Here is a 72,089-nt window from a genome sequence, read left to right as displayed (position 1 = left end):
ACTGTAGCCCACCCTGTTCCTCTGTCCATGGAATTTTCCAGGGAAGAATAGTGTAGCAGTTTTCCATTTCCTTCTCCAGGGGATCTTCCTAACTCAGGGATTGAACCCATGTCTTTTATGTCTCCTGCATTGGCAGGCAGGTTCTTTACCACTAGTACCAACTGGGAAGCCCCCAAAGTGAAAGCATTACTTGCTCAGTCATGTCCGACTCTTTGAGATCCCATTGACTGTAGCCCACCAGGATCCTCTTTCCATGGAATTCTCCAAGGCAAGCATACTGGAGTGGATTGCCATTCCCTTCTCCAGGGAATCTTTCCAACCCAGGGATCAAACCCAAATCTCCCACATTGCAGGCAGATTCTTTACTCTCTGAGACACCATGTAGTTTCACTGAAGGCTCAATGATAAAGAATCCACCTGCAACGTAGGAGATATCACTTTGATCCCTTGGTTGGAAAGATTCCCTGGAGAAGGAAATGGTGATCCATTCCAGTATTCTTGTCTGAAAAATTCCATGAACAGAGGAGTGTGGGTGTGCTATAGTCCAAAGGGTCGCAATGAGTCAGACATGACAACACACACACACAAGTTGTATACTATTTAGGGCTTTCCCTGTGGCTCAGAGGGTAAAGCTTTAGGTTCCACCCCAAAATGTGGATTTTAAGCCCAAAATTTGGGGATTTCAGATCTGAGTTCTCTGCTGAGGGTTCTGATTTTGAGACTGGATAATTGGAATAGGAAGGATGTTGCTATAGAGCTGAGAGGAAAATTCTCCTCTTCATCACAAGGAAGCAATTGGAATTTTATTTTCTCTTTGGAGAGAGGGCAGTGTCTCCAGGGATAGGTTTTTTTTTTTCCTCCTTCTGTTGCTAAGTGACATCTAATCCTCCTTTTCTTCCCCCATTACCAGCACAGCATCACACTCAGGCAAGCCAGGACCCCAGAGACTTTGGTGCCTAGGAACTCATAGTCAGAGATATAAAGTCTGTCTGTCTCTGGCTAGTTCCTTCTTGAGTTTCCTTCTGGAACCACTGTGAGCTCAGGCTCTTTGTCTTTCATGCCAGCTCTCACTTCATTGAGCTCTTTCAGGTGAGTCTGAGATCTCTTTGTAAGCTCACAAGAAGTACATTTCAGTCTGTGACTCTCTCTGTGCCCCTGTGTGGGCCCCTCTGCCTCTCAAGCCTCTGTGTCTCTGAGTGAATTTCTGTCCATGCAAGTGTGTGCTTGTGTATTTGCTGTGATTCATGTCCTTATGATGGAAGGGTTTAAAACAAATGAAAATAAAATTCCCTTTTGTCAGATTCTTTTGTTTGATCAGTTGAGATGATCTTGGTTGCTCTCCTTTCTATTGAGATGACATATCACATTGACTGAATTTTGTCTGTTGACTCATTCTCAAATTCCAGGAGTGGATGCCACTTGGTTGGTAATACTGTATAACCCTTTTAATGGAAAAAAAATTAAAAATAAAATTCCAAAATCTTAGCTTCTTGTATATTTTCTTTAAAAAAAGATAAGAGTAATATACCTTCCAGCACCAGGTGTCCTCCTGGACAGTACTTTCATATAAGGCTGCAGAGATGGCTCTATCAGTGAAAGACATGGCAATCCCATGACAGGGGCTGAGAGCTTACCTCTGTTCTATTCCACACAGAACCAAAGTCATGATACTGTCAGCATCACAGACCAGGAGAGATTTTGACCTCCTGGAACATCAGGCCAATGGGTAGAAGGAGACTTGAAAAAGCCTTTAATCCCAGTTAGAAGCTGCATGAATTTTCCCCCCAGCATTTCCATCAGCGGTTATACAATTCTGATTGTTGCTTGAGCACATTAACTGACAATTTATTATCTCATCTTGCAGCGTTGACTCAGAAAAATCTTCCTCATCTGGATCCTAAATTGTCATCTTCTGGTCTCCATCTGTCACTCCTTACCTCTTACATGCATCCCTGTCCATCACTGCTGCAGTCTCTTCTCAGAACACAGCATCACTGTTTCCTTCAATGCTGTTTATATGACTTGGTCCCCTCTGTCTCTGTGTGTGTACCATTGGTTTAAGTTCGATGTAGAGAATGGAACCTAGAACTGAATGTACTTCAATTATGACCCTGAACAATGTGCTCATGTTTTTATTAATTCATGAATATTTGAGCGTGTCTTTGTGCTAGAAACATGAAGCAGTGGGAGGCAAGAATGAACCAGACAAAAGTTTACCTACGATTTCAACAGAGAACAGAGGTGTAAAGGCACTTGCCATAAAATAAGAATCATGTATAACATATTTTCAACTCAGATACGAGGCTACTATTTCCACTTAAGTAGTAAAGGAAAAGCTGCAGATAAAATAAAGGTGTTGACTATGAAAGGCAGTGGGAGTTCAACAACAAGGAAGAGGAAGATAAAGCAAGTAAATATCCTAGTCTTCTTAGGAGGCAGGAAAAATAAATCTGTCTTCCATTCTCCACTTTGTCCTGCCTGTGAAGGTGAAGGTGACCAACTTCCCAATATCTCTACATTCTTCTTACTTAGGTGGCTGCAATTTCAGAAGGTTGGCAGCTGGGTTTCATAGGAAGGACCACAGGACTTACAGTTGAAAGAATTAGATTCTAGTCCCAATTTAGCCACTTAATGCCTTAAGGACAGTCACTTAACATGGTTGTTATGGGACTGAAATCAGGCATCTTGGTAGAGAAACAGTTGCCCATCTGGTTATCCTTTCTAGCACACAAAGAATGAATTATTTCCCTGAAGCTGTGCGCTCCTGGGTGCTGTTCTTACTCTTTGCCATCATTCATGCTCCTCCTCCATGCCATGGGTCAGGGCTAGTGTTTATAAGCCTTCATTTTTACTCTTTGTGACAAATGAGGTTTGTCCATACATACCATATGATATCATGTTTACCTTTACAATGTCCATATGCAATAGATGTATTTTACCTATTTCAGATATAGAAACACAGAGGCTTCAAAAAGTTAAGTTACCTGTTCCAGGTGACACTGCTCATAAACTGTAAATTGGGCTCTGAACTGAGGTGTGTGTGTGAATATCCAACTGCAGGAGTCTAAAACACTGAACATATGAAGCTATTTTTTAATTTATTTCTTATATCCAAGTAAGAGAACATTATTATCTCTACAAGTTAAATCATGTATTAAGTGATTGAGTATTGATTTTGACCCACTTCTGATTTATTCCAGTGCTTCTCAATTTTTAAATGATGCTATCTCTCATAAGATTGGGTAGTCTCAAATATCTTTTTTATGCATAAGATTTTAGGGCTCTGGCCGTCAGGGGAATAGCAGGTGAGAATATTCTTACAAGGAATAATGTAGATGACTCCAATTTCCTCCATGTCTTTCCATCTCTCTCTTCTCTAGACTTTGAGGTTAGGTTGCTAAGGCAGAAGTCTTCATGGGTGGGTGTTAACTGATTCTTTTTTCTTCTCAAGTGGCAGGTAAACACTGGTCACTGCTGTTGGTGACATGAAAGCTGAGAGCAATGAAAGTCTTGACCTCCTATCTGTCCTCCTGACTGGCATTCCAGGATTGGAGGCCCAACATGGCTGGCTGTCCATCCTCTTTTTCACCATGTACGTTGTCGCTATTGTGGGCAACAGCCTAATCATGGCAGCGGTGCAAGTGGATCCTGCCTTACACGAGCCCATGTACCTGTTTCTCTCCATGCTGGCTGGCACTGAGGTGGGTGTCTCTGTGTCCACACTGCCTACTGTCATGGGCATTCTTTGGTTTGATGCCCGCCGGGTTGACTTTGATGGCTGCCTTGCGCAGATGTTCTTCATCCACACCTTCTCCTGCATGGAGTCAGGGGTCCTGCTGGCTATGAGTTATGATCGCTTTGTAGCCATCTACAATCCACTGCGCTACACAGCCATCCTCACCCTGCCCCGTATTGTCTGCATCGGTCTGGTCGTTACACTGAAGAGTGTGATACTCAGGGCTCCCCTTCCAGTCCTCTTGAGGTCACTGCCCTATTGCCACACTAACATCCTCTCCCACTCTTATTGCCTCCACCCAGACCTGATCCAGCTGCCTTGTGCGGACACTAAGCTCAATAGCATCCTGGGCTTGGCCATTGTCTTGTCCACTTTTGGACTGGACTCACTGCTGATTGTGGTCTCCTATATGTTGATTCTTTACAGAGTGCTGGGCATTGCTTCTGGGGAGGGACGGCGGAAGGCCCTCAACACGTGTGTGTCACACATCTGTGCGGTACTTGTATACTACGTGCCTTTGATTGGCGTGTCTGTGATGCATCGTACTGCCAAGCATGCCTCACCTCTGGCCCACACACTCATGTCCAGCATCTACCTCTTTGTCCCTCCTGTGCTCAATCCCATCATCTACAGTGTCAAGACCAAACCAATCCAACAAGGAATTGTCACCTTGTTTTCCTGCAAGAGAGAATGACTTTGAGTCATTCGAAGCAGGGAGGGACTTTGAACCAGTCCATAAATTCTGATCATGTTCCTTTGTGGGCAGAGCTCCACACCAGGATTTCTGGGGAAGAATAGGAGTGAGAAATTCAAAACATTGCTTTGGGCTTGAATTTGGATCACAGGAGTTACCTTGATGCCTTTCTATCTCACATGTTATCAACATAGGTGTGTATCTGTATGTGCCCTCTCACATGCCATCTCTGACAGTTATGATCAAGTTGAGATCTTGAATGCCCTTTGCCTGTTTCTCTCAAGGTTCACACCAAACAGTCTGACAAATAGGAAGTTACCAGTAGAAGCTTGAGACTTAATGATATTTGAATTGAAATATAACAAGTTCTTGCTTTGATGGGTCAGACAGATATTAAAAACCTGCTCCCCGTAAAAGACCATCCTAGTAACATGACTTTGAGCAAGATAAGTGTATTTTCTGGATTGTCTCAGATTGTCATGATTTACGCTTCTTTTTCTCAGCATTGTTAATAATAGCAATCCCTTCTCTTCTCAAAAGTATCCTTTTCTAAACAGTAAATTTACGGTAAAACTACATATAAAACAACTTCCTTCTTGTTAGATACAGAATCAGACACTTCCCCCCAGCTTCCAGTGGTGTCTACTCTCAGCCTATTCAGTCTGTTTAGAATAGTGGCTACCAAAATTTTATATGCCAGGAGATTCTGAGGATGAACAGCTGAGTAAATGGCCTCAACTTAGGTATCAAGTAAAATATGGACAATCTTACACACCAGGTTTCAGATCTGAAAAATCCCAACAGAAACACCAACAGAATTCTGTTTTGGTAGAGCTTTGGGTCCTGTTTCTCTGCCGTCTGGATTGTGCACTCCTCTCTCCTCCTATCTGCACCATGCCCTGAGGCAGGTGGGCTTGTATATTTCCCTCTGCTCCACCCCGTCTCTCATACTGTCAGTAGAGTTCTAGGAGTCACTTCTTGCTTCTGCCTGTGGGGTGTCTGTGGCTTCCTGGCAACCTTTAGTCAAATGAGAGTACGTCTTCACACCTCCTAAATAATAGAGGTCTGTGTATGGTGGATTGATAGGCCTGTGCTGCTTGATCAGTAAGTGACCTCAAATCTCCGCCTCTCACACTTTAGATCTTACAAATGCAAGGGAAATGTTTTTCTCACCGTATGCTATTCTTTCTGAGCACATCCATGTCATCAAGGTCACCTTTAAACAGTGAACTTTTTGAAATGCTTGGTTTGTTTAAAATAGTGGTTACCAAATTTTTACATTCTCTATATAAAATAATTAATAGGAAAAAAACTAGGTATCCTTTTAGGCATTTTCAGGTTAAAACCTAAACTTCTATCATAGATTTACATAGTTGTTGAGCACACATTTTGGCTGTACTCTAAATATACTGAGGCTTCCCTGGTGACTCAGATGATAAAGAATCTGCCTGAATCCCAGAGACCCAGGTTTGATCCTTTGGTTGGAAAGATTCCCTGGAGAAGGAAATGGCAATCTACTCCCGGATTCTTGACTGAAGAATTCCATGAACAGAGGAGCCTGGCAGGCCGCTGCAGTCCATGAGTTCACAAAGAGTTGGGCATGACTGAGAGACTAATGCTTCACTTTCATAAATATACCAAGTTTAAAATAAATTGTTATATCACAGTTTAAAATAACTAATGTAAACTAAATGCATATTTTGATACCAAACATTATGAATTTAAATATGCATGAACATATTCTTTAACATTTCATTCACATATTTTTATGTTAGTCCCTTTTCTCCTCAAAGTCAAATTTTATCTTCACAAAGTTTGTAATACATATAATATATTTTTCTGTTTGAAAAACTTTTTGTGGTGGCTCTTTCATACTACTTTCCAAGAAATATGTATGCATATATTTAAATTTTATGCTTAAAATTTGGTCACACATAGAACATTGTTCTAAATCTATATTCTTTATTGAACTATTTTTCTGATATTAATACATAATTGCCAAAACAACATGAGCATAATACAAATTTTTATATGTTAAAAGTAAAATTTGATTTCAATTCATCTCTTAATGAGCTGCATGATTTTATTTTTCTTGGATCTGGAAAATATTTATTATTTATTAACTGATACCATTTGTCTTACACTAGAATATGCCACCCTATCACTGGTATCATTCACTTCCTCAAAATCTATGTCAGTATTTCCAGTAGTCCTTTTGATAGGTATCTCAGAAATGTTTACTATTTGGGATATACAATGGAAATATTAAATGGCTTTAAGAACTATGTCTATTCACATTTTTTCCTTTTTTAAAATTAAAATTTATTGTTATTACTATTTCATTTTTATAAAGTGAGTAAATAAGATTGTAGAAAGGAAAAAAATGTAGTGCAACAGAGGTACAGTCAAACCTCTTACATTCCCAGACAAAGCCATTTCATAAAGAAACTATATGGATGCTGAACATCAAAAATTTTTCTTACAAAAATTTTTGTGCTCTGGCACTTCCAAAAATATCTTCTTATTTCCCTAGAGGAACAGGTAATCAATTTGAAGGTCACTAGGTTATATATCCACCAATGACAGTTTCTAAAACTGTCTAAGAAGATGAAATTCAAGGTGAATTTCTTAGACAGATATTGATCAAATTTCACAGTCAAATATCACAGATAATTACTGCTTCTGGAGAGGTACCCAAAGACTTGGGATTATAAATAATATGTATATCTTTCATTAATAAGTGGCAAATCATTTTCTTCATTTATCCAAGTAATATTTTTGAGTACCTGCTATGTATAAAGGATAGATATATAATACTATCTTATTTTTGGATGCAGCATAGAAAATAAAATCTAAAAATTTAGCAAAGATGTTGGAGTAATTCTTGGATCAAGTCAGATATTCCCTTCTAGGTTTTAGATGTCATCAGTAGATGAATCTACCAGTAAACTGCAAGTCTAAAGGATCAATGTGCTTCAATACACTTTAGATATGTGATCAAATCTCATTTTTAGTCACATTACTTTCGGAGTCACTTCTTTTGTCATGGAAACCATCACTTCAAAGGGCATGATTGACTAGCAGCAACACTGAGAATGATGTTCAGATTATTCTTTTTAATTTATTTATTCATTTTAATTGTAGAATGATTACTTTACAATATTGTGATGGTTTTTGCCATACACCAGTGCAAATCAGCCAGAAGCATACATGTGTTCCCTCCATCCTGACCATCCCTCCACCCCCCCCCCTCCCCAGTTACCTCCTAACCCATCCCTGCAGGTATTCACAGAGCACCAGTTTCTTTGGGTGCCCTACATCATTCATCAAACTCACACTGGTTATCTATTTACTTACGGTAATCTATATGTTTCAGTGCTATTCTATCAAATCATCCCACCTTCTCCTTCTCCCACTGAGTTCAAAACTCTGTTCTTTATGTCTGTGTCTCCTTTGCTGCCCTGCACATAGGATCGTCAGTACCATCTTTCTTGTTTCCATATATATGCAGATCGTTCTTTCTTATTATTTTATTGTTTATTACCGATTTTTTTTCACAATTGTTCAGGAATCCAAATCTTAGAAAAATCCAAAGTGATAGTTGTACAATTTATTTAAAGCATTATTTTATAACATTATCTAGTATATCTTTTTGTGTCTGATTCTCTCAATGATTGTAACTTTAGATAACAGCCTCCAAATGGCAAAAGCAGAGATGCTTTGCAGTCTTGTAAGGTTAAGGATAAAGATATACCATGTAATATGATGGCTACTAGCTCTTGAAAAATGGCTGATTTGAATTGATAATTGTTGTAATGACATGTGGCCAGACTTTGGAGACTTAACATTAAAAAAAAAGAATGCAAACTATCTTATTGCTTTTTAAACATAGGTTACATGTTTAAATGATTACATTTTAGATATATTGGGTTAAACAATATATACTTTGAAAATACTTTAACTTGTTTCTGCTTACTTTTTTAATATTGCTACTAGAAAATTGTGATTAACATATGCTTGTCTTATGGATCTATTGGGCAGAACTAGGTTTGAAACTAAATTGTGTAAACTAATAAATTAAGTAGAGTGATACATTTCAATTAGCAATAAGAATTTCTTTGTTTAATGAATCTCATAGGTTCAGGGTCACGAAATTTCCAACATGAATGGTCGGGAAAATATCTTATGCTTAGATAACTTTATATACATTTATATGTATATAATATATTATACATATTTTTCTAATATTTATTTCCTTCACCTACAAATTGTTGTGAAACATGATCAGCTTTATTATGGAGATAGGCATTCCTCTATATTTCAAACAATTCAAGCATGTATAAAAGAAGAGCATATTAAAAAGGGAAAATTCAAGAATAAATAAAACCTTCTAATTTTGACCTTTCAGCAGCAATCATTAAAATAATTTTAGGCCATTCATTTCAAGATATATGATAGCATCTTCCAAGTTGCTGACTTATTTCCCCAATAACAATTCTCACATAACAATATGTGGAAGTTACAAACACTGAAACGCACAAATATCTAATTTCTAAGAAAGAATGTGTACAGTACTGTAACTTAATGAATGTGGTGCCTGCAATAACTTTGTTGTTGTTTAGTTGTTAAGTCATGTTGGACAGACTCTTTTGTGACCCCATGGACTGTAGGCCTCCAGATTCCTCCATCCATGGGATTGCCCAGTCAAGATATTGAAGTAGGTTGCCATTTCCATCTCGAGGGGAATCTTCTCAAACCAGGGATAGAACCCACATCTCCTGCCTTGGCAGGTGGACTCTTTATACTGAGTTACCAGGGAAGCTCTGGCAATAGCTTAGCCGGTTTTTAATACACATGATGGTGCTACCTTTTTCTGCCAATTTACAGGTTAAAAGTTGTTACTGGAGCTTTTAGTTTTGCAAATATTACATGGTATTTAATACACAAGGTAGATACCATACTCACTTAAAATATGTATATACATGTGTTTATATATTTACTGAAAATAGTCAGGCCGTGACAAAAACCTAGCTTCTAAGATGAGAGGCAAAAGAAATACAAATAGATAATAAGTTATAAAAATTCATAATCATAATAACACAATGACAGAATGTGCTCATATTGGCATAAACATTATGTAAATGCTTGAATATTTTATAAATAAACTCAGAAGGGTTATACAAGTATTCAAATTTGCTTAGTATTGCTTGTAAGACAAGTTAGAGTAGTTTGACATTTTAGCAAAAAAGTGTAAATCTCTTATTTTTCTGATATTATTTCAGCATGGAAAATAGTGCTAGAATAACTTTAATTTATACAAGTTTTCAGTTAAGTCTCTCACTGGAAATCTAACAAATTTTAGCTTCAATATTTCCTGTACAAATTTTGCCAGATAAATTAAAATTATTTCCAAAAACATTGAATTTTATGTGACATATGCAATTGTTGCTACTAGCTTGTCATTTCTTCTTGGTCCTCCCAGTTAAGAGAGCAAGAAAATATATGTCTGTATACTGCCCTGTTTGTATACAAATATCTATAAATATGTTTTACTTAATCAGCTGTATCTACGTTAAGTGAAACATGACTTCTTACTGATGTCTCCAACTCCAGTCCATGGATCATTCACATTGCTCCCCTTGCTTTTCCATAACACCGCAGCCAAGTAGGGAGAAACTTGGTTCCCAGGTGGCACTAGTGGTAAAGAATCCAACTGCAGGAGACATAAAACATGCGGGTTCGATCCCTGGGTGCAGCATTTATTATATTTCATTTTGCCTTTAATACAGATCCCACCCAGTTCCAAAGATCAGCACCATTTCCCTCTGTCCTCTCCAGTACAGTTGCTTCATATATTTGTAATAGAACAACATTTTGTCATATTTTGTCTTCCATCCTGAGTAGCTTTTTTAGGTTATATATAATAAATTATATTTATTAAAGTTCACTCTGTGATGCTGTAAATTTCTATGAGTTTTAGCAAATGCCTAATGTCATGTGTGTACCATCACAGTATTACAGAATGATTCTACACTAACAAACCCTCTGTGCTTCACTAATTTAAGACTCCACTCACTTAACTTCTAAGGTACACTAGTAAGTTTACTCTCTATGAAGTTTTGCCTTTTTCTGAGTTTTGTCTGTATGAAATCATAATTGTTTTAAAGACCTGTTAGACTACCTTCCTTCAGTTAGCAATGAACATTTAGGATTCATCCATGTCTTTATGTATCTTGATTAGGGGCTTCCCTGGTGGCTCAGATGGTAAAGAATCTGCCTGCAATGTGAGAGACCTGGTTTTGGTCTTTAGGGTCAGCAAGAGCCCCTGGAGAAGGAAATAGCAACCCACTCCAGTATCCTTGCCTGCAGAATTCCATGGATTGAGGAGCTTGGCAGGTTATAGTCCATGGGTCTTGATAGCCCAATCTTTTTAAATTTCTGAATAATATTCCATTGTATGAATGCACCACACTTTGTTTATATGTTTGCTTGTGGAAGATATCTTGGTTGCTTAAAGTTGTCTGTCTCTTCCCTTTATGCTCATTATTTACAAAAGAGAGGAACTTAGGAGACTGGATGGAGTCAAGTTCTTCCACAGCAGCAGCTTGGGCTACCTTCCACTTGAAGAATCCATTTGATATCATAAAAAAATTGGTATCCAATCCTGTGTCCTCTTATGTGTCACATTTAGGTCAATTTACAAATGGTCAATAAGACCAACCTCTTAATTTTATGAAATACAAAATATTTTCATAATAAAATGTGAAGTAGTATAGTTATAGTTATTTACTATAGTTATAGTATAGTATAGTTATTTACACTTTAGGCACTGGATAACTTAATGCAGAGATTTACCAATAAAATGTTTTCAGAAAGTCAAATCTATTTTGAAACCTAAACATATCATGCCATGTCTTATGTCATAAAGTCCACACAAATATCCGTGTGTGCACACACACGCACACAGAAATAATTAATGGTTTTGTCTAGTAAGAAGAAACAGAAAAGGTTGAAGGACAAAGATTAAGAGCAGACTACTTGATTTAATGTCTTCATTTGATTTCCAGTTAAATTTTGGCTGTTCTAGAGTTCATGGTCTGTGAGAATAAAAAGTTTCAGTTGATACATAGCACTCGCCAAGAGATCATTTATAAGACAGAGTTAATTCTCAGCAGCTGCTCTGAAGATGTTATGCAGAGGCTGGGCTGATGCTTTCTGTTAAACATATTTTGTCTTTAATTGCTTAGCCTGCATTTTGCAATCATTCATTGATCTTTGACACCTGAAGTAGGAAATGGCAACCCAATCCAGTATTCTTGTTTGTGAAATCCAATGGACAGAGAAGCCTGGCAGGCTACAGTTTATGGGGTCACAAGAGTAGGACACTACTTAGTGACTAAACTAGCACCGCTGGTCATTGAACAACTTATTTTGCCCCCAAACCCCCCTTCATGTTTCCTCTAGTCCCTTTATAACATAAATATTATTATTTTATCTCCTATAGCTGACTTTATTTCACAGTTTCAGAAATATAGTCTATAGATCTCTGGTTGTATTAGTTTGCTACGACGACCACAAAATGGGTGGCCAGAAATTTATTTCCTTCAAATTATGGAGGCCTCTACCAATTTCTCATATTTCCGGTTTCTTCGCGGGTCCCTTCCCTGGCTTGCAGGTGGTTGTCTTCTCGCTGTGTCATCATTCTGGTCTTCTTTCTGTGCTTGGGTCCTAATAGTTTCTTCATATAGGGACACGAGTCACACAGGATCAGAGTCCACCCTAAGGACCTCATTTTAACTTGATTATGTCTATAACGACCCTACCTCCAAATGCAGTCACATGCTAAGATAGTGGGGTTAGAATTTCAAAATAGGAATGTGTGGGGAATTCAGCCCAAGTTACTGGTAGATCTAATTGTCCTGAAGCTAATTTTGTTCTGTCACCTCTACCTTCAGAAACCCCTTTTTGTCCAGGGATGTGTTTAGATGGCAATTGGGAGCATCTGTGTAAGTGGATGATTACCACTCGGCCACTCTACTTCCTGTTCCCACAACGACTGCAAACACACATGTTCTCATCCATAATCTGGAGTGTAGATTGTGGAGTGAAGGAGAACATAATTCACATAAACCAAGCACCTGTGAAGCCTATTAGTAATGCAAGACTGTATCTTTTACATGGACTTCCCAGGTGATGCCAGTAGTAAAGAACCCACCTGCTAATGCAGGAGACATAAGAGATGTGGGTTTGATCCCTGGGTCAGGAAGATGCCCTGGAGGAGGACATGGCAACCCATTCCAGTATTGTTGCTTGGAGAATCACATAAACACAGGAGTCTGGCTAGACCACCAAAGAAATCCCATGGCTGCCTTCAAACTGATACTTCTGAGAGAGGTTACCTGGTTTCAATAAAATAACTTTTTATTATCATTAAAGCCACATCTATTTTGTTTGTTTTGGCTGTGCAGGGTCTCCCCTGCATCACACAGGCTTCTCTAGTTGTGGTTCAAGGGCTTAGTTGCCCTGCAGCTAGTGGTATCTTTGTTCCCTGACCAGGGATTGAATCTGTGTCCCCAGTATTAGAAGGCAGATTCTATACCAGGGACCACCAGGGAAGTCCAAATGTCACACCCTTTCTATCATAACATTTTCTTGTGCAAAGTCCAGAATGCCTAGGGAAACCGTCTCTAAGAATTTAAACCACATTAAGAACATTAAGGTTAAAAAAAAAAAAAGCCTACCACTGTGAGAAAAATGAATTTATATTCCCACAAATGTCACCTACAGACATACTTGAAGTTTTAATCCTAAATACTAAGGCCCTCTAGCAATGCAGGATCGTTAGTCCAATGGTGGGTTTTCTAACTATACCATCTCCATCTTTAGGCCGTTTGCTCATTGTGTGTGTGCTTAAATCATGCTAAGTATAGATTAGATAATCTAAGTTGAATAGCTGAGAAACTTCTTGATCAATATCCATATAGCCTGGATCAATATCCAAATAACGTGATCAATATCCGTCTTCCCTCAACTATTTACTATTTTTTGCAAGAGAAACTCAGAGCACACCTATCCATTATATGAACCAGAAACGTGGAGTTTACCTGGAGGAAGTGGAGAATGTGTGGTGGGGGCAACACAAAGGTTTTCATTCACATTTACTTAACCAAGCCCACTGGAGAGAAAAATATTCAAAAAGGAAGAAAACATTTAAGGAGATCTTTACTCAGTCAATGACACTTATTTCATTGACAGATAAATGTGTTAGAATCAGATCAAATTGGATCCACAACTCTTTTGGACAGAATGTTTGCTGCTAGTTTTTCCCAGAACTAAATCTGATTAAATCCAAGATCATATCATACTCCCTTAAAAATATGATTTCTTTTGTTTTTTTTTTACACTCTCCATTCAAAAAATTTGACTATACTCTCCCTGTAGACCTATGCCTGCAATTTCTGTGTAATTAACCACAATCAGTCTTTCACCCTAAATGCATGCTTCTTTGAGAAAAGAGGTGAAAAACTCCCTGGTGGATCCACTTAGTCTTTACACTGTAAATGATGGGGTTCATCACTGGAGGCACCAACAGGTAAATATTGGCCATGATCACATGCACCAGAGGAGAGGCATACTAGGCAAATCGATGAGTCATAGATGCTCCAACCATGGGCACATACAGGACCAGAAGAGCCAGCATGTGGTAAACAGTTACTGAGGGCCCACAGTCTCTCAGTCCATGAGGCTGTGTCCAAGATACTTTTCAGGATGAGTGTGTAGGAGAGCATGATGAGCAGAGGGTCCACCACAATAATGAACAAAACCACTGCAAAAGCATACCAGTTCTTGACTCGGATTTCAGCACAGACCAGGCAAATCATATCCTGGTGGAGGCAATAGGAGTGAGAGAGAAGGTGGGAGTGGCAGTAGGGCAGGTACTTGAGTAGGAAAAGGGAGGGAAGAACAGCCAGAACACAGTGGCAAAGGATGGCTAATCCCATCCTGCCAATGACACTGTTGGCGAGGATGGTGGCGTGACAGAGGGCTGCAGATGGCCACATAGTGGTCAAAGGACACAGCTAGTAGGACTGAAGATTCCATGACAGAGAATGCAAGGAGGAAGAGGAACTGGGCAAAACAGCCCTTTAAGCTGATCTTCTGAATGTTAAACCAGAGGAGCTGCATGACTGTGGGCAGGGTGCTGAGGGTGAGACCCAATTCAGTGAGGACCAGCAAAGAGAGGAACAGGTACATGGACTGGACAAGGGATGGCTCTGTACGGATGACAGTGAGAATGGCAGTGTTTCCCATGATGGAGATGGTGTATAGACAGCAGAAGGGGATGGAGATCCAAATGTGGTAGACCTCGAATCCAGGGATGCCCATGAGGATAAAGTAGAAGGGGTCTTGGATGGTGTTCATCGCCTCGGACATGATAGAGGAATGTAGTTTTATGTTGAAGTTCTTCACTCAGGGAGAACCAGAAACATTAAAAATAATCTTTATTTTTACCTTGTTTGATCTAAACTCTATCTGAATAAAGATACAGAGCTGTTGAGTATTACTATGGAAACTTAGGAAGACAGTGGTAGCTCTTCCTGGCCTGTCTCTGCAGAGACTGTTTGCACACAACTCATATTCTCCCGATAAGTCTATACACATTAACTCATGAACAAATCTTTAAGTTTTTTTTCATGCCTGTAATTTTCAATTTACAGTTTCTTCTTAGTGCCCTGGAATCTTCCTTTTATCCAAACCACATCACTAATATTCCCTCAAAGACTTAAAATGAACTCTTAACTGGGTAAGACCTAGCCCTCAGCTTATTTACCCAGCATCTCCTTTTGAAATTCTCTTTGAGTGTTATTAGACCTCTCACCTGTTTCACTTATTCTAAAGTCATCACTGACTCTTCCTCTATTTCTTCTTCATTTCATCATGCAGTAAGGTCATTTTTCATCTTGATCAGGTCTTATTTCTAATCTGTCTTCTTATACTTGTTAGTTGATATCATCTGACAACACTGACTCCATGTGTGCAATATTAGAAGAGGACCAGAAGCAAAGGTTGGGATACAGAGGAAAAGAATGAAAGTAGAGCTCAGGTGAGGATAATCATATTTACTAGCTGTCTCTGTATTTCAGCACTGTTCTAAGTGGATTCATGTATTAGTTTAGATCATCCTCTAACAGTAGTTATCACCCCTCCTTCCTTTCCCTCAACATTACAAGAGAAATATTATTTGTGATTTCTCCTATTTGGGTGGTTCCCTCTTCACCTCCTGTGGCTTCTGTTTCCTCCATTTGTCTCATAGAGTAGTGATTATAAACTCTATGAAAATCTCTAGGCTAGCAGTGGAGAAGTGTGGCAAGTCCCTTCAGGATTGCATGGGAGAGTTAGTGAGACCTGGAGTCCCACTGGGCCGGCAGAAAAAGTTGGCTCTGCCTGTAAGAACTTTGTTGCCTCTGGTGTCCTTGTAGAGTGACAACTCAGGAAACTACCTCAATACTCTGTTTTTACAACTTGTTGAATATGATTTGAAACTACATTTTTATGCTTGAAGAAAACTGCTTAGGATGTCAAAAATTAGGCTTAAAAAAGTTTTAGTCTCTAAGCAATCTGAAGCTGGGGCAGCATTAGAACCACAGGTGAGCAACAAACAGGTAAAAGGAATATCGCACACCAATTTTCAGGAGCATTCACCTTGCAGTGAGTCTCTGGACATACTAAGATAAAATTTTCTAATACATTTATAAGATAAGTAAATGGTGAGAACTTTATCAAACCTAAACTAAAGGGCTTCCCTGGTAGCTCAGTGGTAAAGAATCCACCTGCCAATATAGGAGATACAGGTTCGATCCTTGATCTGGGAAGATCTCACATGCCTTGGAGTAACTAAGCCCATGTGCCACGACTACTGAACCTGTGCCTATCAGCCCACCTGCCACAGCTACTGAAACCCATGTGTCCTAGAGCCTGTGTTCTGCAACAAGAGAAGTCACTGCAGAGAAGGAAGACTTCACACCACAACTAGAGATTAGCTCCCACTAGCCACAACTACAGAAAGGCTCATATAGCAATGAAGACCCAGCATAGCTAAAAATAAAATAAATAAAATTTTAATTTAAAAAATTAATGAAAAAGGAAAACTGTGCAATTATGATTTACTTATTTGAAGACTCACTTCACAATGTATACAAGCCCAAATTCCAAATCAATAAAGATGTAAATTGTTAACAAAAGTTATAGAAAACAATTTAAATATTGATTACAGCTCTCACTGGGGAGACTCTTTAAACAGCAATAGACAAAAATCCCAAGAAAAAGATGTCTGAATGTTAGAACAAAAGTTAAATAATTCTCTATGACAGAAAAATGATGAAATTTAAAGTAAACTTCCAAAAACATTTATGAAAATATGACAGAAAAGGAGTCTATATCTTAAATGTATTAATATACATACACATAGGTTAAAGTTAAAAATATCACAAAATAAGATTAGTGAAGGGAAGAAAAATAACAATTTATTAAGAAAAATCTGCACTCTAACATTCACACAGATCCTCTCTCATCACTGCCCTCATTTCTTACCCCACATTGGTATTCTTTACAGACTTATTGAGAGTGCTTCTTGATCTTAACTTCCTGTTTCTTCATCAAATGTATTCCTACAAACCTAAGGCAGTTTACACAGTATTTCTATTTAATATTCATTCAATTTTGTCATGCAGATATTTTATACAATTCACAAATGAAGAAGCTGTGCCTCCACAAAGTAAAACAATATTCTCTGCTCACTTATTAACAAGTCATGATGGTAAGTCAAAGGAACCCAACAAAATAGGAACACAGTTTAAGCCAGCTTAGAAAACAAGTCTAATTTGAAAAAATTCTCAGTGTTTCTATGCATTCACTCTCTTAAGTTCTTTTTAGGGATTCCCTGGTGTCTAAGACAGTAAAGAGTCTGCCTGCAATGCAGGAGACCTGAGTCCAATCCCTGAATCAGGAAGATCCCCTGGAGAAGAAAATGGCAACTCACTCCAGTATTCTTGCCTGGAAAGACCCATGGAAGGAGGAGGTTGGAGGGCTACAGTCCATAAGGTCACAAAGAGTCGGAAATGACTGAGCGACTTCACTTTCACTTCTCAAGCTCTTTTTATGCTTGTCTCCAGAGATGGTTGTCATAACTTCTCCATGTGTCTGCCATCTTCTTTCAGAAGGAATTCCACGTGTCTGTATACATTTCTATCATTGAATTTAAGTGAACTCTGCATTAAAAATTTGTTCAACACTTTCTCAAATTCTCAGGTTGCTTTCATTTTGGTTTTTGGTGTTTGGTACTTTTTCCCAGTAACATTGATATCCAGAATGGACTCTCTTTCTTCACTGATTTCCTAGTTGATGAAGATTCTCTTTCATTATTTCCAATTGAGTTGATATGTGTATCTTGATGTAATTAAAAGCTGACATTTGCCTCAGTAATTATTTATGAAGGCATGAATACTTCACAGCTTTCATAAAAATTAGTATACAATAATCATCCTCTTGAGAAACCTGTATGCAGGTCAGGAAGCAACTGAACAGTTAGAACTGAACGTGGAATAACAAACTAGTTCCAAATAGGAAAAGGAGTACGTCAAGGCTGTATATTGTCACCCTGCTTATTTAACTTATATGCAGAGTACATCATGAAAAATGCTTTGCTGGAAGAAGCACAAGCTGGAATCAAGATTACTGGGAGAAATATCAATAACCTCAGATATGCAGATGACACCACCCTTATGGCAGAAAGTGAAGAGGAACTAAAGAGCCTCTTGATTAAAGTGAAAGAGGAGAGTGAAAAGTTGGCTTACAGCTCAACATTCAGAAAACTAAGATCATGGCATCCGGTCCCATCACTTCATGGCAAATAGACCAGGAAACAGTGGCTGATTTTATTTTTTTGGGCTCCAAAATCACTGCATATGCTGACTGCAACCATGAAATTAAAAGACACTTATTCCTTGGAAGGACAGTTATGATCAACCTAGACAGCATATTAAAAAGCAGAGACATTACTCTGTCAACAAAGGTTCATCTATCTAGTCAAGACTATGGTTTTTCCATTGGTCATGTATGGATGTGAGAGCTGGAGTATAAAGAAAGTTGAACACCAAAAAATTGATGCTTTTGAACTGTGGTGTTGGAGAAGATTCTTGAGAGTCCCTTGGACTGCAAGGAGATTGAACCTGTCCATCCTAAAAGAGATCAGTCCTGGATGTTCATTGGAAGGGCTGATGTTGAAGCTGAAACTCTGATATTTTGGCCACCTGATGCAAAGAGCTGACTCATTTGAAAAGATCCTGATGCTGGGAAATATTGAGGTCAGGAGCAGAAGGGGACACCAGAGGATGAGATGGTTGGATGTCATCACTGACTCAATGGACATGAGTTTGGGTGAACTCCAGGAGTTGGTGATGGACAGGGAGGCCTGGTGTGCTGTGGTTCATTTCAGTTCAGTTCATTTCAATCACTCAGTCATGTCCAACTCTCTGCAACCACATGGACTGCAGCATACCAGGCCTCCCTATCCATCACCAACTCCCAGAGTTTACTCAAACTCATGTCCATTGAGTCGGTTCTTGAGGTTGCAAAGAGTCGGACACGACTGAGTGACTGAACTGGACTGAATCAGCATTTAGAGTTTATAAAGCAAAATATACTATGTGCTTAAAAACAGCATCACTGTAAAGAAAGCAAAAAAAAAAAAAAAAGTTATATATTGAATTATGGTTTTAAATATTTTTTCCTCAAAGTCCTATGGTTAGTGAAAGGCAAAAGGTGCTTTAAAAACAAATGTCTTTTAATTTCTTTAAAAGAAATTTTGATTTATCTTTATTTGCATCAGAAATTTCTTATACAATGCTATTCTTTCCCCTATCAATGCTGCTTACAGTTTTGATGGTACTTGGCCCTGCTCTTGACTCCATCTTTGTAAAAAAAAATGATACCTCAAATCCAGTCCTTAATGCATTTTTCTCTGGAAGAGTAGATGGAAGATTCCCTGGCGGATCTGTTTAGTCTTTACACTGTAAATGATGGGGTTCATCACTGGAGGTGCCAACAGGTAAATATTGGCCATGATAACATGTACTATAGGGGGGGCATGCTTAGCAAATCTATGGGTCATAGATACCCCAACCATGGGCACATAGAGGACCAGAACAGCAAGCATGTGGGACAGACAGTTATTGAGGGCCCTCAGTCGCTCAGTCCATGAGGCTGTGCCCAAGATACTTTTCAGGATGAGTGTGTAGGAGAGCATGATGAGCAGAGGGTCCATCACAATAATGAGCAAAACCACAACAAAAGCATACCAGTTGTTGACTCGGATGTCAGCACAGACCAGGCGAATCATATCCTGGTGGAGGCAGTAGGAGTGAGAGAGAAGGTGGGAGCGGCAGAAGAGCAGGCACTTGAGTAGAAAAAGGGAGGGAAGAACAGCCAGAACACAGCGGCAAAGGATGGCTAATCCCATCCTGCCAACAACACTGTTGGTGAGGATGGTGGCATAATGGAGAGGGCGGCAGATGGCCACATAGCGGTCAAAGGACATGGCCAGTAGGACTGAAGATTCCATAAGAGAGAACGCATGGAGGAAGAAGAACTGGGCAAAACAGCCCTTTAAGCTGATTTTCTGAATGTTAAACCAGAGGAGCTGTATGACTGTGGGCAGGGTGCTGAGGGTGAGACCCAGGTCAGTGAGGGCCAGCATTGAGAGGAACAGATACATGGGCTGGATGAGGGATGGCTCTGTACGAATGACAGTGAGAATGGCAGTGTTTCCCATGATGGAGATGGTGTAGAGACAGCAGAAGGGGTTGGAGATCCAGATGTGGTAGGCCTCGAATCCAGGGATGCCCGTGAGGATGAAGTAGAAGGGGTCTTGAGTGGTGTTAACCATGCTTGATGAAGGCAAAACCAGAATCTCTGTGTTCTGCATAAGAATTCCATCAGTGTGTTACTGCCATTGACACATCTTCTATTCAATCCAGATCCCAAATATGTGTCTAGGATTGTTCTTCTAACACCATGGCGCAATACACCAGTCAGAGCACTGACAACAGAACTGTGGTTCTTCCTGCCCTACATCCTTATATACAGGGACCTTTTGGGGACTTCCCTGGTGGTTCAGTGGCTATGATTTCATGATCCCAGTGTGGGAGACTGGTCTCTGATCCCCGGCCAGGAAAATAGATCCTGCTTGCTGCAACTAAGTGTTTGCATGCTGCAACTAAAGATCCACACACTATAATGAAGACCCAATATGCCACAATGAAGATCTAGTGCAGCCATATAAATAAACATTTTTTAAATAAATAAATTTCAAAAATAAAATCACCTAGTTTTTCAACTTTCATGCCTGACTCTATACACTAAAATTTAGCATTATTCTTCCTGTAAATCTTGTCACACATCTTCCACCTGCTCATGTATAAATATATATGTACATACAAAACTTACATGGGCTTCCCAAGTAGCACTAGCAATAAAGAATCTGCCTGCCAATGCCGGAGACATAAGAGATGCAGGTTCAATCCCTGGATCGGGAAGATTCCCTGGAGGAGGGAACAGCAACCCACTCCAGTATTCTTGCCTGGAGAATCCCATGGACAGAGGAGCCTGGTGGGCTAAGGTCCACAGGGTCACAAAGAGTCAGGCACAACTGTAGTGACTTAACATGCCCACACATAAACTTATGCATATGCATTTTCTGACTGAAACTTCTCTCATCGATATTTCAAATAACTTTTCTAGTAACCCAATCCAGAGACTTATTTCAGTTAATCTTATACTTGACACACAGAAAAATAAGCTTCTGCTAACTACTTCCTTCTTTTCAGTTGAATGGACCTATTATTGAGAAAATAAATTATGGCCACAACACAGTATCTTGTTTGAGCAACTGTATGGTCGCAAGAGTCAGACACGACTTAGTGACTAAACTACCACCACATGGATTATAGTCCCAATTACTTTTATTTGGCACATTAGAAGAAGAGACAGGGAAAGATTACAGGCTTGGTTTGTGCATGTTGAGTTTGATGTCTGTAGGAGCTCTCCAAGAGAAATGACAACTAGGTAGATGAATATAAGGCCTATGAAACAGAAAAGTTGTGTTGGGCATTTTCAGAGTCTTTGGCATATTGGTAGTAGCCAAGAACCCAGAATTTGATGTGATCATCGTGGCAAGAGATAGGGCAAAAAATGAAGAAGGTTGAGGTGAGATCTAGATAAAAATGCAAGATTTAGCAATAGGGTAAATGTAAAAGATAAACCAAAGGAAACTGTGAAAGACTACCAGTAGAAGTAAGTAAAATACAAGGGAAATGGTGGTCACAGAGGCCAAGCAGGTAAAGAATGTGATCCACAGTCTAGTGCTTTGTAGATATTCAGTAAAATACCTACTAGAAAGTGTCTATATAATTTAGGGACGTAAATGCTAGTAGTAATCTTTTGGAAAGACACTTCTGTAGGGCAATGGGACAAGAAGCTAAATTAAAGTGGTTTGAGAAGTGAATTAATATGAAGGATTGAAGACAGCTTCTATATGTCATGTATTATAAAGCAGAAGCTATATTGTCCCTAGAAGATTAATAGAGATTTTATTTTTAAATGCAAGGGTGAATGTAACTTGAGGAAATGAATGACAACTAATGTTTGAAGTGTACTTAGAAGGAAAGCTGTGAACCTTCTTATGAGGAGATACACATAGCATTAATGGATTCCTAGTATTTGCGGCTGCAAAGAGCTTCTCCATTTTTGGCTGCAAAGAATATAATCAATCTGATTTCAGTGTCGGCCATCTGGTGATGTCCATGAGTAGAGTCTTCTCTTGTGTTGTTGGAAGAGGGTGTTCGCTAAGACCAGTGCATTCTCTTAGCAGAACTCTTTTAACCTTTGCCCTGCTTCAGTCTGTACTCCAAGGCCAAATTTGCCTGTTACTCCAGGTGTTTCTTGACTTCCTACTTTTGCATTCCAGTCCCCTATAATGAAAAAGACATCTTCTTTGGGTGTTAGTTCTAGAAGGTCTTGTAGATCTTCATAGACCTGTTCAACTTCAGCTTCCTCAGCATTACTGTTTGGGGCATAGACTTGGATTACCATGATATTGAATGGTTTGCCTTGGAAACGAACAGAGATCATTCTGTCATTTTTGAGATTGCATCCAAGTACTACATTTCAGACTTTTTTTTTTTTTTTTTTTTTTTTTACTATGATGGCTACTCCTTTTCTTCTAAGGGATTCCTGCTCACAGTGGTAGATATATGATCATCTGAGTTAAACTCACCCATTCCAGTCCATCTTAGTTTGGTGATTCCTAAAATGTCAATGTTCACTCTTGCCATCTCCTGTTTGACCACTTCTAATTTGTCTTGGTTCATGGACCTAACATTCCAGGTTCCTATGCAATATTGATCTTTACAACATTGAACCTTGCTTCTATAACCAGCCCCATCCACAACTGGGTATTGTTTTGGCTTTGGCTCCATCCCTTCATTCTTTCTGGAGTTATTTCTCCATGGATCTCCAGTAGCCTATTGGGCACCTACCAACCTGGGGAGTTCATCTTTCAGATTGATTATATTCTTTGCAGCCAAAGATGGAGAAGCTCTATTCAGTCAGCAAAAACAAGACCGGGAGCTGACTGTGGCTCAGATCATAAACTCCTTATTGCCAAATTCAGACTGAAATTGAAGAAAGTGGAGAAAACCACTAGACCATTCAGGTATGACCTAATTCAAATCCCTTATGCCTATACAGTGGAAGTGAGAAATAGATTTAAGGGACTAGGTCTGATAGACAGAGTGCCTGATGAACTATGGATGGAGGTTCATGACATTGTATAGGAGCCAGGAATCAAGACCATCCCCAAGAAAAAGAAATGCAAAAAAGCAAAATGATTGTCTGAGGAGGCCTTACAAATAGCTGTGAAAAGAAGGGAAGGGAAAAGCAAAGGGGAAAAGGAAACATATACCTATTTGAATGCAGAGTTCCAAAGAAGAGCAAGGAGAGATAAGAAAGCCTTTCTCAGCAATCAATGCAAAGAAATAGAGGAGAACAATAGAATGGGAAATACTAGAGATCTCTTTTCTGAAAGAGATGGGAATACCAGACCACCTGACCTGCCTCCTGAGAAATCTGTATGCAGGTCAGAAAACAACAGTTAGAACTGGACATGGAACAACAAACTGGTTCCAAATAGGAAAAGGAGTATGTCAAGGCTGTATATTGTCATCCTGCTTATTTAACTAATATGCAAAGTTCAGTTCAGTCGCTCAGTAGTATCCGACTTTTTGTGACCCCATGAATCGCAGCACACCAGGCTTCCTTGTCCATCACCAACTCCTGGAGTCTACCCAAACCCATGCCCATTGAGTCAGTGATGGCATCCAGCCATCTCATCCTCTGTCGTTCCCTTCTCCTCCTGCCCCCAATCCCTCCCAGCATCAGGGTCTTTTCCAGTGAGGCAACTCTTTGCATGAGGTGGCCAAAGTACTAGAGTTTCAGCTTCAGCATCAGTCCTCTCAGTGAACACCCAGGACTGATCTCCTTTAGGATGGGCTATATGCAGAGTACATCATGAGAAATGCTGGGCTGGAGGAAGCACAAGCTGGAATCAAGATTGCCGGGAGAAATATAAAAAACCACAGATATGCAGATGATGCCACCCTTATGGCAGAAAGTGAAGAGGAACTAAAGAGCTTCTTGATGAAAGTGAAAGAGGACAGTGAAAAAGTTGGCTTAAAGCTCAACATTCAGAAAACTAAGATCATGGCATCCAGTCCCATCACTCATGGCAAATAGACAGGAAAACATGGCTGACTTTACTTTTCTGAGCTCCAAAATCACTATATATGTGACTGCAGCCATGAAATTAAAAGATACTTACTGCTTGGAAGGAAAGTTATGACCAACCTAGACAGCATATTAAAAAGCAGAGACATTACTTTGTCAACAAGGATCTGTGTAGTCAAGGTTATGATTTTCCCAGTAGTCATGTATGGATGTGAGAGTTGGAGTATAAAGAAAGCTGAGCACCAAAGAATTGATGCTTTTGAACTGTGGTGTTGGAGAAGACTCTTGAGAGTCCTTTGAATTGCAAGGAGATCCAACCAGTCCATCCTAAACAAGATCAGTCCTGGGTGTTCATTGGTAGGAATGATGTTGAAGCTGAAACTCCAATCCTTTGGCCACCTGATGTGAAGAACTGACTCATTTGAAAAGACCCTGATGCTGGGAAAGATTGAGGGCAGGAGCAGAAGGGGAAAACAGAAGATGAGATGGTTGGATGGCATCACCGACTCGATGGACCTGAGTTTGGGTGGACTCCAGGAATTGGTGATGGACAGGGAGGCCTGGCATGCTGCAGTCCATGGGGTCACAAAGAGTTGGACATGACTGAGCGACTGAACTGAACTGAACTGAAGTATTTGTGGAGTCTACTCAAACTCCCCATAAAGTGCCCATAAATGCCAAACTAAGAATCCTTAAAAAATCATTACACTTATGAATTTATAAAATAACTCAAAATAAAAGTACGGGAAAAGGAAAAATAAAGATGAGTAAAATGAAGGAATTTTTCAATTAGAAAAGCAAAAAGATAAACATCAAAAATTATGTGTTTGTAAGGATCTATGTAATCTGAATTCCTCTAACAAATCTGATAAAGGAAAAGAAACATAGTCAAACATTTAGAAATGAAATAGGATGAAAGAAGTAAAACTGTTGAAGAATTTTTGAGGTTAATGAGAGATCACCAATAAAATTTTAAATAATAGGAATTATTTGTAGGACTTAAACTATAAACCAAAAGACAGGAGGTCAAGACAAAAGTTTTTTAAACTTAGCACTGAGTACTAATGGACTTGATTAATATAGCTGAGGTATTAGAAATACTTTCTAAAATATTCTAAGTAAAGAACATGCTAATCAGAGAGATGCATTGTCTTTATGGAAGTATAAAGGAAAGAGCATTGTAGGTACAAATGATGATGGTATCTATTCAAATACTCATGTCCAGACTCACGTTTGTGCTTTCCTGTTCCTCCAGTGTTCTCTGTGGCCTTTATTCTCTACTCTGGCTGAGTGTGGTTTTATGTTCCTGAAGATCCCAGGCTAGAATGTAAGAGCTGGGTGAAGAAACCTCTGAAAGAATCTTATAGGAATACGAGGACTGGGCTCTGAGACTTATGGCCCCAAGGGACAGAAGCAGGAAAATTAACAGCTACAGTAAATATAATAGTTAACTTTTACTGAGTGTTCAACATGTATCAACCACTGACTAGCCAACTCATGGAAATGTGTAGATTTTGTGAGGTGATGTGGAAAAGACATAGCCTATGCTCTGGCAGATTTTTTTTTTTTTTTTTTTTCCTCAGCCATCAGTTCCCTTCTGCTTACTACAGTAAGAAAGGGACTGTTACGTTGGAATAGCGCTGATTTTTGATGTTGTCATCCTGAATGTGATTAAACTCAGTTTTGATACAGCTAGATTTGGGGAAAGATATCCCAGATCTCTTGATAGATTCAGAAGTCAGAGAGGCAAAATGGATCTTTTTTTTTCCTCTTACGTTCTTATTGATATTAACCTTAACATACATTGTATAACTTCTTCCCCAGGAAGAAATATATAGAGATAATTGACCTAAGGTTTTATGTGTGAGCCTATTTAGAGTATGCTTTTCCCTGGTGGCTCAGACGGTAAAGCGTCTACCTGCAGTGCGGGAGACCTGGGTTTAATCCCTGGGTGTGGAAGATCCCCTGGAGAAGGAAATGGCAACCCACTCCAGTATTCTTGCCTGTAGAATCCCATAGATGGAAGAGCCTGGTAGGCTACAGTCCATTGGGTCGTAAAGAGTCGGACACGACTGAACGACTTCACTTCACTTCACTTTCTCCAAACAATGGAAATCAGCAACTGTTTGTGAAATCTATTGTTTCCATACAACCAAAGGCAGTATTGCCTGCAAATGTGGCTTATCTTTGTGATTCCTCCTGTATCTGGCTTACTTGACTTTTGAGACCTTTTTGGTTCCAGGGAAGACCCTCCCACAGGAGATGCGGATTCGATCACTGGGTCAGGAAGATTCTCTGGGGAAGGGAATGGCTACCCACTCCAGTATTCTTGCCTTTAGAATTTCATGGACAGAGGAGCCTGGCAGGCTACCTTCTATGGGGTCACAAAGAGTCGGACATGACTGAGTGACAAATACTATTGAGTATTTAGTTTTAGCTATTTGCAATTTTAGTATTTCCATTTTATTTTTAATAGCTTGCAATTTATTGCTTAAATCCTACATCTTGAAACTTAAGTCCTAGGCTATATTAATCAAAATTATTTTAATGTCTGTGTATGCTAACCCAAATACCTGGATCATCTGTGGATCTAATCCTATTGTTTTCTTTTTTAATCTCTTGATTTACGTTCAAATTTTGTACTTTACATTCTCGTTTAGGTTTTAATGAATGTCATGAAAAATTATGAGAATAATTTGAAGTGTCAATTAATAACTTCCTGTTGAGAGTATTTATTTTTACTTCTGGTTAGAGTGACCAACCATCCCAATTTATGACTGAAGGATTTCCTAGGATTTGGTACTATCTGAGATACAGTTAGGGAAGTTCTGAAAAACTGAATTGGTTGGTTGCCTTAATTCCTACAGACAGAAGAGTAAAATTAGGTAGTGAGTTAATTTTATAAAGAAAACTAGGGACTTCCCTGGTGGTCTAATGGTTAAGACTTCACTTTTCAATGCAGGGGGTGTAGGTTTGATCCCTGGTTGGGGAGCAAAGGTCCCACATGCCTTGCAGACAAAAAACTAAAACATAAAACAGTAGGAATATTGTAACAAATTCAATAAACACTTTAAAAATAAAATAAGAGAAAAGATATTTTTTTAATTTTATATAAATAAATTTTATAAAATAAAATGTTTTTTAGTCTAGTTTGTTTCTAAATTTCCCTATTCTATGGTGAGAATTTTCTGAAATAAAAATAAATGCCTGGGCATTTATTAGTCCCCTCATTCTTGGAGATATTTGTATTCTAACATTTTTTTCCCCTTTGCAATACAGCCCTTTGAGGATGCTGTAAGTGCTTCTGGTTTTATAAGTTATTATTTTGAATTGACAAATTCCTTAGGTGGTAGAACTGCACAAAAACAGCCTCACCCTTCTATGCCTCCCTTGTATTTGGAATTTCATCCTTTACATCTTCCTGGCATTGGATGCTCTCTGAAGTCATTTGCAAAACATTTCTTTAACTTTTCTAATTATTCTTGACAAAAGGATTGGTCTGAAACAAATCAATATTCCCTTGATGAATGTAAAAATGCCTATATTTCATGTAATTTTCAAAGTGTTCTAATTAGTAATTTAGCTTATACCTACTTGAATATGATTACACAATTTTGTCCTGTTGAGAGAATAAACAATCAAAGTGGTGTCACAGGTCTCAATTTTAAGTTAGGATAGTAAATATAAAGGAAGAAAAATATAAAGAAAAACAATATTTTTTCATACTCACATTGGATTCTGCTTATTATTCAATTTTATAGACACCCAAAAACTTCCCATATGGATATGGTAAAGAATCTGTCTGTCAATGAAGAGGATACAGGTTCAGTCCCTGGGTAGGTGAGATCCCTTGGAGAGGAGAATGGAAATCCACTTGCCTGGAATATTCTTGCCTGGAAAATCCCATGGACAAAAGAGCCTGGTGGGTTACACTCCATGGGATCTCAAAGTGTCAGATATGACTGAGCGTACACAGCACAGATATAGAGACTTCTAAATTATTTTCACTGTGTGATTTTCTAGAATTTTGTCTGATCTTGAAGTTGTGTTTGAGTCTGGACATTAGGAACATAGAGTGATTAAAACTGGAAAGATTGGAGCTAGCTAGACAGGGCATGGTGTACAGAGTTCTTTCTAGGAAAGAGCTAAATTAACCATGATCTGATAACTAATTATAAACTCTGACTATAACAGAATATAAATGTCTTTGATGGCCTTGAATATAGAATTAATGATATACTAGAAGCCTGAGGATTCATCATGCAATCTGAGAGAGAAAATGGAAGTGAGCACATAAGATCTTCATTTTATGTCAAGTCACCTGACAAGCTAGTCTCATCCTCTCTTACTGAAAATTTTAGCTATAGAATATCTTTCTCCAGACACTCTAATGGTATCCTATATTCCTTTCTCCTCCCAGGGAACCACCATTCTCTCACTTCTCTGGTCATCTATGAGATGCCTCTTCCTGTGGGTTTACCTGCTTGGTTTCACTTGATATGTCTAAGTCATAATTCTCTTCTGAGTTCTACAATCCATCAGCAGGCTGTGAATCTAGGATATAGTTCCAGACAACTGAAATCCCTAGGCCAGACTATATGAAAAAAGAATATCTAGAAACCTGGTGGTAGAGTTACAGAATTAACTTTTACAAAAAAAAAAAAAAAAATGGATATTTTTGGCATCTCTACAACATACAACACAAGCAAAGATTTTTAAAATTAAATTCATATTCAAAAATTTTATTTATTTTATTCAAAAGTATTACAAAGTTTATTTAAAATTGACTCTAAACACCATTTTGGGAAGCATAAACTTGAACCCTGTAGTGGCAGAGAAAAAAAAAAAAAAGTTTCTAATCTCCATGAGGAGCTTAGTTTATTTTGTCCTCACATTATGCCTAAGGCCTAGATTTGTGGAATAAGCAAACAAAGATAAATTTCTTTCTGACCCATTGAGTTTGTTCAATTAATGATATTTGACTGTCTACTGAGAGGATCCAAAGAGCTTCAGTTCTTGCTTAGTTGACAGTATAGTTTAGGCTTTTATGCTAGAGTTTGATCCAACTGGATTCCACTGCTAATTTTTAGATGCATAGGTTTCAGTAAGATACTTACAATATCTAAGCATCAGTTTTCACCTGAAAAATAATAATTGCATTAAACATAATCCATAGGATTTTTGTGGGGAGTAGTTGAGATAATAAGTATAAACCTCCTAGTATACATTTTCATCTCAAAATTCTTAGTTACTTTCCATAAATTATAAATGTTAAATTTTTACATTATTCCAAATATCTGCAAAGAAATATCAAATCAAATAGAACATATTAATGTCCACAAAGGGGATTTTGCTTTTTTGAAAGCTCCTGCATTATAGGTGGGAGACCTTCAGACTTCTGCATAATGAACAAGATTTGTAATCTTCAGTCTCCCAACTTGGGGGTTTTGGTGAGAATGAGTGAATGCCACATTGGAGCCAGTACTCAAAGTCTCCTCTGAGCGAGCTACTCAGTATGTCCTTCTGCTGTTGAGCTTGGGTACTGAGAGGGTAACAGGCAGGAAGGCCAGGGGTCTCCAAACAGAGGAAATAGGCTGCAAGTGCCAGACATTTTTATCTCTCTTAAGCTAAGCGGCAGGAGGAAACAAACCAGTGATTTTTTTTCTTCTCTATACAAATTTAAAAGGAAGTTTCTCTTAAAATGCTGTGTTGTCATGACACCTGGTTTCACCTGAAGCTAACTACTCTCAAACCTTGAGTTAACCAGTACATTTCTTTTTTCTTATGGAAATGTTGTCTTAAGCTATGTTAATGTACCCCAGACTCTATCTTCAAGTTGGTTCCACCAAATGGCCTAACCTACTTACTCAGATATTGTTCCCCTAATCTATGTAAACAAAACTATTTGTTTGGTAAACTGCCCTTCTACAAGATTCAAGTCAATCATTTTATGGCCAGGAATGAATTATCTGGTGCCATTCTAAATTCTAAGACATTCCTTTCTTTTCATTAACAAACTGTGAGTGACTATATAACTTACAGCTAAAGACTAGGAGGCGGGTATTCTTTCTGTCCCCTTCTGATGCCTATATCAGAAGCTTTCTCTATCTCCTTTATACTTTAATAAAACTTTATTACACAAAAGCTCTGAGCGATCCAGCCTCGTCTCTGGCCCCGGATTGAATTCGTCTCCTCCGGAGGCCAAGAATCCCAGCGTCTTATTGTTCAGCAACAACCTTTCAGTACCAACAACTCAAGAAAATGTAAATCCTTGCACTTTCTCTTTTCCTAGAACAGTTGACTCAATAGATTTCCCAGGACATTTTCCAATTTCTGATTACTTTTTTTCCTTATGTGGAGTTCTATGTCTTCATAAACAATCCTTCTGGCATTCCTGTTCTATCTATGCAAGGTATTGCACGCAACATGTTTCAAAATAACATCAATTCTTTATACTGTTCTGTCATACATAATCCCTTTCCACTTGCACCCCAACTCCTGCTCACTACCTTATTATGGATAACCTCCTCTTGTGCTCAGTCGCTTCAGTTGTATCCGGCTCTTTGCTACCCTGTGGACTGTAGCCAGCCAGGCTCCTCTCTCCATGGGATTATCCAGGCAAGAATACTGGAGTGGGTTGCCATTTCCTCCTCCAGGGCATCTTCCCAGTACAAGGATTGAACCCACGTCTCCTGAGGCTCCTGCATTGCAGGCGGATTCTTTACTACTGAGTCACCAGGGAAGCCCAACCTCCTGTTAGATAGCATATTTTAAGGTAACATCATTTGTATAACCTGCAAGCTGGGACCACTTGTGATTATAGAAAAAGTCTCTTTCTACTTTGTCCTTTGTCTAAACTCTGGCTTTCTTCTCTGATAACATCCAGGAAATGCCACGACGGATTTCCTTGGTCTTAATGCTGTAGACAATGGGATTGACAACAGGTGGTAAGAAGAGGTAAGCATTGGCCATCATAGCATGGAGCAAAGGGGACACATGATATCCCAGGCGGTGCACTATAGACAAGCCAAGCATAGGCACATAGTAAGAGAATACAGCACAGACGTGTGAACCACATGTGCTGAGTGCTTTCCTCCGTCCCTCCCCAGTGGCAATGCTTAGTACAGTGTGGAGTATGAACCCATAGGAGACCACAATGAGCAGTGAATCAAGCCCAAAGGTGGAAGTAATGATGAAAAGTCCATAGACATTGTTGACAGTAGCATCCCCACAAGGTAGATGGATAAGGTTGGGGTGAAGACAATAGGAATGGGAGAGGATATTATGGCCACAGAAGGTCAGGCGCCTTAGGAGAATGGTCAGTGGGGCCATGAGCACAATGCTTTTCAGCCCAATACTGGCTGCCATGCCAAAAATGCGGGGCATGGTTAGGATGGCTGTATAGCGCAGTGGGTTGTAGATGGCCACAAATCGGTCAACAGACATGGAGAGCAATACAGCAGACTCCATAATGGAGAAAGAATGAATGGAGAACATCTGGAGAAGGCATGCGTTGAAACTAATCTCAGTGATACCAAAAAGAAAAACTCCTAGCACTGTAGGCAGAGTTGATGCAGAGACACCGACTTCCGCCAGTGCCAGCATGGCAAGGAAAAGGTACATGGGCTGGTGTAGAGCAGTGTCTGTCCTGATGACATGAAGAATGGTGCCGTTCCCAAGGAAGATGATCATGTACATCAAGCAGAAGGGGATGGATATCCAGATGTGCTCTGCCTCCAGTCCTGGGATGCCAACCAGAATGAATCTTGTAGGTAGGAACTCCGGAGTACTACTGGAGTTCCTCATGTTACAATCTCATTCAGTAAGATCAGTGCTTCCTTGAAAATTAAAAGCAAACTCATGAGATGACATGATAGTGGAGAATGACTCCTGGGCACTAAGGAAAGGGAAGAATAAAACAAAGTAACAGATTAATGTGGTTAAATATCTCATGCCTGAAAACTGACAGATGATCATCATCAGGAAATTCCCACTTACAAGGAGGTGATATTCCAACAGAAAGAAGTTCAAGGTTAGTAGAAAATTATCCCTATAAATGGTAGTGCCCCTTGAATCTGCTAAGGGGGAAATGGCTGTCTAGTCTTGGTATGAAAATGCCTGAGCCTGGAAAGCTGCTGGGGAGAAGGCATGTGTAGGTAATCTCAGCATACTCTCTACTGTGCTTAGTCACCCAGTCCTATCTGACTCTTTTCTGTCCATAAGGATTCTCCAGGCAAGCATGCTGGAGTGGGTTGCCATGCCCTCCTCTAGGGAATCTTCCCAACCCAAAGATTGGATCCAGGTTTCCTGCATTGCAGGATGATTATTTACCAGCTGAGCTACTAGGGAAGCCCAGCATAAGATGTGGGATAATGTCAGTAATAGATGAGTAGAGATATTTTTGGTAAGTATCTAGATATAAGGCAAAAGGTCACTATATAAAAACAGTAAAAAATATCTGATAAACAAATATAGATTTATAAATAATTGAGTGAGTTTCAAAGCAAGCTTGAGAAGTGGTGATGACCAGAGCCTGGAGCAAGAATCTAAAAAAAAAATTAAACTAAAAAAGAATAGAACTTGGACACTCACTGGTGTTAGCTGTATTGGGCTTTGAAAGGACTAGGAAGTACCTTCACAAGTTATGCATAGAGGACAGAATAAGGTAGGAACCAAGGTTGGTGTATTAGCATGGAGACTTTCAGGCTCATGAAAAGACTGCCATGATGGTCTTCACAATCTCTCAACTCACAGTTCTAAGAGGCAACCAATCTGAACCATTGGGACTTCTTTCTGGTTCAGACAAACCTCTGAAAACATTGTGACAAATATGGAAACCTAAACACACTGTCAAAGAAGGTTTTCTTGGGCAGGAGAGGAAGGCAAGTCCATTGAGTCCATTTGAAGCTGAACACTGTCTAGATCAGAAATAACAATATGAGTTCTAGTCTGGCAAGGTAGGAAAGGCTCTACAAGCATTTTTCAACTCATTCATCCAACACACAGACACACACCCACACACATATCTACTCACATGTTTGCACATGCACTTATTTCCACCCTTGCTTAAATCCTGTCTGAACTTCCCTGATGTGAACTTTCTATTATCCAGGCATTGCTGAATGTATAGAGATCTCACTATTATATGATGATTATTTTTAAATTCTTTTCTGCCTTGCTTACTTATAACCAATCAGCACTTCTTTAGGTCATATAGGAACTTGGCAACACAGTTTCATGGATCTTCCCAGAAAATCTCAGCAAATTTCAACCACAGGTCAAAGAATATACCTTCTCCTACAAGTAGTCAAATGCAATAGCCAAATGCCCTGGTCTTTTTTCTAAGCTAGTTAAATTATGTTAAGTGCTGCCAAAGGAAAGTTCATAATACAATGAGAAGGAACTAGAGGGAAAAAACCTATTTATTCTAAGAGTCAGGGAAACTAACCTCAGAAAGTAACATTTCAGCTATTTCCTGAGGAATTAATGGACTTTTTTCAGTCCAAATGGAGAATCTAACTGTAATAAAATACAGAAAAAAGTTACTATACTGTGAGTATATAAGGTCCTACATTGTCAAAGACTAAAAGAAATGATGGAGAAAGTGAAAACTGTTGATGTAATATGATATCAAAATTGTTGATTTTTCCCATAATATTTGCTTCATGAAAATATGAGAAGAAAAAATGAAATAAAAGACCATTGTCTGCCTAAATCCAGGATCCCTTTGCACCTGTCTTGGTCTGATGCAGTTTACCTCAGTAAATATTAGCTTAGGGAAAACTCTGTGTCATGGGCTATACTAAAATTTAAAGCAGGAAAATTCAGGGACACATTGTTGACCCCAAGGAGTTATCATGCATATCAGAACTTCTTTTGGTTGAGAAACTTGAGAGATACTTCTGAACCTTACTTGTAACGGTCTTTTCCCTGTTCTCTCCTCACTTCCAGATGGTCAACATAACTTTCTTAAACCTTTCAAGGACCAAACATAGGTCTGCCTCTGGATAAAATCTGCCTGTCAATGCAGGAGACACAAGAGACTCAGGTTCGATCCATGGGTAGGAAAGATCCCCTGAAGAAAGGCAAGCAATCCACTCCAATATTCTTGTCTGGGAAATCCCAAGGACTGAAGGGTCGGATGCAACTGAGCACACAACTCTGAGTAAAGCGGCTCTTCTATGTGTAGCCTCACTGTACTCTTAATCCCACTGCACACTATTTCTGGTCTATCTCACTCCCAATGACCTGCTATTGGAAGGGACAGTCTTGAAGGATACATGAATCTAGGGTTTCCCCTCTCCTGTTAGAAACTGTCCTCTCTGCCTCTTCATGCTCTGTTTTGTTTTCTTTCTTTTTTCTGTTACCTTTATTTATCATTATTATTTGCTATTTTGCATTCTTCCTATCCCCAAGAATCTTCTCAAACAAAACTCAGGTTTTTTAAAGAAGATATTAAAAGGCAATTATTCCCCTGGGTTTAGGATTTGTATGACAAAAAGGGTGTTTCAGTTTTAGAGAGGTTAAAAGGCATAATTTACTCTACTGTACATATAAGAAACAGCAAATCCTTAGAAAGGAAAGTATGTGATCCAGTTCATACTGCATCTCTGAAAGTGAACAGAATTAGAAATGAAAGCTATTTGCAGAGTACCTATACTTACTTAAGCATTTGTGAAGCTTCATTTCTTTATATTTAAAGATAAAGATATGAATACCTACATCTCAGAGTGGCTCTAGGTGTTTAATGTGAGCTTTGAGAAATCAGTGAATGTTATTACCCCTTGCTCTTTCTACCTCCACCCTCAGTCATTATCAGAAGGAATCATCCAAAGTCAGTTTGTCCTCACATTTCTATCAATATTGGTATATTTTTGTCATTGTCTCACTCATACTCAGACCATATCTGTGAGGGAAACAAAGACACAAGGACTTTCCACTTAACAGATGAGAATATAAAGAAGATATATACATTGCATGACCAACAGAAGACAGTACAATGGCTTAACGCTTTCTGAAATCCATGACAGTTGGATGTTTTTATTTTGTTCTTCATCTGCTATCAAGTTTAGAAAACTCTTCTCATCCTGTCACATAGGCCAGGAAGCTAGAAAGATGATCACTGACTATAGAAATATCTAGAGGGCAGATTGCGGGGTAGAGTTGAGACTCTTGGCAACTGCTTCTGAAAGCTACTTCAGGAGGCAGGGCTGGAGATTATGGGCTTGAGTACTCACCACAAACAGACCTGACCTCTGAACATCAAGTGGGACTAGGGAGCTTAGTTTACCAAGTCCCAGCCATCTTGGCTCTAAGACTCCCTCATCCTAGGGGGATGCTGTACCCTTCTTTATAAGCTGATCAGCTCTGGTGAGTGGAGGAAGAGAGAGGGACTTGCGTTCCCTGAGGAACAATTACTTAGGTAATTGCATCACTTCTTTTCAATGTCCAGGGATCCTTGAAAGGAACAAGCAGGTGTACTGAGTCAGTACCTCTGTGAAATGAGTATAATAATAGCAATAATAATTGAATGCATCCTGTATGAAAATGAGATAATTCATATATGTAAATTTTTCAGAAAAGTGTCTAGACTATAAGAAGTATATCATAAGGACTAGCTATTATTATAAGACAATTATATCCCAAAGAAATTATATATTCCTCTACTATGGACTAGACCTGATGGAGTACCTGATGAACTATGGATGGAGATTGTGATATTGTACAGGAGACAGGAATCAAGACCATCCCCAAGAAAAAGAAATACAAGAAAGCAAAATAGCTGTCTGAGGAGGCCTTACAAATAGCTGTGAAAAGAAGAGAAGTGAAAAGCAAAGGAGAAAAGGAAAGATATTCCCATCTGAATGCAGAGTTCCAAAGAATAGGCAGGAGAGATAAGAAAGCCTTCCTCAGTGATCAATGCAAAGAAATAGAGGAAAACAATAGAATGGGAAAGACTAGAAATCTCTTCAAGAAAATTAGAGATACCAAGGAAACATTTCATGTAAAGATGGGCTCGATAAAGGACAGAAATGGCATGGACCTAACAGAAGCAGAAGATATTAAGAAGAGGTGGCAAGAATACACAGAACTGTACAAAAAAAGATCTTCATGACGCAGATAATCATGATGGTGTGATCACTCACACTCACCTAGAGCCAGACATCCTGAGTATGAAGTCAAGTGGGCCTTAGGAAGCATCACTATGAACAAAGCTAGTGGAGGTGATGGAATTCCAGTTGAGCTATTTCATATCCTAAAAGATGCTGCTGCTAAAGTGCTGCACTCAATATGCCAGCAAATTTGGAGAACTCAGCAGTGGTCACAGGACTGGAAAAGGTCCGTTTTCATTCCAATCCCAAAGAAAAGCAATGCCAAAAAATGCTCAAACTCCCACACAATTACACTCATCTCACACGTTAGTAAAGTAATGCTCAAAATTCTCTAAACCAGGCTTCAGCAATACGTGAACTGGGAACTTCCAGATGTTCAAACTGGATTTAGAAAAGGCAGAGGAACCAGAGATCAAATTGCCAGCATCCACTTGATCATTGAAAAAGCAAGAAAGTTTCAGAAAAACATCTATTTCTGCTTTATTGACTATGCCAAAGCCTCTGATTGTGTGGATCACAATAAACTGTGGAAAAGTCTGAAGGAGATGGGAATACCAGACCACCTGACCTGCCTCTTGAGAAATCTGTATGCAGGTCAGGAGGCAACAGCTAGAACTGGACATGGGCCAAGAGTCTGGTTCCAAATAGGAAAAGGAGTACGTCAAGGCTGCATATTGTCACCCTGCTTATTTAACTTATATGCAGAGTATATCATGAGAAACGCTGGGCTGGAGGAAGCACAAGCTGGAATCAAGATTGCTGGGAGAAATATCAATAAGCACAGATATGCAGATGACACCACCCTTATGGCAGAAAGTGAAGAGGAACTAAAAAGCCTCTTGATGAAAGTGAAAGAGGAGAGTGAAAATGTTGGCTCAAAGCTCAACATTCAGAAAACTAAGATCATGGCATCTGGTCCCATCACTTCATGGCAAATAGATGGAGAAACAGTGGAAACAGTGGCTGACTTTAATTATGGGGGCTCCAAAATCACTGCATATGGTGATTGTAGCCATGAAATTAAAAGACGCTTACTCCTTGGAAGAAAAGTTATGACCAACCTAGATAGCATATTATAAAGCAGAGACATTAGTTAGTCAACAAAGGTCCATCTAGTCAAGGCTATGGTTTTTCCAGTAGTCATGTGTGGATGTGACAGTTGGAGTATAAAGAAAGCTGAGTGCCAAAGAATTGATGCTTTTGAACTGTGGTATTGGAGAAGACTCTTGAGTCCCTGGGACTGCAAGGAGATCCAACTAGTCCCTCCTAAAGCAGATCAGTCCTGGGTGTTCACTGGAAGGACTGATGTTGAAGCTGAAACTAATACTTTGGCCACCTGAAGCGAAGAGCTGACTCATTTGAAAAGACCCTGGGAAAGATTGAGGGCAGGAGGAGAAGGGGACAACAGAGCATGAGATGGTTGGATGCCATCACTGACTCAATGGACATGGGTTTGGGTAAACTCTGGGAGTTGGTGATGGACAGGGAGGCCTGGAGTGCTGCAGTTCATGGGGTCACAAAGAGTGGGACACGACTGAACGACTGAACTGAACTGCACTACTATGATCATTGACTATGGCTTTCACAAATATGTATTTAATATATAAGGAACAGGGCACAAAAGTGTTGATATCCACAAATGTCAAGGATGTTTAATATCAGGAGATGACAGGATCCAAGGGGTTACATTATTGTGAGAAAAAGTTGCAGACTGAGTTAGGGTCAAGGGATGGGGAGATTGGTCAGAAAGCTATGATGAATAGGGTTTCCCAGCATAAAATAATTGTGGAAGAGCTAGTAGAAAGTGAGCATTTCCAGAATCCAATGTTAAAATGATTTAAAATTGCTGAGCAAAATTAGTTTTGATTATAAGTAGATGGCTGGTTCATTTGCTAATTTTCTGACTGAAGAGTTGTCTTAAAAATTTTTACCATTGACAGAACATTTTTAAAGTTATTGATGTATAGTTGGTTTACAACTTTGTGCTAGTTTCTGCTGTACAGCAAAGTGGAATATGTATCTAGATAGATAGATAGATAGGTATTGAGAGACTGCAGCCTGCCAGGCTCCTCTTTCCATGGGATTCTCCAGTCAAGAATACTGAGGAATACTGCTCAGAAAAAAAAAAAAAAAAAATGAGTATGATTATGACTGCTTATTGCCAATATACCTGGTCAATATAGTGCTATAATTGCAGTATATAGTGATTCTTCTAATGGCTCTGGGAAAAGGAAATTGAAAAAAAAATTCTGAAAATCATTCACCTTTTCAGATGCCATTAGAACATTTCTAATTCATGGAAAGAGGTCAAAATGTAGACATTAACAGGAATTTGAAAGAAGTATTAACCCTCATGAGTAATTTGGAGGGGTTCAGGACTTCAGTGGAGAAAGTAAGTGCTGATATAGTCGATTTAGCAAGACAGCTAGAATTAGAATTGGAGCCTGCAGATATAACTAAACTGCTACAACCTCAAGATGAAAATTTAATGGATGAGGTGCCACTTCTTATAGATGAGCAAAGAAAGTTATTTCTCAAATGAAATCTACTCCTGGTGAAGTGTGCTTTGAAGGCTGCTGAAATTAAAACAAAGAATTTAGAATATTACATAAACTTAATCAGTAAAGCAGTGGCAGGGTTTGAGATAGACTCCATTTTGAAAGCAGGTCTACTTTGGGTAAATTACTATCAAAAATCAAAGCATACTATAGAGAACTGCTTCATAAAGGGAAGAGTCAACTGATGCATGCTAACATACTTTAAGAAATTGCCACAGCCTCCCCAAACTTCAGCAACCACCACCCCGATCAATCTGCAGCAGTCATCATGGGGGCAAACCTCCCCAGCAGCAACAAAACTAAGACTCACTGAAGGTTTAGCTAATCATTAGCCTTTTTAAATAATAAAATATTTTTATTAAGGTATGTGCATTGTTTTTTAGACCTAATTCTATTGCAAACTTAAGAGACTATGGTATAGTATAAACATAACTTTTTGTACACTGAGAAACCAAAAAAAAAAAAATTGTATGACTTGTTTTATTGTGATATTTACTTTTCTGTGGTCTGGAACTAAACCCACACTATCGCCAAGATATATATTGTATTATGAAATCATGTATTGACTTTTTTATTTTAGTAGTAGACAAAATCTCTTTAGAGAAAAATAACTCTGATTAGAAACAAAATTCAGATACAGCCTGATGAAGTAAAAAAAAAAAAAAAAAATTATCCATATCTTTGTTTGGGTGATAAAAGCCTAAGAGTTAACGAAATATGTGTAGACCTAGATTAATTCATTCAATAATTAATTTATTCATCCACCAAATATTTACTGAGTAGCTAGTATATTTCAGGCATGTCTGGAATCATTGGAGATACATAGTGAGAAGAGAAGACAGAGTCCATGCCTTATTAAAATTGGAATGTAGTGGAGCAGAGAAGCATTTAAAAGATGAAGCAATATAAAACCAATTACTTGATTACAACTGTGATGTGTGGTATGAGACAAACAATAAGAAATAAAAAATATGACTAGTCTTCATAGCCACTGAATGCTACTATGGAAAAGATAGAAACAAGACCTTAGGAATCCAAGAAAAATAAGGTGTCAAGAAAATTTCCCTTCCCATATTACCCTGCTAAAATTCAGTCTATAATGAGTCAGAATCAGTATAGCTTCTAAAAACCTCACATTTCAAAATCTCAAGTGGACAAAGGATATCCTAGCATTAGCAAACTTGTCCCCTCTGCTTTCCACGTCGTCATCTTCATGAGAAATTCTTCCAATAAGTTCTTAGCAGGAGAATTAGTCTTATTCCCCAAAGTCAGTATTCCTCAAAGTCAGTATTCCTCAAGAAGTTTGCAGACTCATTCACAAAACTCTTCCCTCTAGACTTATTCTCAATACTTATGCTCAGTTACAGGACTTTGCTCTTAGTACCTTGCTTGGTCCTAATTGTCCCAAAGTTTGAGTAGGTTTCCAGTATATAGGGTCTGTCCATACTATGAAATATTCTTAGGAAAAAAATCCAGAGGTAAAAGCAAGAAAGAAATAACAAATCACACACACACACATACACACATTTGATAATACTTTTTGTACAACAATCTGACCACATAAAAATAGCAATTTGTTTCTATATGTAATAAAACATACAGAATTGATAACAATAATAACTCTTTTGAAGGAGTCAATGATATGGTGAAGAGAAGAGCAAAAGGAATTCTCACTTTATGTGTATTGCTTATAAAATTTGAAGAATATAACACTCAGCACTCTCTTTTGTTATAAATATAATAAAAATCCTACTGCTGCAGACACATTCTTTACCATCTGAGCCACCAAGAAAGCCCTGTGTACATACATAATATATACAGCATTATAGAGTAGGTGCCTTTTAAGTTGACACATAAATAGTTGACAAAACACTAAACAATACTATTTTAGATGACAACATGGAGTGCAAGAAAATGAACATTTTCTCTAATACATATTCATCAATATGCAGCTTTATCAAGCTTTCCAACTTTGAAGGTGATGAGCACTCCCTCCCTCCCTGGACCCCTTGGATGATGACACTGAATGCTTTGAGGATAGCCCCCTTATTGCCCCAACTCCTTTCTTATTTTCTTTGAAGAAAGAGTCGGATTAGCCCTTGGCGAATCTGCTTGGTTTTAGCACTGTAGATGATGGGATTGAGCACAGGAGGCACCAGAAGATAGACGTTGGCCAGGAACCGACGGAGAGCAGGTGCAGCCTGCTTCACAAGCGGTGCACCAGGGCCACACTGATCGTGGGCACGTAGTACACGAGGACCGCACGGATACGTGAGACACACGTGCCAAGGGCCTTCCGTCGTCCCTCCCCTGAGGAAATGCCCAGCACTGTGTACAGGATCAGCATGTAAGAGATGACAATGAGCAATGAGTCCAGTCCAAGGGTAGAAGTCACGATGCAGAGCCCCAGAATGCTGTTGGGGCGAGTGTTCCCACAAGGCAACTGGATTAGATCTGAGTGAAGACAGTAGGAGTGGGAGAGGACATTGTGGCCACAGAAGGGCAGATGCTTCAGGAGAAAAGGCAATGGAAACATGAGCATCACACTCTCGAGTCCGAGAACAGCAGCAGAACCAGCAATATGGGGCACGGTCAGGATGGCGGTGTACCGCTGCGGGTTGCAGATGGCCACAAAGTGGTCCACAGACATGGCCAGAAGAACGCCTGACTCCAAGATGGAAAATGAACGTATGGAGAACATCTGCAAAAGGCAGGCTTCAAAGCAGATCTCATTGGCACCAAAAAGGAAGATGCCCAGAACGGTGGGCAGGGTAGAGGCAGAGACTGCAAGCTCTGCAAAGGCTAGCATAGCTAGGAATAGATACATTGGCTGATGGAGGGAGGTATTTTTCTTGCCCACAAGAGTCACAAGATACAAGGTACAGAATGGAAAGACAAACCAAGGGTTCAGGGTCTCCAGGCCAGGGAGACCAGTCAGTAGAAAATATTTTGGGGTGAATTGACTGCTGTTGAACATTTTCCTATGTCTGGAGTCTGGGGAGCTTGACCTAGGTAGATGCCAAGGATGCAGCCTGGAGTGAGACACAGAAAAATTATGAAAGGCTGAGAAGGACCTGAAAATTACCTGCCTAGTACTATCTGCAAGCCTATGCCACTTCTCCAATCATGACCAGCTCCCTTTGGTCTTCAATACTAAATAAAAATATGGAGTCATCTTTGCAAATAGGTATAACTCCAGAATAAGGAAATCTGGTAGAATATTTTATAATTAAAATTAACCCCTTAGTGATGTAACTGTGTATATTTGGTAGGAACTGCATGTTTCTCGTGTCTCTATGAAGAGATGGTATTGTATAGTTTAAAGAAGGCATCAATGGAAAGAAACTGACATAAAGAAAGCTATAATCTGTCAGATATTCTACAGATCATGATTAGAGCATACTGGATTTTAAGTGACTGATGGGGATAGGAGTTAAGAATAAAATTACTTCAGTGTTAATATAGAATCTGTACTAGAGATTCTACATATCCATGCCTGCCCTCCCAAGTAGCATCAGAGACTGCCCTCCATTGGAGTATTATCTACCTTTATCCGACTCAACATCCTTAAAAGGGGCTCAAATCTCTACATTCATTTCACAAACTCTCAGGGGTCTTCAACCTACAGGACCTAATGTCTAATCATCTGAAGTGAAGCTAATGTAATGATAATATAAACAAAATATACAATAAAGGTAATGTTCTTGAATTATCCCTAAGTCATCCCCACTCCAGTCTGTGGAAAAATAGTCTTTAACAAAACTGGTCCCTGGTGCCAAAAAGGTCAGAGACTCCTGTGATTGCTTTGCTTCTTATACATCATTGGGAGAGTATAGAAAAAAGACAGTGTTATAAAAGTTAATAGAAAAAAAGTTTTCACCCCTTAGAATTCTTATTAGTGGGAAAAATATTCTATTCATTGGAAAGTTCTTCTCCTGTTGTCAATCTACACATTGCTGCATGGTTAATCAATATTTGCTATGTATATGAGTACAGCAAACAAAAGTCCTAGAATATGTTCCCTTTATACCATGTTTCTTTTTTTTTTTTTTTTTGATGAAATATTTTGCTTTAATTCAGAAATACAAGAGCTAGATATCTTCTAATCACCATGTTTCTGAAACAAGAATAATGACAAACATTTTTATCCATAATGGCCCAACTTGATAGTGTGCTGTCTTCTGAAACCCCTCCTGGGAAGGCAACCTGCATCTGTTTATGTCATCCAAGAGAAAAATATCTGTTCCGGACAGAGGAAAACAGCCTCTGCATAATAAGGAGATATATCTAGGAGCAAATAAACATCAACACCTCAGGATAGACGGTCAATCAAAATCTCTGTGTTAGAAAAAAATATGAGAGAAATAAAATGTCTCTCTTCTCAGGTCAAGAAAACAGATCTGATTCCCCACTGGAAACAAAAAACTACATGTTATAGGGGGGATGCACTAGAGATAAAGAAGTTGCAGGTATTGAAAGGTGAGCTACAGTTGAATACGCAAACATGATTTTAAACACTTGATTTCTATTAATAGTTTCTAGCAGGATATTCTTTGAGCTGTAAAATGGAGATAATTATAATATATAGCTCCATAGGCTTGTTTTGGGGCTTAAATAAGTCAATGTAAGTGGATCATTAGCGTACAATGCACTTTCAATAAATGTTACTATTGTGGGTGAAATAATAATAATGACAATAACAATATCAATACAAATCAGGCATTTAATTTTTATAAAATTAATTTTTATGTAGGCTTTTATCCCCTCTCTTTTATGAGTGATATTCAGTTTTTCTCTTGCAATTAAGCCATTTCTTAACTGCTTTAATTTTTCTGGTTGATGACACCAACTTTATATCTTTACCCCAAGATACATTACAAGTATCTGTAGTATCTCTAAGAAATCATTTGACCCTGCTTCCTGATTCATCAGGGACACTTCATCTCACACATATTAAAAAGTCTGCTGCTTTCCATAGCTCCTCTGTGCATTAATAACAAAGAAGAAGAAAAATGTTTTCATGAAAGAAGAGTCATTACTTACAACCATCAATACTAAGTGTCACCTGCCAGGTAAAAAGAAATAGCTAAGGCTTGAGAGAGAATATGCTTGTCCATAATATATACTGTGGGGAGGGAAAAGTGATCTGGAATCCAGCCTAAGCTTCAGGTTTATCATTCTCATTTTCTGTGCCTAGTATGTCAATTTTGGAGACATTAAGAAAAAGGTGAAAAGAATTCCCTGGTGGTTCACTGGTTAGGTCTATATGATTTCACTGCCAAGGGCCCAGGTTCAATCCCTAGTCAGGAAACTTAAGATCCCATAAGCCATGTAGTACAGCTTAAAAAAAAAGTTCAGAGGGTCACAAAGAGCTGGACACAACTTAGCAATGGAACACAAAATGCAACAAATTTTTCAATAGTAAATACTACAGTACTATACCATGAGTGGTTGGTTGACTCCATGGATTCTGAGGAATATTGGATGTGGAGGGTTAACTATAAGTTATATGTAGATTAATCCCCATGTTGTTCAAGGGTCAATGAATACTATCTTTTTACTTCATTACATGTGAGAATCTATTAATATAGAAAGCCAGAGATCAGTGCTAATGAATAAGGTGTGAAGGTTGAGTGGAAATTTTTAAATGAGAGGTTAAAGTCTGCTATTTAGTGAGGAAGAGGGCAAAGAAGAATTATGGGAAAAGAAAAGAAAATGCATTGATTGAGCACTATGTATCAGGCACTCTGGAAGGGTCCCCTGTGTATGTTAGCTTCATGTATGTCATCTTTTTTTTATCATCTAAATGCTCAAAACAACCAAATCACACCCAATTTACAACTTGAGAGAGTGAAAAATTGGCATTTAAAGTGACTTGGTAAAATCGCTGTTGCAAAACATAAAGTTAGGAGAAGAGAAATAAAAGAAGAAAAAAAAATATATAGAAGAAAAGCCATACAAGGAAAATAGAGATAATGAATAAGAAGGGGATGAAGATAAGGCCAATCAGCCAGAGAAAGAAATGAACTGGTGAAGTGTAGGTCATCCATGGAGTTGGGTTTAAGAGTGACCATTTCTTAAAGGTTATGCAGCTGCCTACAAAGGTTGGAGGGGAGAAGGCCTACTGGGTGTGGAAGGTGAAAAACAGAAGGACAAATAGGCATAAGAAATGAAGATAGATTTAAAAACAGAGTTGCATGACTATTTAAAAGAGATGGATTTGGGGACAAAATGGAGGCTTCCTTGTCCCAGGTTTCCAGAATTAACAGAGAGGAAATAAATAACACAGACTCCAAATGTTTCTCAGTCACACTAAGACTTTCTGGACAAAAGTCTGTGTCTTATGTTTATCAGAGGAGAAGGGTGGGAGGGAAGGGATAGTTAGGGAGTTTGAGATGGACATGTACACACTGCTATATTTAAAAAGGATAACCAACAAGGTCCTACTATATAGCACAGGGAACTCTGCTCAGTGTTATGTGGCTGCCTGAATAGAAGGGGAGTTTAGGGGAGAATGGATACATGTATATGTATGGTTGAGTTCCTTTGTTGTTTGCCTGAAACTATAACAGCATTGCTAGTCAGCTATACTCCAATACAAAATAAAAAGTTAAAAACAAAAACAGAAACCCAAACACCAAAAAGTTTGTGTCCTCCAGGGTAGATTCTTTCATGACATGAGGAAAGAGGAAACAAAATATTTACTAGGAATGAACTGCATCTCAGAACAAAAGCCCTAGGTTCAGCTTACTTGGACAAATTTCTCATCCTCCTGCTCCTATTGACTGGACTTCTGGGCACAATTCACTCCTTTATGAAGGCCCAGTGTGGGTTGGTCTCAGACCTTCAGTGGGGTTGGTCTCATCCTGGTCTCTAGGTCGCTAGCTGGAGGTAGGAGTAGGCTGTCCTTCTTATTTATTGTGACTCCAAAACCAGCCCTCTCCTTCCTCCATTTTTGTTAGTCTGTCCCCTGGGGGATTCAGACAAACCAGCCTCAGAACAATATGCTTCCTCTCACTGGATCTGTAGGAATCATTGGGCCAAGAGAGAAGAATCCCAGAGGGAACAAATTTAAAAACAAAGTCAAATTCTGATAAAATATAGAATGAGATGATGTATGTAGGGGCATGCATATGTGTATATACCTGTCTGTGTAAACAAGCTTTAATGTCCATAGGCACATATATAAATTTATGTAGATGAACATATGAACAAATATCTATACATACATAAGAATACAGGTATACCCATAACCATGTGTAGAATTTTAGTTGTAAGTTTTTGTGACTGTATAAGCTCTAATGTCTTTCCATATAGATATTTATCATCAGATGTGATACATTCACATCTGCGTATGTGAATGTATGTGTTACATTTCTCTAGATATATATGTCTTTATGTAATAATATATGATTTCTTGAAGATCCTTCTAAAATACTATGATTATTGTCCCTAGCCTAAACCTTATTGATCAGAGATATCCCACTGGTAAAGTCTGACTCTAAGGGGCCTTTGAATTTGTACCTTTCATTCAAATCTGGAGGTTTGTTCCTTAGGTTAGCAACTCCAGGGCATACCTCTGTCATATTACCATCTGTAATTTTGATCACCTCAATCTCAATTTTTCTCACCTTGGCTATAATCTAGGCTTTTATGTTTCTCCTGGCTAAATTTTACATGCTCTTTGGACTCTGAGATTGCATTCACTGTGATATCTATTTCAGAGCCCAAGTTATTTTGCACCTGGAGTTGACATATCCTGAATTAACCACAGAACTTGAAGTCAAATCACCTGATTTCACTGTCTGTTTTCTCTCTTTAATTTTACTTTTTCATGGGACTTCTCTAGTGGTCCAGTGGCTAAGATTTCACACCCCCAATGCAGGGGGCCCAGGTTCAACCCGTGGTCAGGGAACTAGATCCCACATGAGGCAACCAAGGGTTCACATACCATAATGAATGACCCCATATGTTCCAACTAAGACCTTATGCTGCCAAATAACTATTTTTTTTTATTTTACTTTTTCATTGAGAATGTATGAATGGTCTCTGCACCTATTTCCTCCCCCTTAATAATGTGAATGATTGTGCTTGTTTCAAAGAACAAAATATTAGTATTATTTTATTTGTTGAAAAGTTAATTGAACAAAATTAAGTTCAATTAAGTGTTCAAAAGTAGTAGGTACTCAAAATATTATTTGGTTGTTCTTTTTCATCACCAGCAGAATCCCATTGCCAAAGAAATCATTCCCAGTTCTCTTTAAAATTAACCCTTGGCCTGCACCAATTCTCCTCTTTCTCTGACCTTTGCCCCTAGGGACTGCAATTGAGATTTTTTTCTTGGATCAGGCACTGACTTTGCTAGTCTGAGGTCTGGTCCTGATGGCATTTTTCTTAGATGATCACCTCACTTAGCCTCCCCTGAGGTAGAATCCCCATATCCAGATTATACAAGGATTTATAACCAGAGCTATTGGGATGATTTTCTCATTTTCAACTGCTCACTTGCTCCTGTGTTCTGAATTATCACCAAATTATTGAAAATCTAGTTGCATAGAAACTCATCTCATGGCAGTGTCCTAGGTCATGTTGTATTCTAAGGCTCATGCCTTGGGATTCCTTTGGTAGGATTCCCACCCCAGCATAGTTGCAAGGAGATATACCCTTGATTTCCCTTCATAAGCAACCTTGATCATTTAGATATTGCAACCATTATTACTTCTCAGTCTGCCTTTATATATTTTGCTGCATCTATAATCCCTTGTTCCCCAGGTATAGAGAAAATGACGAAGTAGCTATGTTGGGATGGGAAATTCTTGGCAAAACCTTGTGCAGCATTCAGGTTTCCCAACAAACTGTTTAGAGGTAAGCTTTCCTGTGCCTCCTCCATAGCTATCTCAACTTACATTCTAAAGAGAGTTCCATTCTTCTTTCCCAGAAATAAAATAAATTAAATGGCTCTGTTTAATAGCAGCTTATGTATGTGGAGCACCTATTATGGTCCAGCTAGAGCTTAGAATCCTATCATACATCCACCCTCCTACTCTGCGTAAACATTACAAGCTACCAAACAAGAGCTAGAATATAACTCTTATAAATGAGAATCAAGAAGGATAAATACTTCATAGATGAAAGACTAAGAGATGGAGCAAGCACATTTCAAAACAATTATCTTATTGTACTTTTCTCACCTATTCTTACATACTGTCCACTTTACTCATTGGAGTCCTTGGCATATTATTCATAGCTCATTTAATTTTCCCATCCAATACTTTCAGCATTCTTGTCAAATCTGATTCTGATTCTGGTTCTGTCTTTTCAGATTGTGGAATTTTTGCCTTTTGGTATGACTTGAAATTTTTTTCTTGATAACTGTTCGTGATGTACTGGGTAAAAGGAACTGTCATAAGTGAGCCTCTAGTAATGTGGTGATGAGGTGTGAGGGTAGGAAAAGCATTCTATAGCATTATGATTAGGTCTCAGCCTTCTGGTGGGTCTGTACCTCTGGACTGTGAACCTCACAAGTGCTTCTTTTTTTTTTTTTTCCTCTCTCCCCTTAAGTGGGACAGGATGAGTTGAAGTTTGTTATGTCCCTTCCCCAGTTAGACAGTGATAATATACCTTAGCAGGTTGGTCAATTAGTTTCCCGTGAGGACAGGTTTTATTAAAGAAGAAACAGTGTTCTGAAATATCACAACATGGTTCCTTTTCCTCTTCTTTTGATGAAAAAGCCTGAGATAATTTTTCTCAGATATTTATTATGGACTCAAACAGAGCTAGTGCGGGTACATCTCTCCTAAGACTTAATCCTTTGGGAGTTTTTTACTCTGTTGTCCCCGTTGAGCCTTCAGCAATATTCAATTACAGATCGATTTTTCCTGTCCAGACATTGGTGGCTACACTTGCTTCTGTTCGAGGGTCTCTGCCCTGGTAAGCCATGACTTATTCATCTGTCTGTCTCTTCATTCTTGGGGACACCATTTTGCTCTGTGCCTTCCCCTCTCTTATGGATCCAAGAAGTCATTGATTTTTTCAGTCTGTTTGGCATCTTACTTGTTAGGATGGAGTGATACAATCAAGCTCCTTACATGTGGAATCAGAAAACAAGAATCCTTTTCTTCATTTTTAAAATACTTTCCTCTTATGAATTTTGTGACCCCATATTCTTATATTGTTCCTCTTGTCTCGTTAATCTTCCCTCTGGTCTCCTTTGCTTGATTGTACTCTAACAAAACCATAAATATTATGGTTCTATTAAATAATATAATAAATATTATGTTCTATTAGTATTCTGTTGAAAACTATTTCAGCTGCTTATACTTACTTTCCCTAAATGTCATTTCCACTTTTATGAATTTCAGTACCAGCTATATGCTGATGACTCACAAGGTTATAATTCTAAGCTTGAAACTCAATTGTCCAAATACGAATCACCCAAATATGAACAATGAGGGTAAAAAAGCAGTGTTGGAAAGTTTTGCTTAAATCTACAACAAGCTTACGCTGATGAAAGGATATAACAGAACTATTATATTATGAGGAATTGTGGTATATCCATTAGTTAATCCAAGGAATATGAAGTGATAATTCAACTTTCCACATCATCAGAGTAATTTATCATTAATGCCATTATTATAGAATTAATGTTCTAATAAATCGGTAGAAAATAAAATACAAAAATCACTTTAAGGGCTTCTCTGGTGGCTTAACAGTAGAGAATCTGCCTGCATATGCAGGAGACACAGGTTCACTCCCTAATCAGGGAAGATCACGTGTGCCATGGAGCTACTAAGCTGGTGAACCACAACTACAGAGCTTGTACTCTAGAACTCAGGAGCTGCAACTATTAGAGCCCATGCTCCACAACAAGAAAAGTCACCACAATGAGAAACCTGTGCACCACAACTGGAGAGTAGGCCCTGCTCACTTCAACTAGAGAAAAGCCTGAGCAGCAATGAAGGCCTAGCATAGCCAAAAATAAATAAATAAAATTATAAAAATTAAAGTGTTAACATCTCATGCAGTTTATAAAAAGGGAGAAAAAGAAGTCACTTTAAACTTACAGACACTTATGTAAAAGACAAACATTTTTATGTAAGAAAATGTTTTACTCTATATTTATAACTATATATACAAGTAGCAATATAAGTATATACAAGTAGCAATAAAGATACATTTTATCTTAACATTAGAGTGAATTAATGATGTACAATCAACATATCAAACTAAATGAACAGAAATTGTTTTGTGATAGGAAGACTCCAGAAAGAAGCTTTACTGCACTCCTCATTTTAAATTGTCCTGGTCCATCTCTACTGGCTCCCTGTATCTTCCCTAGGTAGAGCACCTTGAGGGTGGCCCTGCAGATCTGCTGGGTCTTGATGCTTTAAATAACAGGGTTCATCAAGGGTGGGAAGAGCATAAGGATGTGCACCAGGGGTGAAGTGTGGCTCCCAAACCTGTGTACGATGGATAGACCTAGTACAGGCACACAGAAGCAGAGCACAGCCAGGAGGTGGGAGACGCAAGTGTTGAAGGCCTTGAGCCTCTCCGCAGCAGAGCCTCTCCCCAGTATGGAGAATGACTGTATAGAAGAGCAGGATGAAAAGAACGTCAGAGCCCATGGCCAGCATGATGATGCACAGTCCATAGAGTCTTTTGAAATGTGTATCTGAGCCGGTCAGGTGGATCATGTCCTGGTGAAGGCAGTAAGCATAGTAAGCGCCCCACGGTGACAATAATCAAATTTCAAGAGATGCAATGAAGGTGCGGCTGTGATGGCAGCGCTCCGCAGGCCCAGCACGACCCCAACCAATGCCGCACGAGGCCCCGTGAGCATAGATGCCTAGCGCAGTGAGAAACGGATGGCCACCAGGCTGTCCAGAACCGTAGCGAAGAGCACGGCGGATTCCATGAAGGAGGAGTGTAGGAAGCGCTGCTGCAGAACGCAGGACACCAGGCCCGCCATCCGGGTCTCCAACCACAGCGCACCCGGCCCTGAGGGCAGCACGGACAACCACAGGCCCAAATCTGTCCCAGCCAGGACGGCCAGGAAGTAGTACACGGGCTGGTGGAGGACAGGGTCAGTTCGTACCCTATGCAAGATGGTGGCATCGCCCAGGAGGGCCACAAGGTAGCCTACACAAATGGGCAGGGAGTTCTCGCAGTGAGCCCACTCCAGGCCTGGGAAGCCCGTCAACAGGGACGTGGAAACTCAGGTTGGAGCTTGGTAAGGTGGACACATCGTCATTCTCAAGAGTCCTCTTTGTTCTGTGAAAGGAGGCCACGGGTCCAAGTTTACTAGGCCGGTAAGCATGAGCTGTTACACTGTCCCAGGGGACTAATGCCCTGCTGGCTGGTCTGGCCGCTCTGTTCTCTCTAGGTCTCAATGACCTTGCAGTAAACCCCTGCTCTTACAGACAGCCTGTCCTTTGCCTGTTTTGTTCATCTTTTTCGTATTCCCATGTAATCTTTAACTTTGATGACATCAAATCTCAGCAAGGGTTTTCTGTATTCTTATTCTGAACCAGCTAGTGAAAGACAGTTTTTTAACCTCCCTTACAAAAATCTACATAGCTCAACCTTAACAGAATGCTCAGATTCTCAGAAATATCATTGCCTTCGTTTGACTTTACCACTTCAAGCTTTTCCTATGGAAGAAATGATCTCTAAATTTTCGAAGTGAAGCGAAGATGCCCATAGAGTTTCCTCATGCAATCTGCTCTCTTCTCTATCTCTTTATTGTCATGATGTGAACCTCTCTGAATGTCCATGCGATCAGGAGAACTGGTATCTTGCTTCTCTCAAACTTAATCTTCTCAAATAACTCAAAGCTCATGGTTTCTAAAGAAAAGAAAATTATTTTTTTCCAAGGAGCTGACACTGTAAAATCTTTATTTTTCCATTTTTAATTGTTTTATTAAAATAGATTCAAGGAGTGGTATTTCCGAGACAGGGTGTATGAATATCTTTTTAAGTCTTTTGATACATTTTTTTTTCCTACAGAAAGTGAAAGTCACTGTCATGTCCCACTCTTTGCTACCCCATGGACTGTATGTAGCCTGCAGCCTCCTCTGTCCATGGAATTCTCCAGGCCAGAATACTGGAGTGGGTAGCCGTTCCCTTCTCCAGGGGATCTTCCCAATCCAGGGATCGAACCCAGGTCTCCCACATTGCAGGCAGATTCTTTACTGTCTGACCCACCAGGGAAGCCAAATTATGTTTTCACACCAGTGTATGAAAATCCTTCTTTTACCATATACTTGTCAGCACAGACCTTCATTATTAACTGTTTTCTTTAATATTTACTTATTAGCATGATTTAAATATGTTAATTTGCATTTTAAATTTCAGCAAAGTAGAAATTTTAAAATGTTATTATGTATACATATTTCCTAAGTTCAAAAATAAGAAAACTTCAGTGTTAGTGGCCTATTTGCTAGTAAGTGACAGAAATTGAATTCCAACTCTAAATCTGAATTCTATTCTTTAGACCTCATTCTACTAATGGGATCCATAGACAGTAAAGTTCCACTCAATATGGAGAAGAACAAACTGAGTCTTAGAGTTGCTCTTCAATAGTGTGGCCTATAGTGTGGATTTCAATTGAAGTTCAGAGTGGAATCTGTTTGTGCAGAAGGCCTGCCCTGAAAAATATCCATGAGGAAGCAACCTCAATGTTGAGACTTCAACATGAATTTTGTTTAGTCAACAGTAGGGCCAGTCTCTGCCACTTTTAGGTTCACAACATCATAAGCAACAGGAGCATGACTTAGATGTATTTGTGGTAGTTTCCTTTATTGGAGCTTTGTCACATTTCAGGTCATTGTGCAAGATCTCACGATTAGAATGCCCAGAAGCAAACATTGACTTCAGTTAATGTCAGTAAATCCATACAAAAGATAAAATCAGAAATGATAAGAGCCAGGGGTGGGGTCCAGGGTATGTACTAGATGAATAAGGCTAGAAGAGAGCACATCATCAGAAACATTTGGAGGAGTTCCAATTAGAAAAGAGTGAAGGAGTTCTGATTCTTCCAATGTGACTCAAGAGTCCAAAGGATATGGGTTATGCAGGATAGGAACTTAAGAGAAGGATCTTGGCCAACTGAGAAAGGAGGCAATCCCAAGGAGCCATGGGAGAAGGTACATTTTGTGAAGTGAATTTAAACAACTGACACTTATCTCTTCTCTTGTAAGTTCTGTTCTATGTGCTTCTTTGCTGATTACTCTTCTTCAGTATTTGCTTTGTTTCACTTTTGTTTTTGCACATTGATAGCAGTCTTCCTCTGGGCAGTTTTTGCCGCTACCAAAATATCTGTCTTATATAGAGAGGAAGGCATTATAATTCAAGTAAGAGAAGGTCAGCATTACCAACTCATAACTCAAGAAAGAAATTCACCCATATTTTATTCAGGGCAGTGGAAAAAATCTTGGGGAAACAAGGGGTATAATAACAGGTACTAAATACTGCCAATCTTTAGCTTGATTTGGGATTTTCTTCTGGGTACTCAGTGGACTTTTTAACCCAGGAGCTTGCTGATGACTTGGCGAATCTCCCTGGTCTTAATACTGTATATGATTGGATTAAGCATGGGAGGCACAAAGAGGTAGACATTGGCCATAAGAAGGTTGTAAAGTGATTGGCCTCCAACTAATAAAATAATATTAAAAAAAAAAAAAAAGACTAAAAAAAAAAAAAAAAAAAAAAAAGAAGGTGGACAGCAGGTGGAGCATGCTTCCCAAAGCGGTGAATCAAAGACAGCCCCATCATCGGTACAAAGAATACCAGCACAGCACAGAGGTGTGAGGTGCATGTTTGGAAGGCTCGGAGCCGCTCCTCTTTGGAGGCCAATCTTGACACTGTGTGCAGGATGACCCCATAGGACAGTGCAATGAGCACCAGGTCCAGCATCACAGTAAAGACCACCAATGACAGTCCGTACAAGTTGTTGAAGGTGGTGTCGGTACAGGCCAAGTGTATCACCTCCTGGTGCAGGCAGAAAGAGTGGGAGAGGACTCAAGCCCCACAATAAGGAAAAGCCTTCAGGAGGAGAACAATGGGAATGAGGGCCACGGGTCCCCGCAGAATGACAATGAGGCCTACCCTGACTACTCTTTGGCCAGTGATAATGACCATGTACCTCAGGGGATAACAGATGGCCACAAACCGATCAAAGGACATGACAAGGAGCACTGAGGACTCCATGAAGGAAAAGGAGTGGATACAGAACATCTGGATTTGGCAGGCTCCAAAGTAGATGCCATGGGACTTGAACCAAAAGAGTCCCATAGTAGTGGGCAAGGTGGACACTGACAGACCCAGGTCAGTGAAGGCCAGAAAGGAGAGTAGATAGTACATGGGTGTGTGCAAGCGAGGGTTGGTCTTAATAATTATCAGGATGGAGCAGTTGCCTGAGATGGCCACGAGGTACATAAAGAAAAAGAAGATGAAGATCCAGTGCTCAATGGTTTCCAATCCGGGAAAGCTGGTGAGGTAGAGCATGGGGCTGAACTGTGTGAGGTTGGACAGGAGCATGATGTGAGGATGGAGGGAATATTGGGCTGGCATTCTTCAGGGACTGAGCTGAGAATAAATGGAAGTTCTTGTTATTAATTCTTCAGCTTCACAAACACACCATCATAAACAGAACATGACCATCATCAACTTTGATATCCTCTACTTCACTAATATCACTTATAACACCAAAATATTTTATTAAAACTTTCTTTGAATATAAAATATTTTCTCTACATTTATATTTCTTCTCAGTCTTCTTTCTGGACTTCTCTTCATTTATCGATGCTGATATATAGCTGCTTTTATCCTTGGAAATTTTCTGGCCTTACTCTATTATTCCTCCTCACACAACATCATCATTCCCATAATTATTTATCGTACTTAAGCTGATGAATGTCAAATACAAAACTATAATTCTCTTCTTCTTTTATATGTCTAGCAGTAGGCTGAGCATTTGCATCTAGGTGTTTCACTGTTATTTCAAAAGCATGTTGAAAATTTTAATTATAGTCACCCTCCCCCAACAGGGTTTTTATCTATTGATTTTCGTTGACTCAGTAATAGAAATGTGAACTTCATAAATAAGTTGAAGAAGAGATACATGTTTGAGAGGTATTAGTATATAGGCAGGATACAGAAACCTAAAATGTTAGTGTAGGGAGAAGTTTCCAGTATTGACTGTACAAATCTGATATTTAGAATTGGAGCAGAAAAGACTCCACTGAAAGAGACCATGGGGAAAATGCCAGTTAGAATAAAATCAGAAGAATGCAATCTTGTATCAGTTTTAAGAGGGATTAATCAATTATATATGATGTTGCCAAGGGGTCGGGGCTATAAGGACTGAGAACTGACTAAAGGATTGAGCAATGTGGAAGTTACAGCTGGCCTTGAGAAGAACAGTTTCAGAGGAGTGGTGGTGGTGGTTTAGTCACTAAGTCGTGTCCAACTCTTGCGACTCCTATGTCCATGGGATTTTCCAGGCAAGAATACTTGGGAATAAAATCATCCCTGCCTACTCCAGAAGGACTATGACCTTGTCAATATTGTTAGTTCCCTCTGCTGTGAGCATATCTGCTTCTGATCCAGAACAATCACAGTTTTCAATTATTTTCCACAGGACCACTTGAGTGGATAGCTGCGCAGCAGTATCAATAAAGCAGTTCTTAGGGAGGAAAAGTGCATTCATGTCTTCATAAGATAAAGAGGAAAAAAAAAGGAAGAGAGAGAAAAATAGGTGTACAAGAGAAATATAGTAGGATTCCAGGCAGTGATAGAAGAATATTTCAGGTTTGTAAGTTCAAAGTGGGACCAGTCAGTGCTTTTATGTGTGTTCTTAATCAATACACTATCTAATTCCAAAGTGAGCAGTCCTAATAGGATGTGTTAATAATATTCCATCATTGCCCAGTCCTTTCTTCCTTTGGTATCTTTCCAAATTTATGTTTTATCTCCCACAGTTAACAAGCCCATGTTGCTTTTCTTTTTTTTTTTTTTTTCAAAAACCACCTTGATTTTTTGACCAGTGAATATTTGTTGATCCTTTAAGACAGTACAGATATCATTTCTCTGAAAAATGTCTCTTCACTTTCACATATAGGCTTTAGGCAAATCCCTTTCTGTATGCATGTAGTTCCTTTGCAACAGCACCGTTAAAGTTGTAAATGCACAGATATGCATTTTATACATTTTATATATATTTATTTGTTCATAAAGGCTTCCCAGGTGGCTCAGTGGTAAAGAATGTGCCTGTCAATGCAGACGCAGGTTCAGTTCCTGGAATGGGAAGATCCCCTGGAGAAGGAAATGGCAACCCACTCCAGTATTCTAACTTGGGAAAACCCATGGACAGAGGAACCTGGCAGGCTACAGTACATGGGGTTGCATAGAGTCAGACACAAATGAAGCAACTTAGTGTAGCATAGCATAGAATACAGTCCCTATATATGTGTGTGCTTTTATAACCTGATTTTTATCCACTTTAAAAAAAATTTCAACTAGACCACTGGGGCCCACTGCAGTGTCTAACACAAGAGGACCCCACTCTGTTTTTATGTGGAAAATTAAGCCAATGAGTGAATTGAGTGCTTACCTCTTGTCCTGATTAGTTGTGTCTAGAGTTTGGGGTTGGGTCTTGCTTTCACAGACTTTAGAATAAGTCTAAAGATCTGGGGGAAATGAAAACTTTATATGCAGACCATGATGGGGCTGGTGTTATTCTTCCTAAAGAAAGTTCCAATGAGTTTTCCCTAGAAATGAAAGATTGTTCTCTATGTTATGACACCAACAGAGTCCATTTGTCAGTACATAGTCATGGCTCACAGTAACTCATTTTAAATGTTCACAACAAAAGAGATATAGGAGAGATCTAAAGAGGAAATTCATGAAAGCAGTGATATTCACTATGAAGTAAGCAATTAGATCTCCACCTCATCTGTATGTTCTAAATATTCATGTTTCAAATCAATATATTTTATTTTAAAAAATAAATTAGCGGTGGAGACTGCTGCCCCTTATGTGTAGGAGAAGATGCAGATAGAGCCATGCCTGAGCATTAGGATGTAGATCAGACACCTCACCTTTGAACGAGGAAGAACCTTCCCATAGTTGTCAAACTCCTGTCAACATACCTCTTATGACTGGTGTAACAGAGGACTATGAGAGAAGGAGGCTGGATCGCAAGTGCTGGGGAAGTCACAAGGGTGTCTGTACCAGTACACAAAGGCTGAGGCAGGACCCTCTCTGCTTTAGCTGATCTGGAACATAAAATGCACTTAATATGTGTGTTGTTAAATAAATGGCAATTTGATGGATAAGAGGAAAAGGGAAGGCTATATGTGCCAGCCAGCTCACCAGAGATGTGTGTATGGAGACTAAAGGGCTTGTGACATCCTGAAGGCATTTGGAGGTTGATTCCAGACAGGAGCCAGGAAGGAAGGCCTGGACATGAAGACTATGGTCAGGAGGAGAGAGGCAGCCCTGTCTCCAATCCAAGTAATATGATAGTGCAGATGGTCACCCCCACTTCTCTAGGGGGAGCAAGTCCTGATCCCCTCTCTGGCTCTGGGTCTGTCCAAACACACTAAACATCAGAAGTAAAAGAGCTTCTGTGAAAGCCTGGATTCCAAGACTTCATTTTGCATTTGAAAAAATTAAGCAAGGTCCAACATAGAGAATATACCTGCCTAAAGTTTTTTAAGTGTTAGGAGAGGAGCCAGAAGTCAGACAACCTCCTTCCAGGATCATTGCTTTCTTGGAAATCTCTACATTCCCTTCTTGTATTTTCTCCCTTTCTTCTCCTGTGACCCCCTAATAACCACCCATGAGACCCTGGCACAGAACAGCAGTGGAGACTCACCAGCAGCTGCTGACTTTTAAAAAGAGAAGCCAGGTCATCAGTACTGAAAAAAGATGAGGGTAGGCAGGATGGCACCAGTGTCACTGAGGGGCATCAGGCTGGGTCTGTCATGGAAGAGTTTATCCTGCTCCTTCTTCTGTGTATGTGAAACCCCAGGGCTCCACCTGGGAGAAGCGGAGGAGAAACAAACAGTCCGTGGGGCTGGAGGCCCAAGGGCAGGAGCTGTCATGACTCTCTTCTCCCTTGACTTCATTCTTCACTCCTTTCATGGGCTCACCTGAGGCTGGAGAGCCCTAAATTTATAGGATTCAGTCTCTAGGCTTTAGCTCTAGACATCTGCTGCAGAAAACACTCTAGGTTACAAAACTGAATGTGTTCTTTGGAAAATTTGAGTAATTGGAGAAATGCACAACAATAAGTTATGTATAATATGTTTTTATATGGGTATATTTTAAAGCTTTTATCTAGCAGGTGTTTTTAAATATATATTTTTAATTTTTTCACATAATATAGTGTTGAAAATCATTTTATAAGCATTTAAATATTATTTTTAAAAGCAACAAATAATTTATCAAATGAAAATGCCAAAATCTATGTAATATTCTTCCTAGATATCTGGAATGCTTATAGTTTCTTATTATTATGAAAAATAACACAACTAACTTGTAATATTAATATATCTGTTATTTCAACAACATCTGTTGAACTCTAAGGTAGGTATACCAAGGGAACATTTCATGCAAAGATGAATTCAATAAAGGACAGAAACGGTATGGGCTTAAAAGAAGCAGAAGATATCAAGAAGAGGTGGCAAGAATACACAGAAAAACTGTACAAAAAGATCTTCATGACCCAGATAATCTCGATGGTGTGATTACTCACCTACAGCCAGACATCCTGGAATTTGAAGTCAAGTGGGCCTTAGAAAGCATCACTACAAACAAAGCTAGTGGAGGTGATGGAATTCTAGTTGAACTATTTCAAATCCTAAAAGATGATGCTGTGAAAGTGCTACACGCAATATGCCAGCAAATTTGGAAAATTCAGCAGTGGCCACAGGACTGGAAAAGTCAGTTTTCATTCCAATCCCAAGGAAAGGCAATGCCAAAGAATGCTCAAACTACTGTACAATTGCACTCATCTCACACGCTAGTAAAGTAATTCTCAAAATTCCCCAAGCCAGGCTTCAGCAATATGTGAACCATGAACTTCCAGATGTTTAAGTTGGTTTTAGAAAAAGCGGAGGAACCAGAGATCAAATTGCCAACATCTGCTGGATCATTGAAAAAGCAAGAGAGTTCCAGAAAAACATCTATTTATGCTTTATTGACTATGATGAAGCCTTTGACTGTGTGGGCCACAATAAACTGTGGAAAATTCTTCAAGAGATGGGAATATCAGACCACCTGACCTGCCTTTTGGGAAACCTGTATGCAGGTCAGGAAGCAACAATTAGAACTGGACATGGAACAACAGACTGGTTCCAAATCGGGAGAGGAGTGCGTCAAGGCTGTATATTGTCACCCTGCTTATTTAACTTATATGCAGAGTACATCATGAGAAACCCTGGTTTGGAAGAAGCACAAACTGGAATCAAGATTGATGGGAGAAATATCAATAACCCCAGATATGCAGATGACACCACCCTTATGGCAGAAAGTGAAGAGGAACTAAAAAGCCTCTTGATGAAGAGGAGAGTGAAAAAGTTGGCTTAAAGCTCAACATTCAGAAAACTAAGATCATGGCATCCGGTCCCATCACTTCATGGCAAATAGATGGGGAAACAGTGGAAGCAGTGTCAGATTTTATTTTTCTGGGCTCCAAAATCACTGCAGATGGTGACCGCAGCCATGAAATTAAAAGACACTTACTCCTTGGAAGGAAAGTTATGACCAACCTAGATAGCATATTAAAAAGCAGAGACATTAGTTAGTCAACAAAGGTCCATCTAGTCAAGTCTATGGTTTTTCCAGTGGTCATGTATGGATGTGAGAGTTGGACTGTGAAGAAAGCTGAGTGCCAAAAAATTGATGCTTTTGAACTGTTGTTTTGGAGAAGACTCTTGAGAGCCCCTTGGACTGCAAGGAGATCCTACCAGTCCATCCTAAATGAGATCAGTCCTGGCTGTTCATTGGAAAGACTTATATTGAAGCTGAAATTCCAATACTTTGGCCACCTGAAGCGAAGAGTTGACTCATTGGAAAAGACCCTGATGATGAGAGGGATTGGAGACAGGAGGAGAAGGGGATGACAGAGGATGAGATGGCTGGATGGCATCACTGACTCGATGCCCACGAGTTTGAGTAAACTCCAGGAGTTGGTGATGGATAGGGAGGCCTGGCGTGCTGCGGTTCATGGGGTTGCAAAGAGTCGGACATGACTGAGTGACTGAACTGAACTGACTGAACTGAAGGTAGGTATTGAAGTTAGCACTTGACCAAACACGATAACAAATATTTGACCATAAGGAGTTTGTCTCCTAAAACCTTTATTTTACATTTACAATTACTTGATTAAAATAGAATTCCAAGTGTGGTATTTCTGAGACACAGTGTATGAATATTTTTAAGTCTTTTGATGTATTTTGCTCTCTACAGAAAATAAATCAGATTATGCTTTCACATCAGTGTATGAAAATCCCTCTTTCACCACATACTGGTCAGCACAGATCTTGATTATTAACTATTTTTTAAATATTTGATTATTAATAAGATGTTAATATATTAATTTGCATTTTAAATTCCAGTAAGGTAGACTTTTTCAAACATGCTGTTATCTATATGTATTTCCTAATTTTGAAAATAAGGAAATTTAGATGTTAGTGGCCTATTTGTTAGTAAGTGACCGAAATGGTACTCCAACTCTAATCTCAATCTGAATCCTGTTTTCTTTATACTTCATTATACCCATGGGATTCATACAGTAAATTTCCACTTAAAATGGTAAAGAGCATTCTTAATCTCAGAGTTGCTATTCAAAAGTGTGTTCTACCCTGTGAATTTCAAATAAAATTGATTGGAACCTGTCTCTGGGCTCTGAGATTCAAACATTCCTTCCCACCCTCACTACCCACTACCCGACACACAAGATAGCATGCAAACACAAAAGCTTTCATATCCAGTTTTAAAATCTGATTTTTTTTTTTTAATTTCACTTTGAACTTTTTTTCAGAAGAAAATGCTTCAGTTGTAAAATAAAGAGGATGATATAATGATTACTTGATTAAATGTTAATGTTTCAACATTTTGCCTATTTGCCTCAGATGTTTTTCCAGATAGAACTGACACCACCCATGTAACATTTTTCATTTCCGTTTGCTTCATTTTTTCCCCAAGAGGAGCTTTCCAGAGTTCCTATTTATCATTTTCAACATGGCTTTTAATACCTTAATGCACATATACACACACAAACACATCAGAGACATGGCATTGGATACTTAAAATACTCTTTAAAAGTTATAATGTTCCATGGTGTAAATGTACCACAGCTTCCTTATCCATTCATCTGCTGATGGGCATCTAGGTTGCTTCCATGTCCTGGCTATTATAAACAGTGCTGTGATGAACATTGGGGTGCATGTGTCTCTTTCAGATCTGGATTCCTCAGTGTGTATGCCCAGAAGTGGTATTGCTGGGTCATATGGTAGTTCTATTTCCAGTTTTTTAAGAAATCTCCACACTGTTTTCCATAGTGGCTGTACTAGTTTGCATTCCCACCAACAGTGTGCCCTATATGCAGGGCAGAAGAAGAGACGCAGAAGTACGGAACAGACTTTTGAACTCTGTGGGAGAAGGGGAGGGTGGGATGTTTCGAAAGAACAGTATGTATATTATCTGTGGTGAAACAGACCACCAGCCCAGGTGGGAGGCATGAGTCAAGTGCTCGGGCCTGTTGGGCTGGGGGGATCCAGAGGAATCGGGTGGAGAGGGAGGTGGGATGGGAGACCGGGATGGGGAATTCGTGTAGCTCTATGGCTGATTCATATCAATGTATGACAAAACCCACTGAAAAATAAAAAAATAAATTAAAAAAAAAAGTTATAATGTAAATATGTATTTGCATTATGATTTTTTCATGTTTATCATTTTGTTAAAGTTTATTGGTTTTAATAGTGTATATTAGTATATATTAATTTATTAGTCTATTTACTTTCACCTGTTTTTTTCTTTTATTGATGGACAACTAGGTTGTTTTCACTGTTTAAAAATGGAGCAGCAGTAACATTCTTGTACATATTTCCTTGAACAAAAGTAAGAACATTTAGATAAAAGTCAGCAGCTGTATAATAAAGCAGGTGCATCTTTCACCTCTAATAGATATTCCCAAATAGATCTGCATAGGTTACACTAATCTACACTGACCATAAATTATGAATCATTACTTCACAACTGCACCAATATTTGGTATTATCAGGCTTTTACCATTTTTGCTATTTTTATTGGTAAAATATGGTGTCTCTTTGTTATTTATTTTGTTTTCAAATTTTATAGTGAAGATAAAAGGCTTTTCATAGCTCTATTGGCACATGATTTTCCTCTTTTCAGCATTGTTCAATCTCATTTGGATTTTCTTTCTTTTTTTTTTTTTAATTTTTCCTGACTTACAGACACTCTATGAGTTCTGGATATTAAGTCAACATTACTCATAGATATACATTATAAATGTAATATCTTAGTCTGTGGCTATCATTGTCTCTGTTTCTTGGTATCTTCCGTTTTACAGTAGTATAACTACCTATTTATCTGTCTACCTATTTGTCCATGTGTCTCTTCATTCTACCGTATTTCTTTTAAACATTTTCAAATTTTCTTTTAACATTCATGTCTTTCATTGAATATGTTTTTATGTGTACTCTACATTAAAGATAAAATTTTATTTTCCATAAAATAAAAGTGAAAGTCGCTCAGTCATGTCCGACTCTTTGCAACCCCATGGACTATACAGTCCATGGAATTCTCCAGGCCAGAATACTGGAGTGGGCAGCCTTTCCCTTCTCCAGGGGATCTTCCCAACCCAGGGATTGAACCCAAGTCTTCCACATTGCAGGTGGATGCTTTGCCAGCTGAACCACAAGGGAAGCCCTTTATTTTCCATATGGATAATCAATTAGGTTAACACTGCTTCTTGGATAAGCCAATCTTTTTCAACTATTTCAATATTACTTCTTTGAAGTATTATTATATCAGTGCTACTGCTGCTGCTGCTAAGTCGCTTCAGTTGTGTCCGACTCTGTGCAACCCCATTGACGGCAGCCCACCAGGCTTCCCCATCCCTGGGATTCTCCAGGCAAGAATACTGGAGTGGGTTGCCATTTCCTTCTCCAGTGCATGAAAGTGAAAAGTGAAAAGTGAAAGTCAAGTCACTCAATCGTGTCCGACTGCTAGCAACCCCATGGACTGCAGCCTACCAGGCTCCTCCCTCCATGGGATTTTTCCAGGCAAAAGTACTGGAGTGGGTTGCCACTGCCTCCTTTGTTATATTTTTGAGTCTGTGCCTTTTTATTATTTCTGTTTATGTATTTAATTCCACACAAGCACTACACTACTGCATGCTATAGCTTTGCAAAAACTCTCTGAGTCTTTTAGGGGTTGCTCTCATTGACCATTTATTTTTAAATTGTTAAGGTTATCTTTGGCTATTTGCACTGTTGTATGAATTTCAGAATCACCTATCAAGTTCTACAGAATGATCAGTTGCAATTTCGCTTAGAAGTAGATTGATTTGCAGGTTAATTTTGAATAAATTGACATATTAAATAAAATCTTGAAACTTCTTAATCTTTAAGAAAATATTTTTACTTACTTATGCCTGTATATTTTGTTTCAATGACATAGTCACAGAAAACTTGTTCATCTTCTGTTAAATTTATTCTTAAATATCTTATACTTACGTCTATTTTTCAACATTTTAGTTTTGTTGTTTAGTCACTCAGTCATGTCCAGCTCTTTGTGACACCATGGACTATAGCCCCCAGGCTCCTCTGTCCATGGGATTTCCCAGGCAAGAATATTGGAGTGGGTTGCCATTTCCTTCTCCAGGGGATCTTCCAGAGCCAGGGATAGAACCTGGGTGTCCTGCATTTCAGGCAGATTCTTTACCTGAGCTACAAGGGAAGAGATTTTAGTTTATTATTCAGTTCAGTTCAGTTCAGTCGCTCAGTAGTGTCCAACCCTTTGCAACCCCATAAATCACAGCACGCCAGGCCTCCCTGTCCATCACCAAATCCCGGAGTTTACTCAAACTCATGCCCATCGAGTTGGTGATGCCATCCAGCCATCTCATCCTCTGTCGTCCCCTTCTCCTCCTGACCCCAATCCCTCCCAGCATCAGGGTCTTTTCCAATGAGTCAACTCTTCAAAGTTTATTATTAGAAAAATTATTTATCAGATCCCACATATGGAAGAAGTGTTGTCTTCCATCAAGATTCAAGAAATATGGAAACCAAAGGGTGCCTAGATCCTGGACAACCCAGAAACTAAAATAACCAGGGCCACAATATGAATTGGGAACATTGGGAAGTCCAGTAGGTTACAGTGGTGTCTGATGTGTCTAACTCTACCAGAGTTATTTATTTTATGGCAATCAGGTCTCTCTTTGTTGTCAGAGCAAGAACATGAGTTGACACAGGGCTATGATAGCTCCAGGACTGTACAAAGAGGTTACTTTCACCCCTATCCTCTACCTCTTCATACACATATTCTAAATATATAGACTAGTTTCTAATCACCACCAACACTCTCTGCTACCATCATCTCTCCTATTTTGATCAGACATGCAGAAAAAAACAAACAGACACAAAATTTGAGTCATGAACAATTTTATCTAATATCAATCATTTGTATACCACTTTAAGAAATTCTCTCAGATTGTGTATCGGCTAAGGAAAGAGATAGGGGGAGGCTAGAACATAGAGGCAAGGAAAGTTGCCTTGTGTAGAGGCAGAGATATGGCTGTTCAGAGCCTGGGAACATCTAAATTCCTAAGTCTATGGCAAGAGAGAAAGAATTGCTGAGTTGATTAAACTGACTCAACAAGTTTTCTGTTGGATGCTAGATCAGGCAGGAGGAGTAGTAAATCACATTTTTACAAGGTGTTTCATGTTCCAAACCTGTGAAGAGCAACTCTTGGGAGGACTTCCTGTTCATTGTAATTTTGATCTGTGCAGAGGGGGCTTCAAAGCCCATGAGCCCAAACAGAGCACAACTAGGAAAAATGTGCGGAACCATGAAAGAGTTTCCTTGGAATTTCTGGATGTGAAGATGGAAAATTTCCTTGGAAAATAAGAGACATTCTTTTTCTTAGCTTTGAATCTCTCTTTGAGTATGTTAGTCACTCAGTCTGGTCCAACTCTTTATGACCCCATGGACCCCCATCAGGCTTCTCTGTTCATGGAATTCTCCAGGCAAGAATACTGGAGTGGGCAGCCTTTCCCTTCTTCAGGGGATCTTTCCAACACAGGAATCGAACCCAAGTCTTCCTCATTGCAGGCAGATTCTTTACCATCTGAGACACTAGGGAAGGCCTGAATCTCACTTTATGCATATATTAATATATTAAGGAATACATTTAAATAATTACTCCTTGAGTATCTATTATGATACAACTGTTGCATTTATGGAGATTTACTGATAAACAAGACATGAATAATCCTTCTAAAGAGCTTGATTTAGAAATCTAGTGTGAAGGACTGAGAAAGAAACTGAACTAAGACACAGAAGAGTCCATTACTATGTAACAAATGATACAACTGGAAATGCAGGATTCTGAGGGAGAAGATAGATGGAGAATCTGCTCTAGTTTTAGAGAGAGAACCTGCCATGAAAATGTCCATGAGAAAACAACCTCAGCACTGAGACTCCAACATGAATTTTGTTTAGTCACAGTAAGGGCAATCTTCCCTGCCAATTTTAGCTTCAAAACCACTTCAGCAGTGGAATTATGACTTAGACTTGTCTGTGATAATTTCCTTCATTGGAGCTTTACTGCATTTGAGGTCGTTAAACAAGATCTCACAACTAGAATTCCCAGAAGCAAACACAGTCTTCAGTTACTGTCAACAAATCCATAGGAAAGATAAAGTCAGAGATGAGAAGTCAGGGGTGGGGTCCAGGGTGTCTATTAGATGAACAAAACCAGAGGAGCACATCATGAGAAACATTTAGAGGAGTTCAACCTGAATGAGCCATTAGAAAAGTGTTCAGGAGTTCTGATTCTTCCAATGTTATTCCAGAGTGCAAAGGATATGCTTATCCAGAATAGGAACCGAAGGGTAATATGTTGCCCAGGTAGAGAAGAAGGAAACAGTCCCAAGGAAACTTGGAAAGGGATATGTTACTCAAGTGAATTCAAACAACTGACATATGTCTGTGCTTTGGTAGGTTCTGTTCTAGTTCCTTTTTAATTTATTTCTCCTTTTAAGTTTTTATTCAGTTTCATTTAGTTTTAGTTTTTACACAAGGCTCAAGAGGGTCTTCTTTTGGGCATTTTTCGATGTTGCCAAAACATCTAGGTCTTGTATATATAGAAGACCATTATAATTTAAGCAAGAGAAAGTTAGCATTGCTGACTCATAATTCAACAGAGAAATTCATCCATACTTTATTTAGGGTAGTGAGCAAAAGTCTTGGGAAACATAGAATGTATAATTGGTACTAAATGCTGTAAATCTTTGGTCTGATTTGGGACCTTCTTCAGGGCACCCAGTGGAATTTTTAGGCTCATGACTCAGCATTGGCTTTTCTAAGACCCAGGAACTTGTTGATGGCATGGCGGATCTCCTTGGTTTTAATACTGTATATGATTGGATTAAGCATGGGAGGCACAAAGAGGTAGACATTGGCCATAAAAAGGTGGACAGCAAGTGGGGCATGCTTCCCAAAGCGATGTATCAGGGACAGTCCCACCATGGGTACAAAGAATACCAGCACAGCACAGAGGTGTGAGGTGCATGTTTGGAAGGCTCGGAGCCGCTCCTCTTTGGAGGCCAGTCTTGCCACTGTGTGCAGGATGACCCCGTAGGACAGTGCAATGAGCACAAGGTCTAGCACCACAGTGAACATCACCAGTATCAGCCCGTAGAGGTTGTTGAAGGTGGTGTCTGTGCAGGCCAAATGTATCACCTCCTGGTGCAGGCAGAAAGAGTGGGAGAGGACTCTAGACCCACAGTAAGGAAAAGTCTTCAGGAGAAAAACAATGGGCACAGTGGCTATGGGTCCTCGCAGGATGACAAGCAGGCTTGCCCTGATCACTCGCTGGCCAGTGATAATGACTGAGTACCTCAGGGGATAACAGATGGCCACAAACCGATCAAAGGACATGACAAGGAGCACTGAGGACTCCATGAAGGAAAAGGAGTGGATACAGAACATCTGGATTTGGCAGGCTCCAAAGTAGATGCCATGGGACTTGAACCAAAAGAGTCCCATAGTAGTGGGCAAGGTGGACACTGACAGACCCAGGTCAGTGAAGGCCAGAAAGGAGAGTAGATAGTACATGGGTGTGTGCAAGCGAGGGTTGGTCTTAATAATTATCAGGATGGAGCAGTTGCCTGAGATGGCCATGAGGTACATAAGGAAAAAGAAGATGAAGATCCAGTGCTCAACAGTTTCCAATCCGGGAAAGCCGGTGAGGTAGAGCATGAGGTTGAACTGTGTGAGGTTGGACAGGAGCATGATGTGAGGATGGAGGGGAAATTGGGCTGACATTCTTCAGGGACTGAGCTGAAAATAAATGAATGTTCTGGTTATTAATTCTTCAGTTTCATAAACATGCTCACCATTATAAATAGAATCATGACCATCATCAGCTTTGGTATCTTCTACTTCACTATTGTTTCCACCATCCTACTACCTGGTTGAAACTTTCTTTGAAAGTACCACACTTTCATCAGTTTTTCTCTGTATTTTTATTTCTTCTCAGTCTTCTTGGCTGGTCTCTTTTAATTGATGAGACCTTATATATGATCATCCTCAACCTCAACAATTTTCTGTCCATGCTGTATGTTTTCTTCCTCAAACAACATCATCGTCAGGACTTAAGATCTTTATGTTGAAAAATATCAATTATCTATAATTCTCTTCTTTTGGTTTGCAGACTCACATATCTTACAGTAGGCTGAGATTCTGCATCTAGGAATTTCAAAGTTATTTTAAAAACATGTCAAAATTTAACTCATAGTCACTTCCACCAAGAAGCTTTTCATGTATTCATTTTTACCAACTCAGTAGTAGAACTAAGTTGAAGAAGGGATATACATTTGGGAGGTATTAGTATACAGAGGAGGAAACCAAAGAAGTGAGGATAAAGAGAAGTTTCTAGTTTTGAGTCCTGGGCAAAACTGAAATATAGAGCTGGAGAAGAAAAGTCTCCACTAAAAGTGAAGGAGGAACATAAAAGCCAGTTAGAAAGCAAATCAACGGGAGACTGTCTTGTATGAGTTTCAAGAGGTATTAACCATTCATACATGATGTTATCAAGGGCTCAGGTTCACAAGGACTAGGACATGACTAAAGGATTGAGTAATGTGGAAGTTACAGCTGACCTTGAGAAGAGAAGCTTCAGAGGAGGGATTGGGAATAAAATCACCTTTGGCTACTCCAGAAAGACTATGACCTTGTTGATATTCCTACTTCCTTCTGCTGTAGTCGAAGCTGCTTCTGGGCTTGAACGATCACAGTTCCCAGATGTTTTCCACAGGGTGACTTGAAGTGGACAGCCATATAGTATCAATAAAACAGTTCTTAGGGAAAAAGTATGTTTAGATGTTTATGAGCTCAAGGGGAAGAGACAGAGAATAGGAAGATGAGAGCAATGTAGTCGGATCCAGGCAGTGATAAATGCACATTTGAGCTTCATGAGTCCAAAGAGGGACCAGCCAGTGCATAAGTGTGTTTTTAATCACTGCACCACCTAGATCCAAAGGGGGCAGTCCTAGTACGATGTACTACTCTGTCTTTACCCAGCCCTTTTCTGCTTTGATATCCTTCTAAATTCATTTTTTTTCTGCTATAGTGAACAAGTCCATATTGATTTTTTCCTACAGTTCCCCGTGTATGAATTTCTTGTTTTTATTCTTTGTATTGCTTTATAACTTGCTTTTCTAACAGAAACCACTCTTGCGTTTTTCACCATTGAACATTTGCTGATCCTTTAAGATAGTACAAATATTTCCTCTAACAAATCTCTCTTGACTTCTTTGTGTAGAGCTAGGCAAATTCTTCTCTGTACTTCCTTAATACCTTTGCTGCAGTACTATTGGAGTGTAAAAGCACACACATACATCTTATACATGTATGTATATAAATATATATATATAATGTATAATATATATACACATACATATATACTCACACATAGTATGTACTAATGATTATGTAAGTATATATAAATAGAAATATGTCTAAATATAAATAACATATAACATATTTATCTATATACACTTTCTATAATGTAATATGATATATAGTATAATATTTGTTCTTTACATATATATTCTTTATATAGTATACAGTTGTTCTTTTATATGAGAATCTATAAAAGCATAAATTAGCATAAATGTATGCTTGAACATATATTCTTACGTATGTTTATCTTATATACAATGTGTATATTACTTATACATTATATATAGCCTTTTTGTGTGTGTTTATAACATGATTTTAACACACTTTTTTGTACCAACTAGACCCGTGGAGCCCCATGCATTGTATAATGCATAGTGGGCACCTCTCTGCATTTGCATGAAAAAATTAAGTGAATGAGTGACCAAGGGTTTGCCTCTTATCTTGATTAGTTGTACCTGAAGTTTAGAATTAAGTCTTGTTTTCACTTCAGAATAGGCAAGACAAGGAGTGTGATCTGTGGGAAATGAGAATTTTATAGAGAGACCATGATGGGGCTAAGATTATTTTCCTTGGAAAGGAGGTTCTAGTGAGTTTCTCCAGGAAATGAAAGATCATTCTCTATGCTAAGGGATCAAGAGATATTTCTCCACATCTATTAGGAAAACAGAAGCTCCTTCGACAGCACATAGTTGTGGCTAGTGGCAATCCTTTTACAATATTCATAGCACAAGAGATACAGGTGAGACTGAAGAGGAAATTCCTGAAAAGAGAGATTTTCACTATACAGTGTGTGGCTAGCCCTCTATCTCTTCTATATGTTCTAAATATTCTTGTTTCAATTTGATATACCCTATTTTTAAAAATGAGCTTGTGCTGGAGACTGCTGTTTCTTATGCATAGGAGAAGATGCAGATGGAACCAACCCTGAGCACAAGGATATGGATCAAACACCTTGCCCTTGAACCAAGGAGAACCTTCCCACAGTGGTCAATTTCCTATCAACACACCTCTTGTGGCTGGAGAGGCAGAGGGCTGTGAAGGAGGGAGAGTGTATCCCAGGTGCTAGGGAAGACACAGGGGCGCCTGTATTATTAGTACAGGGCAGGAGCTTCTATGCTTATCTGGTCTGGCACATAAAATGCACTTAGTATGTGTGCTGTTAAATGAATAGCTATTTGGTGGATAAGAGGAAAAGGGAAGGCTATATGTAACAGCCAGCTTTACCAGAGAATAGTCTATTGAGACCTGAGGGCTTGTGACATCCTGATGGCATTTGGAGGCTGAATCCAAACAGGAACCAGGAACGAATTGGCCTGGCCATGGAGACCATGGTCAGGAGGAGAGAAGCAGCTCTCTCTCTGACCCAAGAAACATGATAGTGCAGATGGTCACCTCCACTTCTCTAGAGTGAGCAAGCCTTGATCCCCTCTCTGGCTCTGGGTCTATGCAAACACACTGAATATCAGAAGTGAAAGAGCTTCTGTGACAGCCTGGATCCCCAGATTTCATTTTGCAAATGAAAAAACTAAGCAAGGTCCAACATAGGGAATAAACCTGTCTAAAGTCATTTAAGTGTTAGGAGAGGAGTGAGGGTGAGAATGCAGACCACCTCCTTCCAGGATCATTGCTTTCTTGGAAATCTCTGCATTCCCTTCTCCCTGTATTTTCTCCCTTTCTTCTGCTGTGACCCCCTAATAACCACCCATGAGACCCTGGCACAGGACAGCAGTGGAGACTCACCAGCAGCTGCTGACTTTTAAAAAGAGAAGCCAGGTCATCAGTACTGAAAAAGGATGAGGGTAGGCAGGATGGCACCAGTGTCACTGAGGGGCATCAGGCTTGGTCTGTCACGGAAGAATTTATCCTGCTTCTTCCTCTGTGTGTGTGAAACCCCAGGGCTCCACCTGGGAGAAGCGGAGGAGAAACAAACAGTCCCCGGGGCTGGGGGCCCATGGGCAGGAGTCGTCATGACTCTCCTCTCCTTCACCTTTTTTATTCCTGACTCCTTCCATGGGCTCACCTGAGGCTGGAGAGCCCTAACTTTATAGGAGTCAGTCTCCAGGCTTCGGCCACTGACAGGTATTGCGGCAGGAAGCCTGGTGCTGTCTTACTTTACCCACTAATTCTACTTTATGAAGAAACCAATCCCAGTCACCTGCCCCCTCATTTATTCCTTTCCTTTGTTCATTAGAATAAACCCACAGTTTGCTAGAGTGGTTGCATATGATATATGAAGATTATCCATGCAACTTCCACATCAGCTCTAAATTGCTCATCTTCCTTGCAGTGCCAAGCCTACCCCTGCCCCAAAGTTCTCTCACTCTTACACTCATTTTTCTACCAATTTCTGTGTTTCCTTTTACATGATCACTAACTTGCCCTTTACTTCTACCATGGACAGTGTCTTTGAGTATAGTGGCCAGTCAGAGAACCTTTTACATTTATTCCCACCCAAATACCTGTCCAGGCCAGTGTCTCAGGCTTTTCCAAGACTCCATATTCAGGAATAAAATATATGATAAAATCTTTGTGACCTTTTTTAAGACAAAATATCAAAAGGTGTAAAGAAAAAATAGTCAATAACTCAGTTTCATCAATATTAACATCTGCTCTGCTCTTCAAAAAACTGTTGAAATGAAAATTCAATTCAGAGATTGGGCAGATATTCTTTACAATATACACACTTGAAAAAGAACTTGCATCCAGATTATGTAAACAACTCTCACAACTCAAAAAAAAATTTTTTTAAATCCAATAAAGCAGACAAATCTTTAATCTGAACATTTTCACAAAAAAAGATAGCTTACTGACTGAGAGGCATATGAAGACATAATCAAATTATTCATCATTAAGGAAATGCAAACTAAAGCCATCATAAAATGCCACTCTATTCACACCAGAGCAACTAAAATTGAAATAACAGAAAATGA

General features: G+C 39.2%; 5 protein-coding genes and 3 pseudogenes across 5 annotated transcripts; 1 reads left to right on the top strand and 7 right to left on the bottom strand.

Annotated features, from left to right (window-relative positions):
• The first annotated feature begins 3,485 nt into the window (after positions 1–3,485).
• Positions 3,486–4,430, top strand: LOC136175850 (olfactory receptor 51I2-like). Its single transcript, XM_065946048.1, has one exon. It carries the CDS (start codon positions 3,486–3,488, stop codon positions 4,428–4,430), a length of 945 nt encoding a protein of 314 aa, XP_065802120.1.
• Positions 4,431–13,914: 9,484 nt separating this feature from the next.
• LOC136175848 (olfactory receptor 51Q1-like) lies at positions 13,915–14,864 on the bottom strand (annotated as a pseudogene).
• Positions 14,865–19,434: 4,570 nt separating this feature from the next.
• On the bottom strand, positions 19,435–20,412 carry LOC136175847 (olfactory receptor 51Q1-like). The gene has a single exon (XM_065946047.1). It carries the CDS (start codon positions 20,410–20,412, stop codon positions 19,435–19,437), a length of 978 nt encoding a protein of 325 aa, XP_065802119.1.
• Positions 20,413–31,121: 10,709 nt separating this feature from the next.
• Positions 31,122–32,075, bottom strand: LOC136176052 (olfactory receptor 51J1-like). The gene has a single exon (XM_065946246.1). It carries the CDS (start codon positions 32,073–32,075, stop codon positions 31,122–31,124), a length of 954 nt encoding a protein of 317 aa, XP_065802318.1.
• Positions 32,076–41,006: 8,931 nt separating this feature from the next.
• LOC136176046 (olfactory receptor 51I2-like) lies at positions 41,007–41,917 on the bottom strand (annotated as a pseudogene).
• An 8,235-nt stretch (positions 41,918–50,152) lies between these two features.
• On the bottom strand, positions 50,153–51,388 carry LOC136175846 (olfactory receptor 51L1-like; annotated as a pseudogene).
• A 2,073-nt stretch (positions 51,389–53,461) lies between these two features.
• Positions 53,462–54,510, bottom strand: LOC136176007 (olfactory receptor 51M1-like). The gene is given in 2 exon segments (XM_065946179.1): positions 53,462–53,571; positions 53,658–54,510. Coding segments are annotated over 2 exon segments (963 nt in total).
• A 12,024-nt stretch (positions 54,511–66,534) lies between these two features.
• On the bottom strand, positions 66,535–67,521 carry LOC136175845 (olfactory receptor 51M1-like). The gene has a single exon (XM_065946046.1). The coding sequence runs from the start codon at positions 67,519–67,521 to the stop codon at positions 66,535–66,537; it is 987 nt and encodes a 328-aa protein (XP_065802118.1).
• Positions 67,522–72,089: the final 4,568 nt, after the last annotated feature.

The sequence above is a fragment of the Muntiacus reevesi genome, chromosome 9 (genome assembly GCF_963930625.1).
Source record: "Muntiacus reevesi chromosome 9, mMunRee1.1, whole genome shotgun sequence".
Taxonomy (NCBI): domain Eukaryota; kingdom Metazoa; phylum Chordata; class Mammalia; order Artiodactyla; family Cervidae; genus Muntiacus; species Muntiacus reevesi.
Note: the sequence above shows the minus strand (reverse complement) of the source record. Positions and strands in the feature narration are given on the sequence as shown.

Excerpts from the sequence above, each read along its gene's own strand:
- LOC136176052 (XM_065946246.1), bottom strand. The coding sequence starts at position 32,075 with ATGAGGAACTCCAGTAGTACTCCGGAGTTCCTACCTACAAGATTCATT.
- LOC136175850 (XM_065946048.1), top strand. The coding sequence starts at position 3,486 with ATGAAAGCTGAGAGCAATGAAAGTCTTGACCTCCTATCTGTCCTCCTG.
- LOC136175845 (XM_065946046.1), bottom strand. The coding sequence starts at position 67,521 with ATGTCAGCCCAATTTCCCCTCCATCCTCACATCATGCTCCTGTCCAAC.
- LOC136175847 (XM_065946047.1), bottom strand. The coding sequence starts at position 20,412 with ATGCAGAACACAGAGATTCTGGTTTTGCCTTCATCAAGCATGGTTAAC.